The sequence below is a fragment of the Rhinoderma darwinii genome, chromosome 9, assembly GCF_050947455.1.
Source record: "Rhinoderma darwinii isolate aRhiDar2 chromosome 9, aRhiDar2.hap1, whole genome shotgun sequence".
Taxonomy (NCBI): domain Eukaryota; kingdom Metazoa; phylum Chordata; class Amphibia; order Anura; family Rhinodermatidae; genus Rhinoderma; species Rhinoderma darwinii.
In genome coordinates this window covers 22,566,783-22,638,871 of record NC_134695.1, presented here as the reverse complement: position 1 = coordinate 22,638,871, position 72,089 = coordinate 22,566,783, and the positions used below count along the sequence as shown (strand labels likewise).

General features: G+C 44.8%; 1 protein-coding gene across 1 annotated transcript; it reads left to right on the top strand.

The window, feature by feature from the left end:
* Window positions 1–32,065: 32,065 nt before the first annotated feature.
* On the top strand, window positions 32,066–71,808 carry OVOL1 (ovo like transcriptional repressor 1). Its single transcript, XM_075837356.1, has 4 exons — window positions 32,066–32,165; window positions 37,883–38,055; window positions 47,142–47,316; window positions 71,513–71,808. The coding sequence occupies exons 1-4, from the start codon at window positions 32,066–32,068 to the stop codon at window positions 71,806–71,808; spliced, it is 744 nt and encodes a 247-aa protein (XP_075693471.1).
* The last annotated feature ends 281 nt before the right edge of the window (window positions 71,809–72,089 follow it).

Genomic DNA, 72,089 nt, shown 5'->3' with positions numbered 1-72,089 from the left:
TTCGGTGTGTTCTTAATAAGGAACATCTGAAGGGGCTTCAGGGACTTCCTCTGCTCGGGTTAATGTTAACGGTTAATTGTTATTTATGATTCTGACCCATGTTGGGTCATGTGAATTATTAGGAGGAATTCTCTGGTGGATTCCTAACTAGTTATCCGAATGTTTCGGATTTAAATTGTTTTTATAAAACTGTGAAATTAATAAACGGCTGCTGTGGCCATTTCACATCCAACCTCGGTGTCATGTGTCTTTACTAAGTGGGGGTGGGGGGGGATAGTATGGTCTAAGGTTAACATACGACTCTACCTAGGCAGGTCAAGGACATGCAGTGAGTTTCATGTAACGGACACTCGCTGTGTGAAAACTCACGCTTGTGTGAATAGCCACATTGAAATCAATGTTTCAACGCACAGCACACGGATGAGAATCACGCTCGTCTGAATGAGCCCTAAGTCTGTCATGTGTGATATTGTCTGCTGGGGCCCTGTATCTAAGCCTATCATGTATGATACTTTTTCCTTTGCCTGGGATCTTCCTCCTGGATTCTGTGAATATTATTGAGAATTGGTTGATGGAATATTATGTGTGTTAGCCTTATAAATATTTCTATAGGTGTCTGTATTGTGACATTTTCCCTTTTCTCTTTTTAGATTGATATCATACCATTGTGACTGGATTCACACGATCTTGAATTGGAAGGTCTGGACTCATATGTTGCTGTTGATTATCTTCTTTAGATAATCGTGTCTCTAATGTGTTTTTATGCAAAAATCAGATTTGCTCTATTAATAAAAGTAATTCTTAATATAATTGATGTTATTGTGGACATTTTGACTTACGATATAACAATGCCAAATATAAATAAAGGGTCTGATTTTGAAATTAAATATTTACAACTATGAGATTGATCGAGTTACATTGAAATATTATTTAATTCTGTCTACATTCACAATAGGGATCGGTGATGTCTACACTCACTTGAGTTATGGTACAGACTCATTTTCTATATAAAAAAAAATATATATACTGTATATGACTGTGATGTCTCTTAAAGCCAAATTTGATCCCTGAATATAGTATCTATTATAGGTCTTCCGGTGGAAGAAATATCCACTTGATGACATAGTGGATGCTTGGCGCATAGTGTTCTCTTATGGACAATGAGAGACGCAACCCGTACCTAGGGACGAATGGCCTTTTAAATCTGTACCGAATACTAACAAAGTGTGTGACTGTTTCGCCGTATGGGTGGATGGACCGTCTATGCCCTTAGCTGTGAGAGTATACAGAATATTGAGAGTTGGGCTATTTAGCCCTTATATATAATGATCTTCCTCATCAGATTGATATAGTTCATTTTTGAACTTATCGATATACTGTCATTCCCCTCCTTAAAATGGCGCTTCCACACTCGTGAATGGGTGACGTATACACGAGTTGAATCCATTGATATGGATGACTCGTGTTACACTCTTTGGCATTGTTGTCTTGTGTTATCTTGGTGACCCCTGATCACATGCTGGAGCTGACCCAATGGTTGAGTTAGCTAGGGGAATGCGCTGTTTGACGTTTAGAACGCCGACGGCTGTAAATGTGTAACTCATATGAGTCCAACAATAACGATTCTTCTTCCTAGATTGGTGAGTGCCAGCTGTTCTTGTTTTTAATGACTCCACTGTGTATGTTCAATTAACTTTTAACACTAACTTTTGTACGATATGGATGTTGTATTTACTATATATATTAATACCTCATACCATGTCTCGTATTAACATCACTGTAATCTATGTCACTGGTCACTTTATACGATTTGATGTTAGTTAAATTGAAAACGATTGTATTGTATTCATTTGTTACACTGATTGCTTGGGCTTTGCCCTCTATAAATACCCATGTATTCTTAACACAGATTGCTTGAAAATCCCTTCATAGAGAAGGTGAAACGTTGTTGTGGATGTTAGATAAATAAATCCATTTTTTTTGTGAGTGCTGCTTCACTTTCTCTTCATTTTGATGTTCGATATGCAAGGAGAGGTCACTCCTTTGTTTGAAGTATAGCACCGGCCTAGTTAGGCACATAACCACAGTGCTGCTCCAATCCTCTGTTTTTTGTCATTTGTCATTTGTCATTTGCCATTTGACCTGGAGGTCGAGCACGTGAGTAATATGGTGTCTGTAGAGACATTGAATATTGCATCCAACATCTTTTCCTATACCACTCTCTCTAGGAGATGGGGCATTCTTTTGGTGTCCCAGCAAACATCAGGGGCGTAGCTAGGGGGGGCAGGCGGGGCATGTGCCCCGGGCGCAACCCAGAGGATAGGGAAGGGGGCGCTGAAGAGCAACTGATCGCTGCTAACAGGCGCCCTGTATGTCGGACACCTGCAGCAGCTTTAGGAAGAGCCCGGCGTTCTGACTGGGGTCTGTGACGGCAAGGGAGTGGACCAGTCCAGTCACCTGACCTCGCATCAGTGACATGAGGTCAGTTGAGACTCAGGTCAGGGGACAGGTCCACTCCCGTGCTACAGCCTTCCAGCTCTGCTATTACACATGCCGAGAGGAAGCTCCGCCCACAGCCCGTCCTGACCTGTCAGCAAGCAGACATGGTGAGTGTCTGTGTATGTGTATGTGTGTGTAGTGTGAATACAGTGTGTGTCTCTGTGTTTGTATGTGTATATGTTACAGTGTGTGTTTGTGTGTGTGTGTGTGTGTCTCTCTCTGTCTGTCTGTGTCTCTGCATGTGTTTGTCTCTTACATTATCTGTACTCAGAGTTATCACTGTGTTATTTGTGGTGTTACATAGAACTAAAGGTAACATCCACTACATTATCTGTAATCAGAGAGTTATCACTGTGTGTTATCTGTGGTGTTACATAGGACTGCAGATAACGCTACTACATTATCTGTTCACAGAGAGTTATCACTGTGTTATCTGTGGTGTTACATAGGACTGCAGGTAACATCGACTACATTATCTGTAATCAGAGAGTTATCACTGTGTGTTATCTGTGGTGTTACATAGGACTGCAGATAACGCTACTACATTATCTGTACTCAGAGAGTTATCACTGTGTTATCTGTGGTGTTACATAGGACTGCAGGTAACATCTACAACATTATCTGTGCTCAGAGAGCTATCACTGTGTTATCTGTGGTGTTACATAGGACTGCAGGTAACATCTACTACATTATCTGTACTCAGAGAGTTATCACTGTGTGTTATCTGTGGTGTTACATAGGACTGCAGGTAACATCTACAACATTATCTGTACTCAGAGAGCTATCTGTTAAGGATCTGCCAGGCACAGCTTCTGTATCCAAGCCCATAGGTAATCAGTCTGCACCTGCTTCTATGTCTGTGAGACTGACTCCATCTTCCACCACTCAGGATGGCAGGCTTAGGAGTGGGAGAGCCTATCACAGCCTGGCCAGAAGAAGCTAGCTCCCGCCCTCTGTCTATTTATACCTGCTTGTGATTCTTCTCTGTTGGTTTCCTGGCCCTGCTGCAGCTTCTTGAACTACTCGTCCCTGCTTCGTATTGACCCTGGCTTACTGACTACTCTTCTACTCTGCGTTTGGTACCTCGTACACTCCTGGTTTGACTCGGCTTGTTCACTACTCTCCTGCTCTACGTTTGGCACCTCGTACTCTCCTGGTTTGACTCGGCTCGTTTTCTACTCTTGTTGCTCACGGTGTTGCCGTGGGCAACTGCCCCGTTTCCCTTTGTTCTGTGTTTCCTTGTCTGTTGTCTGTCGTGCACTTATTGAGTGTAGGGACCGTCGCCCAGTTGTACCCCATCGCCTAGGGCGGGTCGTTGCAAGTAGGCAGGGACTGAGTGGCGGGTAGATTAGGGCTCACTTGTCTGTTTCCCTATCCCTGTCATTACATAATCACAAGCCCATATACCTACTCTACCCTGGTCCCTCACACCACTATGGACCCCCTTGAGACCCTGGTTCAGCAAATGCAGGGTCTCTCCCTACAGGTCCAGGCCCTGGCTCAGAGGGTCAACCAGCCTGATGCTACCATGGTAGTACCCCTCACCTCACCTCTTGAACCCCACCTCAAGTTGCCTGACCGGTTCTCAGGGGACCGGAAGACTTTTCTCTCCTTTCAGGTTGGGTCTGTCGAACGCCCTGAAAGACCTGCTAGTTAGCTATCCCTCTTCTGACTCCCTAGACCAGGTTATGGCTTTAGCGGTACGACTTGACCGACGTCTCAGGGAACGATAACGTGAACGTTTATGTGTTTTCTCCTCTGACTCCCCCATGATGCCTCCCGAGGTTCCATTGCTTCGTTCTTCCACGGAAGACTCGGAGGTACCTATGCAACTCGGGGCCTCCGTGTCCCCCCAACAACGTAGAGAGTTCCGCAGGAAAAATGGTCTCTGCTTCTATTGTGGGGATGACAAGCATCAAGAGAACACCTGTCCTAGGCGTAAGAATAAGCAGCCGGAAAACTTCCGCGCCTAAGTGATCATCGGGGAGGTCACTTGGGCGCACAGGTATTTCCCGTAAATATGAAACGTAATAAAATCTTGCTTCCCTTTCAGGTCTCTTTTGGTGGTAGGTCTGCTACCGGCAGTGCCTTCGTGGATTCAGGGTCGTCTGCTAATATCATGTCTGTGGAATTTGCTATGTCTCTAGCTATGCCTTTGATTGATTTGCCTAAACCTGTCCCGGTAGTGGATATCGACTCCACTCCTCTTGGTAATGGTTATTTTACACAGCATACCCCTGTTTTTGAACTCCTTGTTGGCTCCATGCATTTGGAGCAGTGCTCTGTACTGTTGATGCAGGGATTATCGTCCGATTTGGTTTTAGGCCTTCCCTGGTTGCAGTTGCATAATCTCACGTTTGACTGGAATACTGGGGATCTTACCAAATGGGGTAATGAATGCTTGACGTCATGTTTTTCTGTTAATTCTATTTCTCCCCCTGAGGAGGTGAACACGCTACCTGAGTTTGTTCAGGACTTCGATGATGTTTTCTCTAAGGAGGCCTCCGAAGTGTTACCTCCTCATAGAGAATACGATTGCGCTATCGATTTGGTACCAGGAGCTAAGCTCCCTAAGGGTAGGATATTTAATCTCTCTTGTCCCGAACGTGAAGCCATGAGAGAGTATATCCAGGAATGCCTGGCCAAGGGTTACATTCGCCCCTCTACTTCTCCGGTAGGTGCTGGCTTCTTCTTCGTAGGGAAGAAGGATGGTGGTCTTAGGCCATGCATTGACTACCGTAACTTGAATAAGGTCACTGTAAGGAACCAGTATCCCCTTCCTTTGATTCCTGATCTCTTTAATCAGGTTCAGGGGGCCCAATGGTTCTCTAAGTTTGATCTACGGGGGGCGTATAACCTTATCCGCATCAAAGAGGGGGATGAGTGGAAGATTGCGTTTAACACGCCCGAAGGTCATTTTGAATACCTCGTCATGCCCTTTGGGTTGTGTAATGCTCCCGCGGTCTTCCAGAATTTCATAAATGAGATTTTAAGAGATTACCTGGGGGTATTTCTTGTAGTGTACCTTGATGACATACTGGTGTTTACCAAGGACTGGTCCTCCCACAATGAGCATGTCAGGAAGGTGCTCCAGGTCCTTCGGGAAAACAAACTGTTTGCGAAGACCGAAAAATGTGTGTTTGGGGTGCAGGAGATACCATTTTTGGGTCAAATCCTCACTTCTCATGAATTCCGCATGGACCCCGCCAAGGTCCAGGCTGTGGCGGAATGGGTCCAACCTGCCTCCCTGAAGGCGTTACAGTGTTTCTTGGGGTTCGCTAATTATTACAGGAGATTTATTGCTAACTTCTCGGTCATCGCTAAGCCTCTTACGGACCTCACTCGCAAGGGTGCTGATCTCCGCTGGCCTCCTGAGGCTGTCCAGGCTTTTGAGGTCCTTAAGAAGTGCTTTATCTCGGCCCCGATGTTGGTTCAGCCCAACCAAATGGAGCCATTTATCGTGGAGGTTGACGCGTCCGAGGTGGGAGTGGGGGCTGTCTTGTCCCAGGGTACCTCGTCCCTCACCCATCTCCGTCTCTGTGCCTACTTCTCCAGGAAGTTTTCGCCCACTGAGAGTAACTATGATATTGGCAACCGCGAACTCTTAGCCATTAAATGGGCATTTGAAGAGTGGCGCCACTTCCTGGAGGGGGCTAGGCACCAGGTAACGGTCCTTACCGACCACAAGAATCTGGTTTTCCTAGAATCGGCCCGGAGGCTAAACCCGAGACAAGCTCGATGGGCGTTATTTTTTACCAGATTCAATTTTTTGGTTACCTATAGGGCTGGGTCTAAAAATATTAAGGCTGATGCACTGTCGCGTAGCTTCATGGCCAGCCCTCCTTCGGAGGAAGATTCTGCTTGTATTTTGCCTCCAGGTATAATCATTTCCTCTATTGAGTCTGATTTAGTCTCTGAAATTGCTGCTGATCAAGGTTCAGCTCCCGGGAACCTTCCTGAGAACAAGCTGTTTGTTCCCCTGCAATTCCGGCTAAGGGTACTTAGGGAAAATCCTGACTCCGCACTATCTGGTCATCCAGGCATCCTGGGTACCAAGCACCTCATTGCCAGAAACTATTGGTGGCCTGGGTTGCCTAAAGACGTTAAGGCCTACGTCGCCGCTTGTGAGGTTTGTGCTAGGTCCAAGACTCCCAGGTCCCGACCAGCGGGCTTATTACGTTCTTTGCCCATTCCCCAGAGACCTTGGACACATATCTCCATGGATTTTATCACCGATTTGCCTCCATCTCAAGGCAAGTCGGTGGTGTGGGTTGTAGTTGACCGCTTCAGTAAGATGTGCCACTTTGTGCCCCTCAAAAAAACTACCCAATGCTAAGACGTTAGCTACCTTGTTTGTCAAACACATCCTGCGTCTCCATGGGCTCCCTGTCAATATTGTTTCTGACAGAGGGGTACAATTTGTTTCTTTGTTTTGGAGAGCCTTCTGTAAAAAGTTGGAGATTGATCTGTCCTTCTCCTCTGCCTTCCATCCTGAAACTAATGGCCAAACCGAGAGGACTAATCAGTCTCTAGAACAATATTTAAGGTGTTTTATCTCTGACTGTCAATATGATTGGGTCTCATTCATTCCCCTCGCCGAATTTTCCCTTAATAACCGGGTCAGTAACTCGTCAGGGGTCTCCCCCTTTTTCTGTAATTTTGGGTTTAATCCACGGTCCTCCTCCGTTTCACCTGGTAGTTCCAACAATCCCGAGGTAGAGGTCGTTCATCGGGAACTGTGCACAGTCTGGGCCCAGGTTCAGAAGAACCTAGAGGCGTCCCAGAGCATACAAAAAACTCAGGCAGATAGAAGACGTTCTACTAACCCCTTGTTTATGGTCAGGGATCTGGTGTGGCTATCGTCATAGAACTTGCGCCTTAAAGTCCCGTCCAAGAAGTTTGCTCCCCGGTTTATAGGGCCGTACAAGGTCATTGAAGTCCTCAATCCTGTCTCCTTCCAACTGGAGTTGCCCCCATCTTTTCGAGTACACGACGTGCTTCATGCCTCCCTCCTTAAACGCTGCTCCCTGTCCTTGGCTCCCTCGAGGAAACCTCCTGTTCCCGTTCTCACCCCTGAGGGGGTAGAATTCGAGGTGGCCAAGATTGTGGACAGCAAGATGGTCCAAGGCTCCCTCCAGTACCTGGTCCATTGGAGAGGATACGGGCCAGAGGAGAGGACTTGGGTACCCGCCCGGGATGTTCACGCTGGGGTATTGGTCAGGAGGTTCCACCTTCATTTCCCCAATAAACCAGGTCCATCTAGAAAGGGTCCGGTGGCCCTCATAAAAGGGGGGGTACTGTTAAGGATCTGCCAGGCACAGCTTCTGTATCCAAGCCCATAGGTAATCAGTCTGCACCTGCTTCTATGTCTGTGAGACTGACTCCATCTTCCACCACTCAGGATGGCAGGCTTAGGAGTCGGAGAGCCTATCACAGCCTGGCCAGACGGAGCTAGCTCCCGCCCTCTGTCTATTTATACCTGCCTTTCCTGTTCCTCCTTGCTTGTGCTTCTTGAACTACTTGTCCCTGCTTCGTATTGACCCTGGCTTACTGACTACTCTTCTGCTCTGCGTTTGGTACCTCGTACACTCCTGGTTTGACTCGGCTTGTTCACTACTCTCCTGCTCTACGTTTGGCACCTCGTACTCTCCTGGTTTGACTCGGATCGTTTTCTACTCTTGTTGCTCACGGTGTTGCCGTGGGCAACTGCCCCGTTTCCCTTTGTTCTGTGTTTCCTTGTCTGTTGTCTGTCGTGCACTTATTGAGTGTAGGGACCGTCGCCCAGTTGTACCCCGTCGCCTAGGGCGGGTCGTTGCAAGTAGGCAGGGACTGAGTGGCAGGTAGATTAGGGCTCACTTGTCTGTTTCCCTATCCCTGTCATTACACTATCACTGTGTTATCTGTGGTGTTACATAGGACTGCAGGTAATAATACTACATTATCTGTACTCAGAGTTATCACTGTGTGTTATCTGTGGTGTTACATAGGACTGCAGATAAAAGTACTACATTATCTGTAATCAGAGAGTTATCACTGTTATCTGTGGTGTTACATAGGACTGCAGGCAACACTACTACATTATCTGTACTCAGAGTTATCACTGTGTGTTATCTGTGTTGTTACATAGGACTGCAGGCAACATCTACTACATTATCTGTGCTGGGTATATATGTGCCTGTGTGGGTATATATGGGTCTGTTTGTGAATGTGTCTTTGTGCTTGTATATTTGTGCCTTTTATGTATTTGTATATGACCCTGTCTGTGTATTTATCTGCCGATGTGTGTGTGTGTGTATATATGTGTGTCTGTACGTCTATATATTTATCTGTATGTATATATTCCAGATGTGTGTATGTATATTTGCCTGTATGTCTAAATATCTATCTTTATGTATGTACAGTATATATGTTCCAGCGTGTCCATATATGTGGTTAATTTTTGGTTTGTGTAGGGGGCAGCAATAGAGCGTCCCGCACAGGGCGCCATCCAAGCTAAGGCCGGCCCTGGCTGTCACCAACCCTAGTCAGAAGGAACTCCGCGCTGCTTGCGCCGAATGACCACCTCGGCTTCTCCGGTAAGTCACACCAAGCAGAGCGGAGAGAGGTAGCGGTAGGCTACCGCTCACCGGTCTGTTCACAGTGTGGCGCTAATTACAAGGGGGGAGTGTGGCGCTATTTAAAAGGGGGGGAATGTGGCACTATTTACAAGGGGGGGGGAGTGTGGCGCTATTTACAAAGGGGCAGCGGGCTGTGTGTGGCACTATCTACAAGGGGGGCTGTGTGGCGCTATCTACAAGGGGGGCTGTGTGGCGCTATCTACAGGGGGCTGCGTGTGGCCTCTTTAATTTATTTTCTTTTAATTTATTTGTATTGTTAATTACATTATAGAACTACATCGCTTGTAAAATGTAGAAATGCTTTTATACTCGAGTTACATTAAAAAAATTGTGAAAAAAAATTACACCTCATTGATTGGTAGGGAAAGAAAACATGGCGAGGGGGAAGGAGATGTCGGGAAATAAATTGTGGGGGGGGGGGGCGCCGATCTGAATCTTTGCCCCGGGTGCAGGAGAACCTAGCTACGCCTCTGCAAACATTGATGTAAAACGCAATTTTGAATATTAATCCAGGAGGAATATTACCTTGAATTTACATTTGTCACTGAGGGGCGAATATTACAGACATCAAATCATACCTCGTGGTCTGAGATCACATCTGAGACCGAATTTATTTCCTAACAATCTTTTTGTACCAGAATGGAAGGATTATCAAATAAATATGCTTTAGATGTGATTTTATTGAATATAGAGTTTTTGCAAATTGAAATTGATAACTGCTGCAAAAGAAAAGTAGAATCAGAGGAAAAATTGCAAACATTGATGGCGGGTGATGAATTTACAAATTATATTGAAAGATGGTTTCATGATAGGGATATAATTGGAAACAGGAACAACACCAAATACAACAAAAGAAACCTACACGGAGGGACTTACAAAAATAAGGACACCTAGAAATAAAGCTGGACATTCGATGAATGATGATTTTTTTAGGTGTGCCTCTAAAGAACCCATGAGAAAACGCAGTACAAGGAGGGGAGGGAGACATTACAACAGATGGTTCAAGAACAAGAAGCATGAAAGAGCTGAAATCAACATCACAAATGGGGAGGAGGATGCCTCCCAATGCAAATCTGTGGAAAATATTTCTACACACTGTTTGTCATTCATGGAATTGTCTGTGTTAAGTAAAGGCCTATCGTTCTGTCCGGTTGCTAGCATAAATTGGCTACAATTAGATGTGGATTTAAATAATTTCTTTAGATCGGTACGCCTTAAAGCGTGGTTTTCCCAACAAGAGTTAACTACAGGACAGAAGGATACTATTAAATGTCAGGAATTGTGTCTTAAAAAATGGGACCTGTTTAATAAAAGCAATTTTCAGCCGCCTTCATGTCTACATGTGGTTGACACATTTATTCTGTCTGTGTTAAAGGATGTTGAGCAGTATAAAAATTTATGTTTGACCGGTGTAGGAATACGGACAAAACACAATTTAACGATTGGTGAGAAAAGGGCCCTTGATGAATTGGTCCATAACGACGACCTAGTCATCAAACCTGCAGATAACTGAGGTGCGGTCGTCGTTATGGACCGAATGACATATTTGCAGGAGGTTTACAGACAACTTTAGGATGTAAATGTCTATAGAAAGATAATTTTGGATACCAGAAGGGACATAGAAAAACGCATGTGAATGCTAATAGACAGTGCTTTTGCCAATGAGGTGATAGACACAGATCTTCATTAATTTCTTATTCCTAGGTTTCCCATTATGCCTATGTTGTATTGTCTACCTAAAGTACATAAAAGCTCACCTCCGGGTAGACCTATAGTCTCGGGGAGAGATGGGTATTTTTCTAGATAAAGTCCTTAGGATATTTGCCACATCAGCTAAATCCTACTGTAAACGATCTGCCAGACACAGCTTCTGTATCGTCGCCCGTGGGTAATCAGTCTGCACCTTCTCCTATGTCTGTGAGACTGACTCCATCTTCCACCACTCAGGATGGCAGGCTTAGGAGTGGGAGAGCCTATCACAGCCTGGCCAGACGGAGCTAGCTCCCGCCCACTGTCTATTTATACCTGCCTTTCCTGTTCCTCCTTTGCCTGTGATTCTGCTCTGCTTGTTTCCTGGCTCTGCTGCTGCTGCTGCTTGAACTACTGATCCTCTGCTTGTTATTGACCTTGGCTTACTGACCACTCTCCTGCTCAGCGTTTTGTACCTCGTGCACTCCTGGTTTGACTCAGTTCGTTCACTACTCTCGTTGCTCACGGTGTCTCCGTGGGCAGTTGCCCTGTTTCCCTAGCTTCTGTGTACCCTTGTCTGTTTGTCTGTCGTGCACTTACTGAGCGTAGGGACCGTCATCCAGTTGTACCCTGTCGCCCAGGACGGGTCGTTGCAAGTAGGCAGGGACTGAGTGGCGGGTAGATTAGGGCTCACCTGTCTGTCTCCCTACCCCATCATTACACCTACATTAGAGAAACGACAGACTTTTTATCTAAAATTAGTGAGGTCTCCATTCCTGTAGGAGCTAAACTGGTCTCGTTTGACGTGACCAGTCTTTATACGTTGATTAACGATGAACGGGGCTTGAATAGTGTGAACAATGCACTAGATATGACTGATTTTACACTTGAATGTAAGAGCTTCCTTTTGGGACTTTTGGAAATTGTGTTGACATGCAATTATTTCTTATTCAATGATGAATTCTATCTACAATTGAGAGGTACCGCCATAGGATCTAATGTGGCACCCACATATGCCAACATAGTCATGGCAGACCTTGTGGAGACGTCCGTCTATGTATCCCACCACTTCAGCATGTGCTGAAGTGGCGGAGATACATCGACGACGTCTTCTTAATTTGGACTGGTGACATATCTGGCTTAGAACAATGTTTTGAGGTCCATAATTATATAGACCCTGACATTACATTTACAAAAATGGTTTCAGATACCAACTTGACTTTTTTGGATACCATGGACTTTATACGTAATGGTAGACTTAAGACTGATTTGCATGTAAAACCAAAAGACTGTAATACATTGCTGAGCTTTGATAGCCATCATCAAAGTAGGATGATTAGGTCCCTTCCCTATACTCAATTACTTAGGGTGAAGAGGATAGTGGATGACCCAAGGAATCTTGATATCAGATTAAAGCAAATGACCAAAAAGTTTTTGAATAGGGTTTACCCGACCAGGATTGTAAAAAAAAACATCTAGAGAAGGTTCAACGACTGAAGAGAGAGGACATTTGTCAGAGTAAAGAAAGAGTGGCCAAAACCTAGAGACTTCCAATGGTTTCTACTTTTAATACACAGAGTTCTAACGTGGCAGGGATTATTATAAAACATTGGCATGTCTTGGGTAATTATTATGATAACATTTTGGAATTTAATTCTCCTCCCCTGTTTTCATATAGGAGATCTTGCAATTTAAGAGACAGACTGGTAAAAAACAGATTTAGCAATGAGAATAGAGGACAGACCTGTAGGACACGCAAGGGATGTTTTCCTTGCCTTTCCTGTGATAACTGTCCACTTATAATAAAGGGTGATACCTATATACATCCGAAGACACACAAATCTTTTAATATTAATTCCTTCTACACGTGCAAAAGTAATTTTGTGATATATATATTACAATGTCCATGTAATTTAATTTATCTTGGGGAAACGACTATAGAATGTTGCATAAGATTAAATAATCACAAGTCTAGTATACACACGAAGAAAGTGGAATTACCTGTAGCACGACATTTCATTGAGGCAGGACATCAGCTCCAACACCTTAAATTTACCATCATTGACGGGGTACCCGGGGTGGTAATTGGGAGTTGATTTTAAAACAACGTGACATACAGTGGATCTCCAAATTGAATTCCCTACATCCACATGGCTTGAATGTGGATTATCCACTCAATGTCTATAGATAGTACCTATGGATTCTTCTCTCTAGTATGTATCTATGTTTTTTATTTTTATTTTATTTCCCTTTGCTTTGGATCTTCCTCCTGGATCCTGTGAATATTGTTGAGAATTTGTTGATGGAATATTATGTGTGTTAGCCATATATGGACAGTGTGTCAGGGTCTTCCCCAGAGCGGAGTCCCGGGCAGAGCACTAGTATCGGCTCTGCTCCGGGACTCTGTGGAATTCCCTGACATCGCTGTCCATATATGGACAGCGATGTCTGGGGCTTCCCCAGAGCCGGAGTCCCCGGCAGAGCGCTAGTATAGGCTCTGTTCTGGGAATTTGAGGAAGCCTCTGACATCGCTGTCCATACATCGACAATGATGTCAGGGGCTTTCCCAGAGCAGGAGTCCCAGTGATGTCAGGAGCACAGCTGGTGTCCCAGGAAGAGACTACTAGTGCTCTGCCCGGGACTCCAGCTCTGGGGTTACCCCTGACCTCCATGTCCATATATGGACAGTGATGTTAGGAGCAGAGCTGGAATCCCAGGCAGATTGCTAGAAACGGCTCTGCTCCGGGACTCCAGCTCTGGGCAAGCCCCTGACATCACTGTGGCAGCATCTGCAGAGGGCACTGTGACAGCATCTGCAGAGGCACTGTGGCAGCATATTCGAGGGCACTGTGGCAGCATCTACAGAGGGCACTGTGGCAGCATCTACAGAGGGCACTGTGGCAGCATCTACAGAGGGAGCTGTGGCAGCGTCTACAGAGGGCACTGTGGCAGCATCTACAGAGGGCACTGTGGCAGCATCTACAGAGGACACTGTGGCAGCATCTACAGAGGGCACTGTGGCAGCATCTACAGAGGGCACTGTGGCAGTATGTACAGAGGACACTGTGGCATTATCTAGGGGTGTGTTGCATTATCTACAGAGGGCACTGTGGCAGCATCTACGGAGGACTCTGTGGCAGCATCTACGGAGGGCACTGCGGCAGCATCCACGGAGGGCACTGCGGCAGCATCCACGGAGGGCACTGCGGCAGCATCCACAGAGGGCACTGCGGCAGCATCCACAGAGGGCACTGCGGCAGCATCCACAGAGGGCACTACGGCAGGATCCACAGAGAGTACAGCGGCAGCATCCACAGAGGGTACAGCGGCAGCATCCACGGAGGGCAGAGCGGCAGCATCCACGGAGGGCACTGCGGCAGCATCCACCGAGGGTACTGTGGCACTATCTAAAAAGGGGCTGCCCAATCTTGACATGTGTGTCTGCCAAACGCTGCTAACTGAGCTGCCGGACTGGATTTAGCGACGCTTAAACTGGAAAACTGGATTGTTGAAATAAGCACGTGGAGAATTCTCTCAAATTTTAAACCTAGTGGTATTATTATAGTAATGTAGTGTTATAGTAGTTCGAATAACTAATTGAATAATTTTGTATTGTATCACATTTTAAAGTAATGCGGCCCGTCAACTTCCCACTTACCCGGCCGAGTTTGAGACCCCTGGACTAGATCCAGGTATAGTTCCTGATCTGATATTCTTTTCTAAAATTTTCCTTTCACAACAAAAAATAACTTGTTTTCAATTGGGAATCTATATCCAATGAGAAGTTATAATTTAAACAGTTATAACACGCTGCTACAACTTTTATCTGACACGAGCCTCCAATAGTCCAATTCTAAGGCACGCTGATCCAGGACTTTACATAAAACGTAACCTCAGTATATAAATTTCCAAGAAACACTTCTTGAATACCGTTATCAAACAAACTAACTTTGGGATAGCATGTAGAGAGCTGCTAATATCTTTGTCATTATACAAACCTCAGTTCAATACTTGGGCTAAACTATTCCCCTGTCACTTAGGCCTTATTCACATGGACATCTCCATTTTGCGCGCGCAAAAAACGCTGCGTTTTGCGCGCGCAAAAGGTCCGTGTGGCATCAGCATATGGTGCGTGGCTGCGTGATTTTCGCGCAGCCGGCATCATTATGACACTCTGGTTTTATGTTTACAAACAGAAAAGCACGAGGTGCTTTTCTGTTTTCATTCATTGATTTTACTACTGTTGCGCGAATCACGCGCGGCACCCGGAAGTGCTTCCGTGTGCAGAGCACGATTTGACTTCAATAGGTGCGTGCTGCGCAAAACACGGCCAAATATAGGACATGTCATGTGTTTTACGCAGCGCACATACGCTGCGTGAAATTCACTGACAGTCTCAACGGCCCCATTCATTAACATAAGTCCGTGCGGCGCGCGTAGCACGGACGTAAAACACGTTCGTGTGAATAAGGCCTTACACACAAATTTTCATGGCCGTGTTCTTTGCAGTGGGGTAGTGGGGAAGATACTGGCCAGGCATCAGGCCTCACTGAGAGCAGGTCTACACATACGAGCACATACTCATCCACATCTACCTCACCTACCTTTGGTAGTTGTATGTTCTGCAGTCGCTGGAAGGGGTAATCTGGCCGGGGTGCACTGTTCATAGGTACCTTTGCTGTTTTACCTATGTCATGCCGTGCGCATATCATGTAGGCTACGACAAACCTAGTGGCGGCATTATTGAATCCAGGGGCAAGCCATTTGCTGATACCTATCTATAGGCGCTATCTACAGAGGGGGCTGTATGGAGTTATCTACAGAGGGGGCTGTATGGCGTTATCTACAGAGGGGGCTGTATGGCGTTATCTACAGAGGGGGCTGTATGGAGTTATCTACAGAAGGGGCTGTATGGAGTTATCTAAAGAGGGGGCTGTATGGCGTTATCTACAGGGGGGCTGTATGGCGTTATCTACAGGGGGGGCTGTATGGCGTTATCTACACGGGGGGCTGTATGGCATTATCTGCAGAGGGGGCTTTATGGCGTTCTCTACAGTGGGGGCTGTATGGCGTTATCTACAGAGGGGGCTGTATGGCGCTAACGCCATACAGCCCCCACTGTAGAGAACGCCATACAGCCCCCACTGTTACAGAATGCCATACAGCCCCCCCTGTGGAGAAAGCCATACAGCCCCCCCTGTAGGTAACGCTATACAGCCCCCCCTGTAGGTAACGCTATACAGCCCCCCCTGTAGGTAATGCTATACAGCCCCCCTGTAGGTAACACCATGCAGCCCCAACCCCCCAAAAAAATCCGACCTACAGTGTGTCCTACAAAAGACATGTATCCCCTATCAAACAGGATAGAGGATACATGTGTGATCGCTGGCAGCGATAGGGAGAACGGGGGACCGAAAGTCCCCCGAAGTTCTCCATGACAAACCTCTGACTTCCGGCGTCTGCGCAGCTCGATAAAAATGAAAGGAGCGCTGGTCACACATGCGCACAAGCGCGACCGGCGCTCCATTCATTTCTATGGAACTGCCGACACAGACCCCGGAAGTCCGAGGTTTGTGATGGGGAACTTCAGGGGACTTTTAGTCCCCCATTCTCCCTATAAATGCCAGCGAACACACATGTATCCCCTATCCTGTGGATAGGGGATACATGTCTTTTGTTTAATGGCAGAGCGGGGAGATACCTCCCTGCTCTGCCGTAGTGTTCAGTGGCGTCGCGCTGTAGCAGCCATAGCGGCTGCTAGCGGAGCCTCCGGCCATGGCGGGGGCCCGTGCCGGCGGGCGACACGGGCCCCCTCATGAAGCGGGCCCCGTAGCAGCCACTACGGCTGCTACGGCAGTAGTTACGCAACTGGCAGAAACAAACAAAAAATTATTTTACTAAAATGTATACATATAATAAAACTGTAAGCTTTGCGTGTCTGTACATTGAAAATATTTGTGAAAAAAAAATAATTGGGGGGATGAAGGATAAGTGATAGAATGCATAAAGATCATTTTTGGTATTTTTGTCTGTTTCTTTGTGCACACATCACGTAAAAACTACTGACCCAATTCGGATGGGGTTCACTCAATCAGAAGATATGCGAATTTAATGTTTTCAAAAATTCATTTACATTGCATTAGTACAACAACAACAACAACAGCAACAACAAACACATGGAAACCATGGCAACCAATCACATTTTTACTTTCATTTTGTATTGTCCTTCAAAAATAGACACCAGTAGGTTGCTATGGGCAACTGCTCCAAATTCCATCTATACTGATTGTTATATAAGGGAGAGGTTGCAATCAATCAGATTGCTGCACATTTTTAAAGCTGCCTCAGACAAATTACAGCTGTGATCTGATTGGTTGCTAAGGACAACAACTCCAACTTTCATCTACATTGGGTTTTTTTACGCATCGGAGGCACATATAACTACCAATCAGCTTTCTGCTTTCATTGTCCAAGCTGCCTCAGAAAAAAAAGAACTTTAATTTGATTGGTTGTTATGGACAACAGCTCCAACATTTCTCTACATTGATTTTTACACATAGTAAGGAGATATAGCAACCAATCAGATCGTTGCTATCATTCACCTGCTGCCTCACAAGAATGTAAACTATAATCTGATTGGTCGCTATGGGCAAATGTTCCAACATTTGTTTATTTTGGTTCTTACACATAAAAGGGAGATAAAATAACCAATCAGGTCGTTGCTTTCATTCTCTTAGCTGCCTCACAAGAATCTAAACTGTAATCTGATTGGTTGCTATGGACAACAGTTCCAACATTTGTCTGTATTGGATATTACACACTGAAGAGAGATAAAGCAACCCATCCGCTCGCTGCTTTCATGCACCTAGTTGCCTCAAAAAACTTCAATCTGATTGGTTGTCTCAAAGGGCTCGGACAGCAGCCTATCGGTCTCAAGAGAGTAAATGCCTTCCAGAAAAAGATCAAATATTTCTCAATATAGCAAAAATGCAAAAAGACTAATTAGGTCTCAAGAATCTGAAGGTTACTGCAGCTCAAGAACGTCAGGCCAGAACTCGCGCATCAGAAACTTCTACCCAGTCTCAGCTAAGTACACAGCATGCTCGCATTGCGGCCTCTCGGTCTCTGGAGAGTAACGAGGAACGCGAAGCACGACTATCTGCTGTCCGACAGCGCCATGCATTGTCACGCGAGTCTGAAACTTTCACCGACAGAGAATCTCACACAGCGGCCTCTCGAGAGCTTGAAAGTAGTGAAGAACGTGAAGCGCGATTAACCACTGATTGCAAATATCACAAATATGCCAGAGCTCTCGAAAGCGAAGACCAATATCAACGATGATTGGAATCAGTTAGAGAGAATTATGAACGCACGCGCCAAGTTATTTATTGACTGAAAGGGAAGGAGTAGATGAAATACGGCAGGCATAAACAGCAGAATAACGTCAATCACGCTTAGAAGCTGATCGAATTTTTACACTCTTCATAGAATGTCTATTTCATCAGAAGATTCAGATGAGTCTCAGGAGTATGGTGCGGCAAACAATGTTGTTCCAGCAGGTTTTATGTATTCCCCTAGGATTGACTATGCTGAATTTGCTTCCGTAGGTGGTATGGTCGTAATTTGCAATTTTTGCAGTGCTCTCAAATGGAGAAAAGAACCAAATGGAATCTGTTGTTCAAGTGGTAAAGTTCACATTGAAAAATTTCAAGAAACTCTAATGGGTTTACCCTCAGTGTTTCATAAAAGGTATGATCGGACAGTATTCTGAAAGCCTCCGCGGATCAGACAGAATTCAGAAAGCCTTCGCGATATAATAATCTCTGTCTTGAATAACGATACCACCACCTTTATCAGATGATCTGATAACTATATTTGAATTGTCGGCTAGAGCCTTAATCGCTTTTTTCTCTGCAGGGCTAAAATGATTCTTGGTAGGGCGTATTGGTTCAAGAGATCTAAATTCATTACCCACTATATTTAAAAAAGTGTAAATTGCGGGTCCACAGTGATGTATGGGATTGAAGAATGATCTTGGACGTACATCTACTGGAATAGCTGTAGTTATGAGGAGTGGCACCTCATTGGACTGAGGCTCATAATTTACCATAATTTTAAAATGTCTAGTTAATGTCAGATTACGAATGTAAGTATTAAGGTCCAGGAACAGTTGGAAACCATCAGGTGATGAAGATGGACAGAAAGACAAGCCTTTGGAGAGCAGTGAAATTTCATTATCTTTAAGTAAATACTTGGAAAGATTAAAAAGCTTTATTGTTTTGTTCGGTGTTTTTTTGCTGTTCCCGGCGTATTTGAGGGAGTTTTTGTTTACTATTATATGAATACTAGTAACCCTATCACATTTAAGAAAAGTACTGTAGTCAACACACCAGCTGGCAAACCAGTACATACGTTGCCTCCTAGGGAACCTTTGATAGATGCAACGTCTTTTAAACCTTTAGGTGATATTCCTATACTTGAGTTTAAAGCTGCAGATTTAACCTTGGCTCTAGAACATTTAGAACATGCATGTAAAATGCAATGCGTATTTCCGAATACTTCATTAGTACAGCTTGATCCTCCATTACAACATTCTCCCAAACAACTTTCAACTTATCCATCACGGCACTGTGGTGCTTTGGGCAATTTGTGTTCCCCCATTTCATTATCACAACTCACTGTACATGATGAGTCTACACTAATGGAACTTAGCCAAAAGTCCACTAATAGGTCTGACTCAATTAACCCTTTTGTAACATCTTCAGACCTACCCATCACATTGGAATTCTTACCTAATCAACCTGATAGCACTTTCACTGATAGTGTGTCATCAATGGTCTCTTTTTCAGGTCTACCATCACAGTTGACCATGCCACCTGTCTCCTCCCTAGCTCTCACCCGTCTATCGACATAAACAGTGTCTGTGAAAGTACTACAGCTTACAAGCCCAAAGAGCCAGTCTATAACACGTTTCTTTCAACCGCTTCAAAAACTACAAGTAAAAAGAAAAATAGATATAGAGGATGCAGGGGAGATAAAAACAAAAACTCCCTCAAATACGTCGGGAGTAGCAAAAAAACACCGAACAAAACAATAAAGCAATTTTGTGTTTTATGTCCACTCCCCTGGACACATTTATACATACCGTATATATCGGCGTACAAGACGACTTTTTACACCCTTAAAAAAATGTCAAAAGTGTGGGGTCGTCTTATATGCCGGATATTGTCTTGTACACAGGTTGTGTGTTACCTTGTGAGCCTGCAGTCCGGTACACAGGCTCCCGGGATGCACGGAATCCGCCACGGATCTGAGGGAAGCCGGTATTAGCCGCCAGGGAACATCTCTGTAAGATCCTGTAAGCCTCCGTAGGTCTCCCTTTCCTCTCATTCCCTGCCTCTCAGATCTCGCGCGATGAAGCATCCTATCTGCGCATGCGCGAGTTCAAAGAGACAGAGAGTCCTGGGTCCTGCCGCCGATGTCCATAGTGAAGCGCTCCTGCACGAAATGGCGAGTATATCTTAAATTCTATATTTTAAGGGTAAAAGTTGGGGGTCGTCTTATACGCCCAGTCGTCTTATACGCCGACATATACGGTACATTCTTTATTAGTTTTTTTTAATCAAATAAATACAGCTAATCAACAATAACCATTCTATTATACCCTTTGTTATATGTTATAAGTATTTGTCATTGAATTTTTTTATGATAATTTTTTGCATACTTTTTGTTCTCCTCTGATTGGCAATTTTAACTGTCACTCAGGGGGCATTCTGGGGTTTTCTTTTTTTTTTTAAATTCTTTATTTTGATGACCAAAGAGGTCCATTTTATAACATATGGGGTACAAATGACAAAGTACAGAAAAAAGTACAGAATCCAACAGAAAGTGTAACCCCAGCATACATATACATATATACTGATATTTATGTAAGCTAGCATTCCCATATAGGGAAATATTCTGAATGAAAGCAGGCCTCCGCCGCGGAGGTCTGGGTCAGATGTCCAAACTGAAGGACAAAGAGAGGAAGAACAGATAAGAAGAGAAGAGCAGAGGGGGAGTGAGGGACAGGAGAGGATATGCAGGGTGGAGGGGGGCCCTCCAAGACATCCCTCAGGACAAGAGCGCTAGTCAGGCTGCCTAGAGGAATGCAGCTCTTGCATAATGTCTTTGTAGGAGTCTGAGTCCTGAAAAACAATCCATGTAGACCAAGTTTGGCAGAACTTGGTGTTTGAGTCGTAAATAACGGAGGTCAAGTCCTCCATATGCATAAGGTCGTTGACCTGTGAAACCCAGAGGGACAATGTAGGAGGAGAGGAATCTTTCCATCGTAGTGGGATACAATGACGTGCTGCCATCACTAAAAAGTGAAGCAGGGAGCGCTTATATATGTTCACCGGAACATCGCAGTGATGAAAAAGGAAGGGGGCCACGTCCAAGGTTATATCTGTGCCTGTGACCTCAATTATCACACGTTTGACGCCTTCCCAAAATGGGGTAAGAAGGGTACATGACCAGAAGGTGTGAAGGAGGGTACCATTGTCCTGCCCACATCTCCAGCACAAAGGGGATGCTGTGGGGAAGATGTGGCGTAAACAGGCCGGGGTCCTGTACCAACGAGACAGCAATTTGAAGCCCGCTTCTTGATATTGTGAGCTAATCGAGGTCTTGTGGGCCATGGTGAGTATGTGTTTGCTTTGTGTGGGAGAGAAGGAGATACCCAGGTCTACCTCCTATTTAGAAAGAAAGGCAGGGAGGGGTAGATCAGGGGGGTCTATAAGAAGTTTGTAGATTGTGGACAATGTGTGCCTTGCCAATTCAGAACCAGCACAAAGGTCCTCTAGAGGAGTCCTGTCTGTTTGATAGGAAGCAGGAGGTGAAATAGAAGAGCAAAAGTGTTGTAGTTGAAGGGATCGCCAATGTCATAATGGGGGGAGGTCAGGGACCTGGGCCATATCCGCAACGGGGAGCAACTCAGTGCCGCTCAGAAACTGAGCTGCTCGAGACCATCCCGAGGTCTGCCACGAACGGAAAACTGGGTCCGTCATACCGGTGGGAAAAGAGGGGTTGCCCAGTAAGGGGTACATTGAGGAGTGTAATGGGAGGAAGGATGTTCTTACTGAAGTAAGGGAGCAGCACAGTAGTGTTGGGCATATAGTGGGGTGATGACGGAGGTGTTTGAGTTGGCTACAGTGAAGCCAAGGGATAGCCGGCAGGAGCGTAGATGAGAAACTCTGCTCCAGGCCTACCCAAGGTTTAAAAACCGCATGTCTGCACCAGTCAACTACCTGAGCAAGATGAGATGCAATATAATAAGAGCGGACGTCAGGAAGTGCCAGCCCTCCTGATTCCCTAGACCGACATAGAAGTATGCGTGAGAGTCGAGGAGTATTACCGCTCCAAACAAAGGTAATCTGGAGAGAGTTGACCGCTTTAAAGAATTGCATAGGAATAGCTATGGGAAGGGTCTGGAAAAGATAGAGGAGTCTTGGAAGCGCATTCATTTTGAAGATGGTGCACCGGCCGATCCATGTAAAAGTGCCTTTAGACCATCTGGCGCAGTCTGCCTTAAGGTCAGCAAGGAGGGGAGGAAAGTTCAGTTGGAAAAGATCCTTCAGGTCTGGTGGAATGCGGACACCAAGGTATTTCAAGGCTACTGGAGTCCACTTAAAACTGAAAGATTGTTTCAGGGTCGTGAGGAAGTGGGGAGGAAGGGAAATGTTCAGTGCTTCTGATTTAGAAAAATTAATCTTAAAATTGGATAGGTTGGAAAAGCGCTGAATTCCCGCATGGGATTGGGAAGGGAGACGGTTCGTGTAGTCAAGAAGAAGAGTAGATCGTCTCCAAACCCGTCACGTCAGGATTAGCGCGAACGTGGTGGAGAAAAGGCTCCAACGTCAGCACAAAGATCAAGGGAGACAGGGGGCACCCCTGCCTGGTGCCATTATAAATAGAGAACCCCTCCGAAAGGATTCCGTTCATGCGGACTCTAGCAGATGGGCATGAATACAGAGACATTATCCAGCCCATCATGTGGGATCTGAGGCCAAGACGGAGAAGGGTTTCTTCCATAAAAGTCCAATTGACTCTGTCGAACGCTTTTTCAGCGTCCGTAGACAGGAGCATAAGAGGCATATTGGATATCTTGGCTTTGTTAATAAGATTGATGGCTTTAGTCGTGTTGTCCCGAGCTTCTCTACCATAAAACCCGCCTGATCCGCATGAACAACATCCCCAAGCAGCAGTGCAAGACGAACAGCCAGAATCTTAGCAAACAATTTTATGTCAGTGTTAAGGAGGGAGAATGGTCTGTAGCTGGCACACTGTGAGGGGTCTTTATCGGGCTTGGGAATCACCGCAACATGTGCCCCAAGAGCGTCAGGGGGAGTGGGAGATGAGGTGGAATAGGAATTGAAGGAAGCTAGAAAATGCAGTCCTAGAACTGCCAGGAATTTTTTATAATATGGGAGCGTAAATCCATCTGGGCCAGGGGCTTTGCCCGACCGGGAGTGTTTTAAAGCATAGGAAAGTTCTTGTGGGGTAATCGGTTCTTCCAGATCAGTGAGAATATCATCCGATAGAGGGGGTGTAATGATGGGGTAGGGAAACAGACAGGTGAGCCCTAATCTACCCGCCACTCAGTCCCTGCCTACTTGCACGGCATGTCCTAGACGACGGCATACAACTGGGCGACGGTCCCTACGCTCAATATGTGCACGACAGACAAACAGACAAGGGTACACAGAAGCTAAGGGAAATGGGGCAGTTGCCCACGGCAACACCGTGAGCAAAAAGAGTAGTGAACAAGCCGAGTCAAACCAGGAGTGTACGAGATATCAAACGCAAAGCAGGAGAGTAGTCAGTAAAGCCAGGGTCAATATGAAGCAGAGGTCAATAGTACAAGCAGCAGAGCAGAGCCAGGAAACAGGCAGAATCACAGGCAAAGGAGGAGCAGGAAATGAAGGTATAAATAGACAGAGGGCGGGAGCTAGCTCCGTCTGGCCAGGCTGTGATAGGCTCTCCCACTTCTCAGCCTCCCAGCCCGAGTGGTAGATGATCGAGTCACTCTATCAGACTTAGGAGCAGGTGCAGACTGATTAACCACGGGCGTCGACACAGAAGCTGTGTCTGGCAGATCCTTTACAGGGGGGAGGCCGGAGTCTGCGATGTAAGCTGTGATATTTGACCTGAAGTCTCTGGATGACGCGGAAGGATTGGTTGAATCCGCATCATATAGAGAAGTGTAGAATTCCCGAAATGTGGAGGCTATATCCATAGGTAAACGGACACGTGTTTGAGAGGAGGACGTAATAGAGGGTATGTAGGTCTGGGCTTGTTGAATGCGTAACGCTCTGGCAAGCGATTTGCTGCTTTTGTTGCCGTATTCATAGTAGGGGCGTTTACATTTGGAAAGCATGGCTTTGGCCTTGGACATCAGAAGGGTTCGTAGTTCCTCCCTTTTGTGGAGGAGGGCAATCCGACAAACCGGATCACGGGAGCTATTGTGGGAGATCTCAAGGAGTTCAATCTCCGATAGCAGGCGGACAGTAGCTGCAACACGTTCCCTCTTCAGACGGGCTCCGTGTTTGATAAACGTACCCCATATCACGCATTTGTGGGCCTCCCAAACGATACGAGGATGTAATGCCGGAGTAGGGAGACAGACAGGTGAGCCCTAATCTACCCGCCACTCAGTCCCTGCCTACTTGCAATGGCCCGTCCTAGGCGATGGCGTACAACTGGGCGACAGTCCCTACTCTCACTATGTGCACGACAGACAGACAGACAAGGGTACAAAGAAGCTAAGGGAAAAGGGGCAGATGCCCACGGCAACACCGTGAGCTACAAGAGTAGTGAACGAGCCGAGTCAAACCTGGAGTGTACGAAGTACCAAACGCAGAGCAAGAGAGTAGTCAGTAAAGCCAGGGTCAATATGAAGCAGAGTACAAATAGTACAAGTAGCAGCAACAGAGCCAGGAAACCAGCAGAAGCACAGGCAAAGGAGAAGCAGGAAACAAAGGTATAAATAGACAGAGGGCGGGAGCTAGCTCCGTCTGGCCAGGCTGTGATAGGCTCTCCCACTTCTCAGCCTCCCAGCCTGAGTGGTAGAAGAAGGAGTGACTCCATCAGACTTAGGAGCAGGTGCAGACTGAGTAACCACGGGCGTCGACACAGAAGCTCTGTCTGGCAGATCCTTTACAGTATCCCCCCTTTTATGAGGGGCCACTGGACCCTTTCTAGGGGGACCTGGCTTATTGGGGAACAGAAGATGGAACCTCTTGAGCAATACCCCAGCGTGAACATCCCGGGCGGGTACCCAAGTCCTCTCCTCAGGCCCGTATCCTCTCCAATGGACCAGGTACTGGAGGGAGCCTTGGACCATCCTGCTGTACACAAACTTGGCCACCTCGAATTCTACCCCTTCAGGGGTGAGAACAGGGACTGGAGGTTTCCTCGAGGGAGCCAAGGACGGGGAGCAGCGTTTCAGGAGGGAGGCATGAAACACGTCGTGTATTCGAAAAGACGGGGGTAACTCCAGTCGGAAGGAGACAGGGTTAAGGACTTCAATGACCTTGTACGGCCCTATATACCGGGTAGCAAATTTTTTGGACGGGACTTTAAGGCGCAAATTTTTAGAAGACAGCCACACCAGATCCCCGACCACAAGCAAGGGGTTAGCAGAACGTCTTCTATCTGCCTGAGTCTTTTGTATGCTCTGGGATGCCTCTAGGTTCTTCCGAACCTGGGCCCAGACTGTGCACAGTTCCCGATGAACGACATCTACCTCGGGATTGTTGGAACCACCAGGTGAAACGGAAGAGAACCGTGGATTAAACCCAAAATTACAGAAAAAGGGGGAGACCCCTGACGAGTTACTGACCCGGTTATTAAGGGAAAATTCAGCGAGGGAAATGAAGGAGACCCAATCATATTGACAGTCAGAGATAAAACACCTTAAATATTGTTCTAGAGACTGATTAGTCCTCTCAGTCTGGCCATTAGTTTCAGGATGGAAGGCCGAGGAGAAGGACAGATCAATCTCCAACTTCTTACAGAAGGCTCTCCAAAACAATGAAACAAATTGTACCCCTCTGTCAGAAACAATATTGACAGGAACCCCATGGAGACGCAGGATGTGTTTGACAAACAAGGTAGCTAACGTCTTAGCATTGGGTAGTTTCTTGAGGGGCACAAAGTGGCACATTTTACTGAAGCGGTCTACTGCAACCCACACCACCGACTTGCCTTGAGATGGAGGCAGATCGGTGATAAAATCCATGGAGATATGGGTCCAAGGTCTCTGGGGAATGGGCAAAGAACATAGTAAGCCCGCTGGTCGGGACCTGGGAGTCTTGGACCTAGCACAAACCTCACAAGCGGCGACGTAGGCCTTAACGTCTTTAAGCAACCCAGGCCACCAATAGTTTCTGGCAATGAGGTGCTTGGTACCCAGGATGCCTGGATGGCCAGATAGTGCAGAGTCATGATTCTCCCTGAGTACCCTTAGCCGGAATTGCAGGGGAACAAACAGCTTTTTCTAAGGAAGGCTCCCGGGAGCTGAACCTTGATCAGCCGCAATTTCGGAGACTAGGTCAGAATCAACAGAGGAAATGATTATACCTGGGGGCAAAACACAAGCAGGATCTTCCTCCGAAGGAGGGCTGGCCATGAAGCTACGCGACAGTGCATCAGCTTTAATATTTTTAGACCCAGCCCTATAGGTGACCAAAAAGTTGAATCTAGTAAAAAATAACGCCCATCGAGCTTGTCTCGGGTTTAGCCTCCAGGCAGATTCTAGGAAAACCGGATTCTTGTGGTCGGTAAGGACCATTACCTGGTGCCTAGCCCCTTCCAGGAAATGGCGCCACTCTTCAAATGCCCATTTAAAGGCTAAGAGTTCGCGGTTGCTAATGTCATAGTTACTCTCAGTGGGTGAGAACTTCCTGGAGAAGTAGGCACGGGGACGGAGATGGGTGAGGGACCTGGTACCCTGGGACAAGACAGCACCCACTCCCACCTCGGAGGCGTCAACCTCCACGATGAACGGCTCCATTTGGTTAGGCTGAATCAGCACTGGGGCCAAGATAAAGCACTTCTTAAGGACCTCAAAAGCCTGGACCGCCTCAGGAGGCCAGTGGAGGAGATCAGCACCTTTGCGAGTGAGATCCGTAAGAGGCTTAGCGATGACCGACAAGTTAGCAATAAATCTCCTGTAATAATTAGCAAACCCCAGGAAGCACTGTAACGCCTTCAGGGAGGCAGGTTGGACCCATTCAGCCACAGCCTGAACCTTGGCATGAGGAGTGAGGATTTGACCCAAAAATGGTATCTCTTGCATCCCAAACACACATTTTTCAGTTTTAGCAAACAGTTTGTTTTCCCGAAGGGCCTGGAGCACCTTCCTGACATGCTCAATGTGGGAGGACCAGTCCTTGGAAAAATACAAGTATGTCATCAAGGTACACTACAAGAAATACCCCCAGGTAGTCTCTTAAAATCTCATTAATGAAATTCTGGAAGACCACGGGAGCATTACACAACCCAAAGGGCATGACGAGGTATTCGAAATGACCTTCGGGCGTGTTAAACGCAGTCTTCCACTCATCCCCCTCTTTGATGCGGATAAGGTTATAAGCCCCCCGTAGATCAAACTTAGAGAACCATTGGGCCCCCTGAACCTGATTGAAGAGATCAGGAATCAAGACCACCATCCTTCTTCCCTACGAAGAAGAAGCCAGCACCTACCGGAGAAGTAAAGGGGCGAATGTAACCCTTGGCCAGGCATTCCTGGATATACTCTCTCATGGCTTCACGTTCGGGACAAGAGAGATTAAATATCCTACCTTTAGGGAGCTTAGCCCCTGGTACCAAATCGATTTCGCAATCATACTCTCTATGAGGAGGTAACACTTCGGAGGCCTTTTTAGAAAAAACATCAGCGAAGTCCTGAATAAACTCAGGTAGAGTGTTCACCTCCTCAGGGAGAGAAATAAAATTAACAGAAAAACATGACGTCATGCATTCATTACCCCATTTGGTAAGATCCCCAGTGTTCCAGTTAAACGTGGGATTATGCATCTGCAACCAGGGTAGGCCTAAAACCAAATCGGACAATAATCCCTGCATCACCAGTACAGAGCACTGCTCCAAATGCATGGAGCCAACAAGGAGTTCAAAAACAGGGGTATGCTGCGTAAAATAACCATTAGCAAGAGGAGTGGAGTCGATACCCACTACCGGGACAGGTTTAGGCAATTCAATCAATGGCATAGCTAGAGACATAGCAAATTCCACAGACATAATATTAGCAGAAGACCCTGAATACACGAAGGCATTGCCGGTAGCAGACCTACCACCAAAAGAGACCTGAAAGGGAAGCATGATCTTATTAGGTTAATGTATACGGGAAATACCTGTGCGCCCAAGCGACCTCCCCAATGGTCACTTAGGCGCGGAAGTTTTCCGGCTGCTTATTCTTATGCCTGGGACAGTTGTTCATTGATGTTTGTCATCCCCAAAGTAGAAGCAGAGACCATTCTTCCTGCAGAACTCTCTACGTTGTTTGGGAGACAAGGAGGCCCCGAGTTGCATAGGTTCATCCGAGTTTTGCGTGGAAGAACGAAGCAACGGCACCTCGGGAGCCATCATGGGGGAGCCAGAGGAGAAGGCACAAAAACGTTCAAGTCGTCGTTCCCTGAGACGTCGGTCAAGACGTACCGCTAAAGCCATTACCTGATCAAGAGAGTCAGAAGAGGGATAGCTAACTAACAGGTCCTTCAGGGCGTTCGACAGACCCAATCTAAACTGGCACCTCAAGGCAGGGTCATTCCACCGAGAAGCTACACACCACTTCCTAAAGTCCGAACAGTACTCCTCAACGGGTCTCTTACCCTGACGTAAGGTCACCAGCTGACTCTCAGCAAAGGCAGTCTTGTCAGTCTCGTCATATATGAGCCCAAGAGCAGAAAAAAAAAGGTCAACAGAGGAAAGCTCAGGGGCGTCGGGAGCCAAGGAGAAGGCCCATTCTTGGGGCCCGTCCTGGAGCCGGGACATAATTATACCCACTCGCTGGCTCTCAGAACCTGAGGAGTGGGGCTTTAGACGGAAATAGAGCCTACAACTCTCCCGAAAGGAGAAAAAAGTCTTCCGGTCCCCTGAGAACCAGTCAGGCAACTTGAGGTGGGGTTCAAGAGATGAGGTGGGGGGCACTATCAGGGTAGCATTATGCAGGTTGCCCCTCTGAGTCAGGGCTTGGACCTGTAGGGAGAGGCCCTGCATTTGCTGAGCCAGGGTCTCAAGGGGGTCCATAGTGTGTCAGGGACCAGGGTAGAAAACGTATATGGGCCTGTGATTATGTAATGCCGGGGTAGGGAGACAGACAGGTGAGCCCTAATCTACCCACCACTAAGTCCCTGCCTACTTGCAACGGCCCGTCCTAGGCGACGGCGTACAACTTGGCGACGGTCCCTACTCTCACTATGTGCACGACTGACAGACAGACAAGGGTACAAAGAAGCTAAGGGAAAAGGGGCAGATGCCCAGGGCAACACCGTGAGCTACAAGAGTAGTGAACGAGCCGAGTCAAACCAGGAGTGTACGAGGTACCAAACGCAGAGCAAGAGAGTAGTCAGTAAAGCCAGGGTCAAGATGAAGCAGAGGACAAATAGTACAAGCAGCAGCAGCAGAGCCAGGAAACAAGCAGAATCACAGGCAAAGGAGAAGCAGGAAATGAAGGTATAAATAGACAGAGGGCGGGAGCTAGCTCCGTCTGGCCAGGCTGTGATAGGCTCTCCCACTCCTCAGCCTCCCAGCCTGAGTGGTGGAAGAAGGAGTTACTCTATCAGACTTAGGAGCAGGTGCAGACTGAGTAACCACGGGCGTCGACACAGAAGCTGTGTCTGGCAGATCCTTTACAACCACGTAAAGTTCCAGAGTCGGCTCACCGAGTGCTGAGATTCATAGTGCATAAAAACCGCTAATGCTCTGTTGTCTCAATAACTGCAGAGTTGTAAATCTGGCATTAACATCCGCACAAAAACTATGCGCTGAGAGCTTCATGCTATGTCCGAGCAGTTATCTTACAGCACCAAGCACAATGCCAAGCGTCAGATGGAGTGGTGTAAAATTATTTGGACAGATCTCTCAATCATTGAATCAGGTGTTTTATTTAGTCCCATTGCCACTGGTGTATAAAATCAAGCACCTAGCGATGAAGTCTGCCTTTACAGACATTTGTGAAATAATGGGTCGTTCTAAAGAGCTCACTTAATTTGAGCATAGCACTGTAATTGGATGGCACCATTGCAGCAAGTCAGTTTGTGAAATGTCTTTCCTCCTAGATATTCCACGATCAACTGTGAGGGGTATTATTGCAAACTGGTAGCGTTTAGCAACTACAACAATTCAGACACGTAGTGGCAGACAATGTAAATTTACAGAGTGGGGTCACCGAGGGCTAAGGCGCTATGGGCTCGGATGGAGTGGTGTAAAGCACGCCCCCACTGGACTCTGTTGCAGTGGAAACGTTTTCTGTGGAGTGACAAATAACGCTTCTCTATCTGGCAGTCAGATGGACAAGTCTGGGTTTGGCGAATGCTAGGACAACGTTACCTGCAGGACTGCATTGTGTCAACTGTAAAGTTTGGTGGAGGAGGGATAATGCTATGGGATTGTGCGTCAGGGCTTGGCCCCTTAGTTCCAGTGCAGGGAAATCTTAATGCTTCCGCATACCAAGACATTTTGGATAATTGTATGCTTCCAACTTTGTGGGAATAGTTTGGGGAAGGCCTTTTTTGTTCTAGTATGACTGTGCCCCAGTGCACAAAGCAAGGCCCATAAAGGCATCATTGGGTGACTTTGGTGTGGAGGAATTTGACTGGCCAGCACAGGGAAATGACCTCAACCCCATCAAACACCTTTGGGATGAACTAGAATGAAGATTGCGTGCCAGGCCCTCTCATCCAACATCAGTGTCTGGCCTCACAAATGCTCTTCTGATGAATGGGCAAAAATTCCCACAGACACGCTCCAAAATCTTGTAAAAAGTCTTCCCAGGAGAGTGGAAGCTGACCAACTCCATATTAATATCTATGGATTTAGAATTGGATAGCAAAAAAGCTCCAGTAGGTGTAACGTGTACATGTCCCAATACTCTTATCCATAGTGTATCTCTATTCAGAGGAGGAATACAGTACACAGTACACAGGATTACACTGCACTTTTCTAAGAGATAGGGCTGGCAGGCTTATATCCTTCTACTCTTAAGGATGACAGTTACGTGTCCTACATACAAACACTGTGCAACTGTGTGTCACTGTTTTCACACCACAAAAATACACACACCCTTCTAACAGGCTCATGCACATACTCCTAACTAGAGCTACTTGATTTTCATGTGGCAATGTGTATGCAAGTCAGGGTGTGGGTCGTTTCTTTCTCCCACCCAGAAGCCATGTCCCCACCTTACCAATATCCATCTCCTCCCTGAAGCATTTCCACCTCACTCCAAGCGGTTTTGAAACCGGTTCAACAGGCTGAAAGAAGATAATGAAAAAAATTATAAAACAAAGGATCCTCCCCCCACCGTTATTTCACAACTGGTTCCTTTACAGAAGACACTCACACTTCATCCATGTATATTCAAGCTTTGGAAGATCAGTAATCCTGAGTGACATGGAATCTGTCATCCATGGAATTGTCATATAGTTCCAGGATTCTTGAATTGATTTTCCAACATTGGACACAGTAAAGCATCATCATTATCATCCAAGAATCTTGGGATACTCAACATAACAGGACAAAGTGGACCTTTCATTTTCAATAGGACTCTCTCCTGAATGATCAGCATGGACAACTGTAATAATACTGACATTGTATCTAATTTTTTATTTTGGAGTTTTTTTTTGTAATACATGAATACTATTTATTGATTGGAAAACATTCCACTTGTTTTAAAGTATCAATAATTTTAGTACCAACACAATGCTACTTCATGAATGATCGGATCCACTATCTCCGTACACTGCATTCTGGAGATAAAAAATAGACCTGGCTTACATATATGAAGAAAGTGCTAAATTCTTCTGACTGAATTAAGAGTATCTATCACTCATAGATTCATCTATCCAGAGCCTAATGGACTGTTCTATCATCATCAGACAGATATATACTGCACTACAAGGAAATATTTGGCTCATTTGACCTAATTGGATGTTTGTGGAGTTCCCAGCTTTGGTGGTCCCCGTTACAAATAGGACAAGATGCCCAGAGCATTTTTGGTGAAGAAGTCCAGTTTGGGAAATTGGAAGAGAAAATGGGGAGAAGTACCTGATGAGGACAGAGGGGAGATGTATATTCCAGGTGAATCATTTATTATTGTCTAAATATTTTTAATATAGTCTTTAGGCTCTGTTCACACTAGCATCATAGGTACAGTTATTAAATACATTTATGACAGACCATTTTCCTGATTGAGCCCACTGACTTATTATGGGGTCCAACAGGTTTCCATCATGATTCTGGTAATTATGACAGCAATAATAAGGCTGCAGGCTATCCTGTTTTTGACAATTTAATGCCGCCAAAGAACATGAAAACAGCCAATGTGAACAGAGCATTACCTACACAATCATAGAATATTAGGTTGAGTATATTATACATGATAAAAGCCACATAATCATGTTTCATACACAGCCTTCTTCTCTAGCGTCATTTATTCATAGGTCGATTGATTCTGTTTAAGGATGTGTATTAGTGAGTTGTTGATATTGTAGTACCCTTATGTAACAATTCAAGCAACTCTAAATGATGGAGCCTTGCTTTTACTGTTGGTGCCTTGTGTAGGAACTAGAAGTAATGTTTGGAGGTTGACATAGATGTAAAGATTTCCTGCAGATCACCTGAAAGATCTGACGTTTATTCAATATCAGTATCAGGGCTGCACAAGCTCTCTTAAAAGGGTTATCCTTCCACAACATTTATCACCTATCCACCTGCCGCTCCGTTCATACAGGGGACAGGACCCCCATTCTCTTGATAGGTGGGAGTCCCAGCGATCAAAGACTTATCACTTATCCTGTGGATGTGTGATAAGTTGTTGTGGTGAAATAACCTTTTAACGCCCAAGGCAAAGACTTCAAAATGTACCCTCACCACACCCCCCTCGTCTCTGAAATGTAATGTATGCACGTATATGCCCAAGGCAACAGTCTTCTAAATGTGCTATATTTTTTCTACTAATTATTCTGCTCATGCCCACATTCCTTGTTTCTTAACATTTTGCCTAAATATACATTGGCGATTTTAGCCTCCTTCCTGCCCCTCCACACATGTAGTGTTAAATGGTGTTTGCCATCCTTCTATGCTTATGAGGTTACTGGCACCCAAAATCAGGCCACTGTGGCTCTCTGCCCCAGCGTGACAAGTGGCACTCTATAACCAATGAATGATTCCTTGTAGGGTAGCCAGTGCCACTTATTAGACACCACCCTCTGTACTGCAAGCTTCACCAGCCGCTGGGTAAGCCCTGTATTATATTATTTTTAAATTAAGTGAGAGGTTCAGAGCTCAGTTTTTCTTATACAGAGTTCCAAAATCACGCGCACCAGACGGAAGCACTTCCGTGGGACGCGCGTGATTCGCGCAACAGCAGTAAAAATTATGTATGAAAACAGAAAAGCACCACGAGCTTTTCTGTTTACAAACATACAAACAGAGTGTCATAATGATGGTGGCTGCGCGAAAATCACGCAGCCGCGCATCACATGGTGATGACACACGGAGCTGTTAAGTGCCTTTTGTGCGCGCAAAACTCCGCATTTTTTGCGTGAGCAAAATGCCCACGCTCGTGTAAATCCGCCCTAAGTCTGTGTAGGGACATATCCCCAACTGGTAACACCCAGTTGTCAATTTATTCATACATTTTTAGGTGGAATAACTGAGGAACAGCAGAACTCAAAGTTCTAAGGAAAGATTCTCCGGAGTTGTTATTTCATCGGGAATACAAGTATTTACTAAAACAGTAAGATGTCAGGAGAGGTGTCAGGTCCTCTTTAATAACCACACATGTAGACCCCATTAACAATGTTGTTACCTAACCAAAACAACAGGACTATAAGATGTCACATAATTCACTTTTGCATATATCCACTTCATCAGTATAATAACCAAATGCAAACACACTCCCGGATGTTCACTCTCCCCATCACATGGTAATCAAAATCAACCAGACAGCAACATTTACATGCACGTTTACATATATCAGTACAACATAGCACATATAATACACACAAGTACTTGATAGGTTGACGAAAGTTATACGTTTAATATCAATTATGAATCCAATGCATATGCTGTAATGCACTACATGGGCAATAGTAAGTGCTTACCTCTCCTAGCCGTTTCAACCACACCCTTGCTAATAAGTGCATAAAATAAAGTATACAGCCATGCATTATCCATAGATAAACATTTCACTTGAATGGGTCATATCGAAGATCTATATGACTTTCAATGTAGCACTGTCATGAAACACCATCTTTGTAGTAGTCATTTTGTCAGATTTGCATCATGCTATAGTGCTGTAAGTGAAAGTGCTATCGTTATTGCTGTGAAGAGAAAAGATCCAAGATAAAATAAAAGCTCATGAAACAGTAAGCAAAACAAGCTATGGCTGGGTTCACATGAGCATGTTCGGTCCGTAAAGGACGGAACGTATTTCGGCCGCAAGTCCCGGACCGAACACACTGCAGGGAGCCGGGCTTCTAGCATCATAGTTATGTACGACGCTAGGAGTCCCTGCCTCGCTGCGGAACAAATGTCCCGTACTGTAATCATGTTTTCAGTACGGGACAGTAGTTCCACGGAGAGGCAGGGACTCCTAGCGTCGTACATAACTATGATGCTAGGAGCCCGGCTCCCTGCAGTGTGTTCTGTCCGGGACTTGCGGCCGAAATACGTTCCATCCTTTACGGACATAACATGCTTGTGTGAACCCAGCCTAACAGAACAGGGCCATCAAATGCCGGCTGCGTGTAAAAATTATTTGTCCTCAGTTGTAACTTTTTGAATATCAGAATGTCCGAGTGCTGAAAGCAGAGTCCTTAAAAATTTTTTTGTTGTAGAAGAATCTGATTATCGAGCAAAGAATCATAACCTCCACTCCTTCAGCACCTTTGGGATATGCTGGAATGACAACTGCAAGCCAGGTTTTAAGGCCCTTTTACATGGGCCGATGATTGGGCGAATAAGTGCTCGTACTAACACTAGTTCCCAATTATTGGGCGTGCAAACATGGCAGCGAACAGCCGCCATAAAAATGGTCATTTGTTGGCAGCACATTTCTCCAAGAAGACAGGGCATGTGCTGTCAACAATATGCAAACTGTATGGGGACCAATAATCACATGAACGACATTAACGACGAACATCCCCTTACTTCTGATCATCACTCCATGTAAATGGAGCAAATGAGTACCAGGAAATCTGCCCGCGTAAAACCACCATTAGGCTGGGTTCACACGACCATGTTACGTCCGTAATGGACGGAACGTATTTCGGCCGAAAGTCTCGGACCGAACACAGTGCAGGGAGCCGGGCTCCTAGCATCATAGTAATGTACGATGCTAGGAGTCCCTGCCTCGCTGCAGGACAACTGTCCCGTACTGAAAACATGATTACAGTACGGGACAAATACGGCCGAAATACGTTCCGTCCATTACGGACATAATGTGCTCGTGTGAATCCAGCCTTAGTGTCCATCATCAGCACCTGAACAAACTAATACTGTTGTGGCTGAATGAATGAATGAGAGTCCCTCAACCATGTTCCAATCTAGTGAAAAACCTTCCCAGAAGTAGCAGCAAAGATAAGACCAGTGCCATTTCAATGCTCATGATTCTGTAATGAGATATTCAATGAACACAAATGAATGTACTGTCTAGGTGTCACATACTTTTGGCTAAGGCTTAGTTCAGATCTGCGTCAGGGCTCCATTCTGGCGTTCTGTCTGAGCTTTCTGTCAGAACGGAGCCCTGACTGAAACAAATGGAAACCATAGGTTTCCGTTTACATCACCATTGATTTCAATGGTGATGGATCCGGTGCAATTGGTTTCCGTTTTTGTCTCAGTTGTGCAAGGGTTCCGTCATTTTGACGGAAGCAATACCGTAGTCGCTTATTAATTCCATCAAAACGATGGGACTCTTGCACAAGTGAGACAAGCGGAAACCATTTGCACTGGATCCGTCACCATTGAAATCTGACGTAAAGCTCCGATGAAACGTCAGAACGGAGCCCTGATGCAGATGTGAACAAAGCCTAAGTAGTGTACTGTAGACATTTTTTTATCTTATAATAAAAGTGCGCAGGCACATACAAGAAGTATATAAGACAAAGACATGCTGAAAATGTCCATCTACCAAAGAATGTTTTGCTTTAAAGGCACTGTACACCCTTGCGTTATATTAGTCGAATGCATCTAAAAAACAAAAATGAATGAACCTTGCAAAAACATTTGATAGAAAATTTTCTGTTGTTGCAAGTTCCTTGAAACATATTATACCATAAGCACCTTTTTTTTTTTTTTTTTATTAATTTAGCTCAATATGCACCATTTCCACCATCTCATAAATCCATGCACCCTATGATGCTAAGGATAAATCTCCCCCAACGGACTGGAATTTTACCTACAGCGATCACTGTTTGGGGTAAAAGAACTGTAATCTCCGTATAGTGAAACAATACAGGAAATATAGCTTCTGTTAGGAAACGTCTGTCACTTTAAGGTTGTTATGACTACTAGCCAAGCTTCTGGGTGGCTCTGGTTTTTGATGCAGAGCCAATCTCATTTCTCTGTCTGCGTCCTATCAGGCAACTCTTGGTATTTTTCTGTTTTGCGATTTGGACTTTTAGTATCTCCTGGTTGTGAACTCTGCTTGCTGATTACCCCTCTGGCTTGTCTGGTTTTCCATTCTAGTATTGACTGCATTGCATCTCCTGTCCAACACCGTATTATGTAAAAGCAACCTGGGTTCTATGCAGCCAAATCCAACCTGCCTTGCGGTGGGCTCTGGTGAAGACCATAGAGTAGCCTTAGACTCAGTTACCTCAAGTTAGTCACCAATCTGGTCAGCAGATTTACCTGCACGCTTGAACCAGACAGTCTCCAGCTGCCTTTGGGGAATTGCTCGTATAGCAATTCCATAAACTTACACTCTGGGGAATTGTTCAAGTAGTGATTCCTTGACAGCTTCATGAACAAGACACAATCCTAATTCAGTGACTGATTGTTACATATAGATAATGGAGAAACAGAAAGAAATAACAGTGGATATAACTTGTACAATGCAAAAATAATACTTTGCACCTTGAAAGTTACACTACATTACAATACATTACGGCTTATTTCTCCTTTATCACGCTCACTGGAGTTTATGTATAAAAAGTGTATTGTCCACAATAAGCTTGGAAACATAAAAATGGCACCGATTTGTCTCAGCCATGGGATATATGCATTAAAAGTCTAAAGAATGTATCACAAATGTGTTATTTGCTGTTGTACATTTCTAACAGCTCTCTATACAGAAATACTGTATTTCACAATGTATATGTCTTCCCTGTCTGTATTCCTGTTTATGTAAATGACATCTGTGTTTAAAAGAAGACAACCCCTTTTTAAACAGAGGCTAGTACAGCAATCAGCTGACCACCACGGGTCTGGCTTCTCTAACTCCTAGCATTCTGCTGTTATCGCTGGTGGAAGCTTCATCTAGCCAGACATTGCCTTAGGGAAATGTAATATTACATGACCATATAACACATGGATTAGACAGGTCCGCCACAACAAGAGCCGCTCTTTATAAACAGCTCTTCATTCTGGCTCATAGAGGGGAGGGAATGAATCGGTCACCCCCTCTATGACATCCACATGCCCTAATAGGCGATTTGGAAAGGGATTGTCTCAATAAGCACTCAACCACTAGTTTTATACACAACTTCCATCATATTCTTTATTATAGTATTCTAATAAGATCCTCAACAGACTCTATACCTGACGCTCTTTTATTTATCACAATATAGTGACTTTGGAATACATTGCCCAGAAAGATGTGGGATCTGAGTACAAGAATGAAGTGGCTTTGGATCTATCTCTTCCAAATTTGCGTTGTGTAGCAAACCCCTCAACCTATCAAGGAATACAGAGAAACCCTGGTCAAGCTTCTGAGAATCCAGACCTGAGACTATCACCTCAGGTATATAGCAGTCAATATACACAGTGGTGTAACTATAGGGGTTGCAGCTTTCACAATTGCGACCGGTCCCTGAAACCAGGGGGGCCCACGGCCCCTCGCACAACATCAATGAAAAGTTACTATAGTAACTGGGGCCTATGTAATAAACTACACGGGCCCCCGTTACTATAGTAACTGACAGCACTTACATTCCATGTTCCAGGGCGCAGCGGAGGTCCAGACGTCACAGCGCTGTGCACAACGCATGACGTCACAACGCTATGCGCTGCGCACAACATCCCGACCATGGATGGAGTCAGGAGCTCCTCTGCGGCCAGAGGGGAGGGTAAGTTCAATGCCACTCTGCTGAAGCTGATGGGTCGGGGTCTGACCCTCAGGACCCCCGCCAATCAGCTGTTTTGAAGGGGGTGCAGTCGCTCATGAGAGCGCTACTTCCCCTTCATTCCGGTCAATTTCTAACGCTGAATCGCCAACACGTATCAGCGATTCACAGTGTGAGGAAAATGAAGGGGAAGCAGCGCTTGTACAAGCACTGCACCCCCTTCAAAACAGCTGATTGGCGGGCTCCCAGCTATTGGCGGGGGTCCCATCAGCTATTGATGGCCTATCCTGAGGAAAGGCCATCAATGTTTAGGGACTGGACAACCCTTTTTAAGCCTACCGTATGGCAGGCTTAGATACAGGGCCCCAGCAGACAGTAATCTTATACTGTATAAGATTACTGTCTGTTGGACCCTGTATCTAAGCCTACTTAGGCTTAGATACAGAGTCCAACAAACAGTATCACACATGCACTTGGGCCCTGTATCTAAGCCTACCATATATGTTAGGCTGTGTTCACATCACCGTTGCCCTTCCATTGAGGGGTTCCGTTGGAGGTTTCCGACGGGTAACTCCTTAACGGAACGGCAAACTGAAACCTCAGCTTCCGTTTCCCTCGCCATTGATCTCCATGGTGATGGAAACGTTGCTAAAGGTTCCCGTTTGTCACCATTGTGACAGGGTTCCGTTGTACTTACGCAACCAATAGTGCATTCGACTGTCAAAATAACTGAACCAATCAATGGTGAGGGAAACGGAAGCTGAGGTTTCAGTTTGCCTTTCCGTTATGGGGTTATCTGACGGAAGCCTCGGACGGAAGGGCAGAAGTGATGTGAACAGGCCCTTACTAATGTTTTTTTTGTGTTGGTGTTTTTTTACAGGTTCGGTCGTTGGACTACGTCGGATTTGAGGACTACTTCAATGACGGAATTTTTTTTATAATCAATAAAATGGTTAATGAGGGTTGTGTGTTTTTTTTTTATTTCAATAAACCTGTTTGTTCTGTCTTTGTTTTTTTTTACACATTATTACTACTGGTTTATTACTAGGTGCTGGCTGATTGACAGCGTCCATTACTAAAGCGGGGCTTAGTCTTAGCCGGTGCAGAGGCTAACATTAACCCCCATTATTAGTCCGGTACCCACCGCCACCAGGGGTGCCGTGAAGAGCCAGGTACGATCCAGTACCCGACCCTCTGTAGTAATGGTCGGCACTCGAGCCAAACACAGTGGCCCTTCCCACCCTGGTAGTGCCAGGCTGCTGCTGCTGTGTTGTATCTGGCTGGTTATGAAAAATGGGGGAATCTCACGTAATTTATAAAAATAAAAAAAAATAATTGGAAAGAACGATGTGGAATTCCCCCAGTTTTTATCACCTGCCAGATACAACACCACAGCAGGCAGCATTACCAGGGTGGGAAGGGCCATTGTTTTTGGGCTTTCCCAGCCTAATAATACCAGCCTGCAGCCATGGCAGTGCCCAACCATCACTACAGATGGTCGGGTACTGGATCGTACCTGGCTCTTCCTGGTGGCGGTTGGTACCGGGGTAATAATGGGGGTTAGCGCTAGCCTCTTCATGTCTAACATTAACTCTCGCCTTAGTAATGGGCATTGTCAATCAGCCAGCAGCTATTAATAAGTTGGTAGTAATAAAGTTAGAAAACTACAAAGACATATAAAAAATATTTAATTGAAATAAAAATCCCACATAATCCTCGTTATCCATTTTATTGAGAATAAAAGCACGCCGTTATCGCAGTAGTCCTCGAATCCGAAGTAGTCCAACAACCAAATCTGTTCAAAAAAACACAAACACAAGACAAAAAATTAGTAACACGTAAAAAAGCAAAACAATTCTTATACTTACCTTTCCTGGTTCCAGCGCTGGAGCCGCAATGTCAGCGAGCTGGGCCCTATATCTATTACTATCATGTGTGATACTGTCTGCTGAGCCACTGTATCTATTCCTATAATGTGTGATACTGTCTGCTGAGCCACTGTATCTAATCCCATCATGAGTGATACTGTCTGCTGGGCCTTATATCTAATCCTATCATGTGTAATACTGACTGCTGAGCCACTGTATCTAATCCTATCATGTGTGATACTGTCTGCTGAGCCTTATATCTAATCATATTTTGTAATACTGACTGCTGAGCCACTGTATCTAATCCTGTCCTGTGTGATACTGTCTGCTGTCAACTGTATCTAATCCTATCCATAGCTATAGGGTCGTAGTGCTATAGAAATGCTGTCTCCTATATACATATATACATACACACACATTTTTGGGGGGGTATATGTATTGGGGCTATTTCCCCTGGCGTTTCAAGAACTTAGTGACGCCCCCGGCTGCTGGTGCTGCATCGTTGGGTCATTTAAGAGACCCGGCGATGCAGGTGAAAGCTGCTGACCCTCGGCCATGAGAAGTTTGGGGGAGGGGCAAAAAGAACCTTTGCATCAGGGCCCATAAGCCTTTAGCTACGCCCCTGCATGAACACATACAGTATTCATGTATTTAACTTAATCTACGTTTCCTATTCTTGACAGGAATCATTCATACAGACCCGTAAAAGCCTGAGGCAATCTAAGGACTTGCACACAGTCCTAAGAAAATGTCGCTGTTTATTAGTTTATTAGTATTACTGAACTAGGTTACATTTTTTGCCTACATAAGTGACTAAAGTTAAAGGATTCGTTAATTTTTGAGCACCAATTTAAATTTCACACATGAGGCATGTTCACACAGGGCGGATACGCTGCGTAAAAGTACACAGCGTATTCACCCTGGACCCCGCAGGGAATTCCGGCCAAAAAAGTGCAGCAAATTGTGGTGCAGTTTTTTGGCCGGAATGTCCGCTGCGGAAAACAGCAAGTTAAAAAAATAAATAAGCTTATACTTACCCACAGACATGGCATCAGGGGCGTAGCTAAACGCTCATGGGCCCCGATGCAAAAGTTCTTATTGGGCCCCCCCCGCAAACTCCTCATGGCCGACGGTCCGCAGCTTTCAGCTGCATCGCTGGGTCTCCTAAGTGACCCGACAATGCAGCACTAGCAGCCAGGGCGTCACTAAGGCTGGGTTCACACACCCTATTTACAGACGTAATTCGGGCGTTTTAGCATTGAATTACGTCCGAAAATGCGTCTCAAAAGCGTTGGCAAACATCTGCCCATTCATTTGAATGGGTTTTACGATGTTCTGTGCCGACGGTCATTTTTTTACGCGCCGCTGTCAAAAGGCGGCACATAAAAAAGACGCCCGCATTAAAGAAGTGCCTGTCACTTCTTCAGACGTAAATGGAGCCGTTTTCCATGGACTCCATGGAAAAACAGCTCCATTTAACGTCCGTAATGGACGCAGCGAAAAACGCCTGCACATGCCATTACGTCTGAAATTCCGGAGCTGTTTTCTCCTGAAAACAGCACCGTAATTTCAGCCGTAATGGAGGCTGCCGTGTGAACATACCCTCAGGGCTTAAAATGTCAGGGGAAATAGCCCCAATACATATGTGTCCGCCCCAAAAAAATGTGTGTATAGGAGACAGCATAGCATATCTATAGCACTACGACCCTATAAACTATGGATAGGATTAAATACATTGGCTCAGCAGACAATATCACACATGATAGGATTAGATACAGTGGCTCAGCAGACAGTATCACACATGATTGGATTAGATATAGGGCCCAGCAGACAGCATCACACATGATAGGATAAGATACAGGGCTCAGCTCGCTGACATTGCGGCTCCAGCGCTGGACCCAGGAAAGGTAAGAATAATAATTGTTTTGCTTCTTTATGTGTTACTGATTATTTTTGTGTGTTTGTGTTTTTTTACAGGTTCGGTTGTTGGACTTCGGATTCAAGGACTTCAATGACGGCGTTTTTCTATGTGCTTGTATCTTTTTAAACTTTATTATCACCGCCTTAGTAATGGCCGCCGGCTGATTGACAACCTCCATTACTAAGGCGGGGCTTAATGTTAGCAGGTGCAGAGGCTAACACTAACCCTCATTATTACCCCGGTACCCATCGCCACCAGGGGTGCTGGGAAGAGCCGGGTACGAACCAGTACCCGACCATCTGTAGTGACGGGCAGGCACCAGGGCGGCCGCAGGCTGGTAGTATTAGGCTGGGGAAGGGCAAAAACAGTGGCCCTTCCCACCCTGGTAATGCTGCCTGCTGCTGCTGTGTTGTATCTGGCTGGTTATGAAAATTGGGTGGGGACCCAACATCGTTCTTTCCAATTATTTATTTTTTATTTATTTTTTTAAATGAGGTAGGGTCCCCCCATTTTTCATAACCAGCCCGATACAATAAAGCAGCAGCAGCCTAGCATTACCAGGGTGGGAAGGGCCACTGTATCTGGCCTTTCCCCTCCTAATAATACCAGCCTGCGGCCACCCCAGTGGCCGACCATCACTACAGATGGTCAAGTACTGGATTGTACCCGGCTCTTCCCAGCACCCCTGGTGGCGGTGGGTACCGGGGTAATAAAGGGGGTTATTGTTGGCCTCTGCACCGGCTAACACTAAGCCCCGCCTTAGCAATGGATACTGTCAATCAGCCGGCGGCCATTACTAAGGCGGTAGTAATATAGTTTAAAAAAAACCACAAAGACATAGAAAAAATATTTTATTGAAATAAAAAAAAAACACACAACACTCATTAACCATTTTATTGATAATAAAAAAAAAGCCGTCATCGAAGTAGTCCTGGAATCCGCCGTAGTCCAACGACCGAACCTGTAAGAAAACACACAAGAAAAACGATTAATAACACATGTGTTAGGCTTAGATACAGGACCCATCAGACAGGATTACACATGGGCCATGTATCTAAGCCTACCATGTGATTGGCTTAGATACAGGGCCCAGCAGACTGGATCACGCATGGGCCATGTATCTAAGCCTACCATGTGATTGGCTTAGATACAGGGCCCAGCAGACCGCATCACACAATCTGTGATCCTGTCTCATGGGCCCCCTAAGCCTGCTACATCGTAGGCTTAGAGGTTGTGCAGTCCCTAAACATTGATGGCCTATCCACAGGATAGGCCATCAATAGCTGATGTGTCTCCCGGGACCCGCAAATCAGCTGTTTTGAAGGGGCCGCAGCACTCGTACGAGAGCTGCTTCCCTTCATTTCACTACTCGCTCACACTGTGAATCGCCGACACCGATTCACAGTGTGACCGGAATGAAGTGACCGGAATGAAGGGGAGCAGCTCTCGTACGAGTGCTGCGGCCCCTTCAAAACAGCTGATTGGCAGGTCCCGGGAGTCGGACCCCGCCAGTCAGGGCTAATCTTACCTTTCTCTTCAGCCGCGGCGGTAGTTCTGTCGTCTCGATGCTGTGCGCGGCGTATAGTGCTGTGACGTCATGCGCTGCACACAGCGCTTGACGTCAGGACCTCCGCTGCGATCCAGAACCAGGAAGGTAAGTAAAGTCTGTTACTATAGTAACAGGGGCCCGCGGTCCGAGTTACTATAGTAACTTTTTATTGATGTGGTGCGGCACCGCTGCGACCCCTATAGCTACGCCAGTGCATGGCATTGCATCCCTCTGATGTCCTGCAGTCTGGCCTCCTGAATTGACGTTTAATTCCATGTGACCGCTGCAGCCTGCAGCAGTCACATGAGAGGAAACCTCATGCAAGGAGGCCAGACTCAATGGAAAAGCATAGAGATCTGAATAAGTATAACCTTTTTTGAATGTATTATTTGCAATTTGTTGCAGGTTTTACACGCAGCAGAAGACAGCAGCATAAATTCACATCCTGCAAATTAAAAAAACGCATTGCAGGTCAATTTCTGAATGGTTTTCCAGCATTTTTTTTATGCAGCGTATGAATGAGATTTGTTCGAATATCATCCACTCTACTGCTACTGCATTACCCTGCAGATTTTCCATAATGAAATCCACTGCGGAAAATATGCAGTATTTACGCTACGTGTGAACATACAGTACCCATACAGTATACAATTCACAATTCTGCAGGCTTCAGAGGTGTTATCTCCCAGCATTGCTTGCTGGGTCAGTATCTATACAGAACTTGCTCTGATGATTTGCATTCTGGAAAGTGATCTTTACTAAAGATATTTAAAAATATGGGGAAATTCCAACTTGCCCAATCTCTTGTCCCCCTGGGACTTAAGTACTACCAGAGGTGCCTGATATGAGCATATCCTCCTCTCCTGTAGGTAATAAATATGCATGTTTAGCCAATTCAAGCGATGACAGCTATCATAGAGGTGTATCTGTGTAGCAAGATTGTTGACTGTTGCCAATAGCAACCACATACAGGATGTGTCTCAGTATCAGTAGAAGATAAGTAATGCAATGCTTTTACAATACTAAATATTATATATATACACACTCCTCAACATTGAAATTGCAACACCAAGCAGGGCAAGCCGTAAGGTTAAACAAATCGAGGAAGTAGCGGGTGTTGCTAAGATCTGAAAATGATAACATTTTCAAGCACCTAGCTCCAATCTGTGGCTTGTGGGAGGGGCATAAAAGCCAGATTGAAAGAAAAGTTTTTTAGCCACATAAAACCTCAAAAATCAAATCAAGTGGTGTGGGATGATTGTGTGATGCCTCCTGTTTATCAACGTGACAGTTTTCGCCACTTGTCGCAAACTGAGAGGGACAGAATCCTTAAACTGAGAGACCTTGGTTTCTCACTCTGGCAAATCTCTATGCATCTAGGCTGAGATGTCAGCACTGTTCAACATTGCGTGTCCCAGAGGTTGGGAGAACAACAACGAACAGAAATGAAAGCAAGAGGTGCACGGAGGCGAACCTCTGTACAGACAGATCGTCTGATTGGAAGAATGGCATGTAGTGATTTATTATGTACTGCAAGTGAAATTGGACGTCACATCTCAAGCCTAGGGCGGCAACCAGTGTTGACAAAAACCATCAGAAGACGTTTGGACGACATTGGGCTACGAGCCAGACGCCCAGCTACAGGTGTTACGTTGACCACATGCCACTGCTCTCAAAGACTATCATGGTGCGCAGCAAGATGGCAACAGAGGCTGGAATTGAGGTCTATTCTCTTTAGCAATGAGTACCGCTTTTGTCTATCTTTCATGTCTATCAATCCCGTGATTTCCACAATTCTGAAACTTTTCCTTCTTAGTGTTGCAATTTCATTGAGGAGTGTATATACAGTACTGTGTAGAAGTTTTAGGCAGTTGTGTAAAAATGCTGCAAAGTAAGAATGTTTTCAATAATAAAAGTGTTAATAGATTTTTTTTATCAATTAAAAAAATGCTAAGTAGATGAATAGAAGAGTAATCTAAATCAAATCAATATTTGTTGTGACCACCCTTTGCTTTCAAAACAGCATAAATTCTTCTAGGTACACTTGAACACAGTTTTTGAAGGAACTCGGCAGGAAGGTTGTTCCAAACATTTTGGAGAACTAACCACATATCTGTGAATTTAGGCTTCCTCAAATCCTTCTATCTCTTCATGTAATCCCAGACAGACTCGAGGATGTTGAGATCAGGTCTCTGTGGGGGCCATATAATCACTTCCAGGGCTCCTTGTTCTTCTTTACACTGAAGAGAGTTCTTAATGACATTGGCTGTATGTTTGGGGTCGTTGTACTGCTGCAGAATAAATTTGGATCCAATTAGACGACTCCCTGATGGATAAGTATCTGCCTGTATTTCTCAGTATTGAGGACACCATTAATCCTGATGAATCCCCAACTCCATTTGCTGAAATGCAGCCCCAAACTTGTAAGGAACCTCCACCATGCTTTACTGTTGCCTGCAGACACTCATTATTGTACCGCTCTCCAGCTCTTCTTGGAACAAACTGCTTTCTGTTACAGCCAATCATTCAATTTTGACTCATCAGTCCAGAGCACCTGCTGCCATTTTCCTGCACCTTAGTTATTATATTTTCGTGCATAGTTGAGTCGCTTGGCCGTATTTTCAAGGGTTTCCAAGGGTCCCACTGGTTTCTGCCAGTTTTGAGCTGGTGGCACTGCTGGACATCTTCCGATTTCGAAGGGAAGTAAGCAAAATGTCTTTTATCTGCTGCACTAAGTTTCCTCGGCTGATCACTGCGTATACGGTCCTCAATGTTGCTAGTTTCTTTGTGCTTCTTCAAAAGAGCTTGAACAGCACATCTTGAAACCCCAGTCTGCTTTGAAATCTTTTCCTGGTAGAGACATTGCTGATACAGTATAACTATCTCTTGTCTTGCTGCTCTGCTGAGTCTTGCCATAGTGGACCTGTGACATGTCTTCCACAACCTCACCATTGTAGCAGACTTTGGCTGTTCCTCATCCAGCTTTAAGCCTCCTACACTGCTGTTTCTGTTACAGTTAATGTCTGTGTTTCAACCTACATATGAAAATGATGATCATCACCTGTTTGGTATTATTGGTTAAACATGCAACTGACTATAATCCTACAAAATCCATGACTTTGTGCAAGTGTACCTAGCAGAATTGATACTGTTTTGAAGGCAAATATTGAATTTACTTTGATTTTTCTTCTGTTCATTCACTTTGTATTTTGTTAATTGCTAAAAAAAAATTACAAATTAACACTTTTAATTTTGACAGCATTCTTACCTTGCAGCATTTTTCCACAACTGCCTAAAATTTTTGCACAATACTTTATATTTTCAGAGATTCTATGTATTAGCCTCCTTACAGTCATATAGACGCCTTGGTCTGGTTTATTTAGACTTTTCTGTTCCATGCTGAGTACATTTTCAATATCACAACAGGGTGAACAGAAGATGCTGTACCGCTGCACATTATGCGACAAGAGCTTTACATTCCTAAGGATGCTGAACCGTCATATGAAGTGTCATAGTGAAATAAAGAGACACCGGTGTGAGCATTGTGGTAAAGGATTCAATGACACCTTTGACCTGAAGAGACATGTACGCACCCATACAGGTGAGGGAGAAAGCCGCTGAGAACCATATTAGTGGCACACACTATTTTTTTAACTATACCGCTAGACCAGCGTGTTGGAAGCTCAAATGCTACACCTATTAAACAAAGTACAGTATACACTATAATGGTATAGAAGATTGGCAATAAACTGAACATTAGAGAGAGAGCTGTGACCCCTTTGTTCAGATGATTTTGGGAGTCCCGAGGGTTGGACTCCCAATAATCAGGCATTACATTTCCCTGAAAACGTATTTGAATTAACTTCCCTTATAAACTGATGGTAAACTTTCATTATTTCAGCATATTCAATCAATAAAAAAATGACCGTTTTACCATCAATTTGTGAGAAGCTAATACAAAGGTGATATCCAAGATGGCTGCACTTTCTGTTCTCACTTGCAGAAATGGCTCCAGAAACAAAAACAGAAAAATGCCAGTATCTCTGTAAGTAAATAAAACATAACTACCAACGTTCGGCTATTGCTCTAACATCTAATTTTTGGGATGGCTTAGATGGAAATCCTGTAAACTGGCCATATACATTAGATAAATGTTGGGGAAAATAATAGGCATATAAGTATACGAAGTTACTGTCATCAGTTTACACAGGGAAGTACAGAATTTCCAAAGGATAAATTTCACATTGTCTTTATAACTCCAGGCATGTTGGTATCTAAAATAAATATTGAGCAGAAAATGGGAACTTGCTGGCACTATATTACCATACTAAATGTCGGGTTGCAGACAGTAGATAGCGTATTATTTTTGTTTTTTCTGAATTGTCATATTGTGGAGCCCTAGAGCCATCTAGTGGTTGATGTTTCTTAATAAAAAAAAAGTTTTTTTTAATAATGACCATAACAAAAAAGCAAGAATAGGAAATTATTGAAACTCTGGTGCCACCTATTAATTGTGGTTAGTTTTCTTTATAACTTTAGTAAGCACCTCAAAAAAAGCCAGAATAATTCACATACAGTAAATCCTATAATATAAAAACTATATAAAAACCTATCAAATATGTTTCCAAAAATATACCATTTTCTTTTCATTTTTCAAACAAAGGGGCAGATTTACTAATATTGCAAGTTTTAGACAGTGCAAACTTAGATAAGGCAGTCAGAATTATGCGCTAAATTTATCACAGTGGTGCATGCGGTATGATCAATTTGAAACATCTAGCTAGACATGTTAGACACTTTTCTCTTCCTTATACCACCTCTTGGTTAGCTTAGTTTACGCCATGTTTTTGTACCAAAATTTTGGCTCACGACCTTGTCATTTTAGCCATGACCCCTTTGATGAAACGCGCCCTTTCTCGCTAAGCCATGCCTCCTGGCAAGCGTGCAGAGTGTCTAAAACAGTTTATAAATGTGGTGCCCGTGTATGCCAGAATTCAGGTGCATTTTGAATAGTAAATCTGCCCCAATATACTTCTCTAAAACTGACTAAATCCAGCGTGGTAATGTAATAAGAGGATATCTAAGATGACTCCAGCTATGTGTACTGCACAAACAAGCTACAATAAAAACTGAGTAGTGTCTGAGTCTTCAAGGTGAGGGGGGTACAGGATACATGCGTACAACATCCTGCACACACTGCACAATAACCTATTGAATGGTAAAATTATTGAACTTTTAGGAAACATGCAAAAGTTTCCTGTTTATCTATCTGAAGAACCATGCTACCACTGACAGTTGCAAAACACAAATCCATATCCTAATAAAATAAAATAAAATGTTGCCTTTTTTTAACGCTTTGATGGGAAAAGTACAAATATATAATATATAACAAAAAAAAAAATATTACAGGTTACAGAAGTTAAAAAAAAGAGCAACAAATAGAACAAAGATAAAAAAAAAAACAAGGATAATGGCAAAAACATTGCTAATAGCTGCCCTGGGTCGTTCCCTCTTTTAATTACGCTTCTAGGGGCGGGTGTATGTGGTTGTATTGGAGTTGGGGGTCTCTTCCATCATATTATATGTATGTATTTATGTATTTATGCCAGAGTAGATCTCTAACTATCCAGTTAAATGTTATTAAATGCTATTTTAAATTATTTTATTTGAGTGCCAAGAAGTGCATTGTGCTATATAGCCTAGGCATTTATCCATAGTTAAAACCAAATGAGAACAAAACACAACCTTTGGCAGGCAATAAAAATAAATATTTTTAATGAAAGAAAATTTTTTAATATACAAACAGGTATAAAAATAATAAATCACAAGTGTAACCTACACACTAGAACAGAGAAAGAAAAAATAAATAAATTGCGGTATAAGTGGCAAAAGTATATATTGTGTCAAGCTCCGACATGGGGATGCCAATGGGCACTGAAATCAGAGAGTAAATATCATAGAAATAGTCAAGCATAGTACAACAGGCTATTGAAGATCTCATAGTGGCGACACACATTGATTAGCTTCATGAAAAATGAGAGTCAATAACAAGAAAACAGCAACATTCCCTGACAAAGCTACGTCGAAACCGGCATCGGAAGCGTGGCTGTGGTGTGGGTGTGGTCCTACCTGGGTATGTTCTACAGTTCTAACTTAGTTGCATCTCCAGGTATTATTTTTATTCTTCCATTGTACCAACGCATTGTTGCTATGTTCCAGTTATTGACTCTCATTTTTCATGAAGCTAATCAATGTGTGTCTCCACTGTGAGATCTTTAATAGCCTGTTGTACTATGCGTAACTATTTTTATGATATTTACTCTCTGATTTCAGTGCCCATTGGCATCCCCCTGTAGGACCTTGACACAATATATACTTTTGCCACTTGTACCACAATTTTCTCTTTCTTTGGTCTAGTGTGTAGGTTGTACTTGTGTTTTTATTCTATTTATGCCTTGTATATTTTAATTTGTTCATTTATTAAAAATATTTATTTTTATTGCATGCCAAAGGTCGTGTTTTGTTCTCATTTGTTTTTTTCTAAGTAGGTTACACGTACCATTACACTTAGGGTTCTTCTATTTTTTTGTTTACTTATCCATAGTTATAGCTTTATAATTCTTCTTAAGCTTTTCACGACCAAGGACGAAAATGAACGTCATGGTCGGCTGCTAGTTCCCGCACCAGGACGTTCATTTTCGTCAGTATTTAAAACTGTCACTCTGTGTAAACACAGAGTGACAGGCGCGCGCTGACAGCTGTCCTAGACAGCTGACATATCAGTCTCGCCGGACAGCGGACCATCGCCGCTGCTTTCGGCAATTAACCCCTTAAGTGCGGCGATGGAATGCCGTCGCCGCATTTAAGTGGTTTGAAGCACATCGGCAGTCCCCACGAAGTGATCGTGGGGGCTACCGATGCTTGTCGTGGCAATCGGAGGTCAGACAATGACCTCCGGGTTGCCATGTACGGAAGACTCGGAGGAGCAGCCTCCGGCCGGTCCTCCTCGCATTCCTGTCAGAGTGACAGTCACGTCACAATGACAGTTAGAGTACATTACACTACGTGTGTAGTGTAATGTACTCTAGCAGCGATCAAAGCTGCAAGTCTAAGGGAATGACCACACGTGGCGGATTTCCTCCGCAACTGTCCGCATCAATGCCGCACAGAATCTGCGTTGCAGATTCTGCTGCGGATCTGCACAAAATGTGCAGTAAATTGATGCGGACTAGCTGCTGCGGACTGCGGTAAAAGTACTTCCCTTCTCCTTATCAGTGCAGGATAGAGAGAAGGGACAGCACTTTCCCTTGTGAAAGTCAAAGAAATTCATACTTACCGCCCGTTGTCTTGGTGACGCGTCCCTCCTTCGGCATCCAGCCCGATCTCCCTGGATGACGCAGCAGTCCATGTGACCGCTGCAGCCTGTTATTAGCCTGTGATTGGCTGCAGCCGTCACTTAGACTGAAACGTCATCCTGGGAGGCCGGACTGGAGACAGAAGCAGGGAGTTCTCGGTAAGTATGAACTTCATTTTTTTTTACAGATACATGTATATTGGGATCGGTAGTCACTGTCCCGGGTGCAGAAACAGTTACTGCCGATCGCTTAACTCTTTCAGCACCCTGGACAGTGACTATTTACTGACGTCTCCTAGCAACGCTCCCGTCATTACGGGAGCCCCATTGACTTCCTCAGTCTGGCTGTAGACCTAGAAATACATAGGTCCAGCCAGAATGAAGAAATGTCAAGTTAAAAAAGCAAGACGGATCCGTAGCACACATAACATTTGCATGACAGCTGCGGACTTAATTGCGGAAATTAGAATCTCCATTGAAGTCAATGGAGAAATTCCGCCATGAGTCCGCCACTGCTCCGCAACAGACAGAGCATGCTGCGGACACCAAATTCCGCTAAGCAGCCTATGCTCCGCAGCGGAATTTTACGCCTCGTCTAAACGAACACTGCTAAATTAAAGTGTAAGTCAATGGACAAACGGCTCCGCTGCGGATTAACGCTGCGGAGTGTCCGCAGCGGAATTTAAGTGAAATTCCGCCACGTGTGAACCCAGCCTAAGTGTCCCCTAGTGGGACAAGTAAAAAAGTAAAAAAAAGATAATAAAAATGTTTTCAAAAAAGTGTAAAAATAAAAGTTATAAGTGATATAAACATGAACTGCTTTTTTTTCCTATAATAAGACTTTTATTATAGAAAAAAAATTAACACGTTAAAAAAGTACACATATTTTGTATCACCGCGTTCGTAACGACCCCAACTATAAAACTGTAATGTTATTTTTCCCGCCCGATGAACACCCCAAAAAAAATCAATAAAAAACTACGACAGAATCACAATTTTTTTGGTCACCACCGCTCCCTAAATAAAGAATAAAAAGTGATCAAAAAGTCGCATGTACCCAAAAATAGTACCAATAAAAACTTCTATCAAAAAACAAGCCCTTACACAGCTTTTTTGACTAAAAAATAAAAAAATTATGGCTGACACAGAATTTTTTTTTTTATAAATAAGTCATTTTATTGTGCAAACGCTAAAAAAAAGGACCAAACCTATATACATATGGTATCGCCGTAATCGTACAAACACGCAGAATAAAGTAAAAATGTCACTTATAGCGTACGGTGAGCGCCGCAAAAAGAAAACCTAAAAAACGGTGTCAGAATTCCTGTTTTTTGCTCAGGATTGCAAAAAAAATGTAATAAAAAGTGATAAAAAAAAAAAATCGCACGTACCCCAAAATGGTACCAATGAAAACAACAGATTGTCCCGCAACAAACAAGCCCTCACAGGGCTCCGGTGGTGAAAAAATAAAAAAGTTCTGGCTTTCAGAATATAACGATGCAAAATGTGCAAAGTGTCCAAAAGTGGATAAGATCGGGCGCCATTTATCAGTGCGACACCGGGCACATATCTATGAAATATTATTTATTTACCCCATTATTATACCCTCCTATTATGCCCTGATGTTCTCCGCACAGATTACACATACCCCCAAATTATAAACTGAAATACCAGCAAAACCCCAAACAAAACTACTGCCAAGCAAAATCTGCGCTCCAAAAGCAAAATGGCGTCCCTCCCTTCTGATCCCTACAGTGTGCCCAAGCAGCAGTTTGCGCCCACGCATATATGGCGTCGCGATACCCGAGAGAACCCGCTTAACGTTTTATTATTGAGGTATTTGTCTTCTGTGGCCCAAACTGGGCACAACATATTATGCACTAAAATGGCATATCAGTGGAAAATTGCAACTTTCACTTTGAACCAACCGCTGTGCATTAATCCCTTTGCGCACTATGACTTAATTGCCCGTCATGGTGCGGCGATTGATGTATGGAGCCGGCTCACATGCTGAGCCCGCTCCATACGCTGCGGGTGTCAGCTGTGTATTACAGCAGGCCCCCTCGGTACTAACGGACAGGTACAGTGATCGCTCTGTTACAGAAGCCTGTAAGAATAACAATATACTGCAATACATTAGTATTGCAGTGTAATGTACCAGCGATCCAACGATCGCTGGATCAAGTCCCCTAAGGGGATTGATTAATAAAATGTGTAGAAGAATTATAGTTATTAGTAGTGAGAATTTATTTTTTTTAAAGTAAAAAAAAAAAAAAACCTTTTCGCATTTTTCTTCTAAAGTAATGTAAAAAAATTAACAAAATTGGTATCGCTACGTCCATAAAAGTCCGAACTATTACAATATACCATTATTTAATTTGCACAGTGCACACCGTAAAAAAATTTTATAATTGAAACCACCAAAATCGCTGGTTTTTTTTTGGCACCTTCGCTCTAAAAAAAAAATGTAATACAACTTTTGAATCACTTTTTATGTACCAAAAAATGGTACCAATAAAAACTGCAGCTCCTCCCGCAAGAAATAAGCCCTCACACCGCTCTATTGATGGAAAAATAAAAAAGTTATGGCTCTTGGAAAGCGGGGAGTGAAAATCTAAAATATGAAAGCAAAAAATGGATCAGTCCTGAAAGGGTTAATTCATTTCTAATGAAAAAACGTATGACCACATGTGGGGTATTTCCGTATTCGGGAGAAATTGCTTTATAAAAAATGTTTGTTTTTTTTTTTCCTCCTTTATCCCTTGTGAAAATGAGAAAATGCAACATTTTAGTGGAAAAAATTTTGACATAAATTTTCGCGCCCTAATTCGAATAAACTCTGCAAAAGACCCATGGGGTGTAAATGTTCACTATACCACTAGAAAAATTCATTGAAGGTTTTTCCAAAATGTGGTCACTTTTGGTGGGTTTTCACTGTTTTGGTCCCTCCAGTGCATTGCAAATGCGACATGGCACCGAAAACCTTTCCAGCAAAATCATAAATCCAAATGGCACTCCTTCCCTTCTGAGCCCTGCTGTGGGTCCAAACAGCAGTTTATTACCACATATGGGGTATTGTCGTAATCGGGAGACATTGCTTTACAAATGTTGGGGTGCATTTTCTTCGTTATTCCTTGTAAATAATAAAAATTTCTATGTTGTTTCAGAAAAAAAGTACATTTTAATTTTTACAGACTAATTCCAATATATTTAGCGAAAAACCTGTGTGGTCAAAATGCTAACTATACCCCTAGATGAGTACCTTAAGGGGTCTAGTTTTCGAAATGGGGTAGTTTATGGGGAGTTTCTATCGTTCTGGCAGCTCAAAGCTTCTCCAAATGTACAGTGGGGCCTAAAACATTTTCAAGCAAAATATGAGTCCTGAAAGCCTCCGGGTGCTCCCTTCTTTGGGGCCCTGCCGTGTGTCCAAACAACGCATTAGGGCCACAATGTGGGTATTTTTGAAAACAGGAGAAAGAGGGTGATATTAGATGCCAAGTAAAGTGCGTGCTAGGAATGCTAGTCAAGCTTGGCTGATTAAAACAATAAGTATAGCCCCCCCCCACATGTTTCGCTGTCAACACAGCGTCCTCAGGGGATCAAAAGGGGGCTAGTACTAGCCCCGTTTTGATCCCCTGAGGACGCTGTGTTGACAGCGAAACATGTCGGGGGGGGCTATACTTATTGTTTTAATCAGCCAGGCTTGACTAGCATTCCTAGCACGCACTTTACTCGGCATCTAATATAGCCCAGCAGTCTGCAGCTGCCGGACTGACACCCTGCAATTTGAACACTTCATACTCTGTCTGGCAATACATGCAGATAGAGAAAAAATAGAGCGTGTGCTAAAGCAACATTGGCTACAATTTTTAATTGTTCGTGTCTATTTTTTTGTCCCTATGGACATCTTTAAATGAAATAATAAAAGTTACTTTTTAATTATATCAGTTAGCAGTTGGGAAATTGGTCTTCAGTGTGCCTCAGGCACATTTGTTTTGGTTTTTTTTTTGGTTTTTTTCTTCATTCTCATGGTCGCTTTACAAAGAAATTGGTCTTCAAACTGATACTTTTATGAAAAAAAGTGAATTTTTTTTTTTTCACCTGCTATCTATTAAATTTAACAAAAAACTCTGTGGTCAAAATACTTACTATACCCCTAGGTAAATACCTTACGGGGTCTAGTTTTCTAAATGGGGTCATTTGTGGGGGTTTCCATCACTCTTAGACCTATGAGCCTCTGAAAACCTGGCTTGGTGCAGGAAAACAAAATGTACTTCAAAATTTATAAAATTATTATTCAATTTGTAAGTCCTCTAAATTGCTGAAAATGTATTTTATGGGGGGCGCTCGCGAGCTGCTAACCAAGATGGCCGCATGCTGAGGTAGCTCCGCGACTCCTGGGCACAACAGCTATATAAAGCAAACATTTGAGGTGAATTCACTCGCCCTTTTACCCTTCTTCTTCCTCCGGAAGATCTTCTGCCCGGATTGTTCATGGTTCGGAAGAGCGCAGTGGGCCGAAAGGACTCGAAACCGGAGTCCTCCGTCCCTGCCCCCCAGCCTGAGACTGCAACTTCGCCCGCCATGTCGGCTGTTTCGGACGACGATATACAGGCCTCGCCTGAACTTATTGCAGGCTCCCAAGAAGACGGCTCGCAGATACCTGAACCCCAGTTCACCACCAGGGACGCTTCTTTGCTGCAGAAATTTAAACAGCTCCTGCAGCAAGAATTGCAGCTCACCGCTTCTAAGCTGTCGAGAGATCTTACCAAAGAGATACGTGAACTGGGAGCCAGGACAAACGTCTTGGAAACTAAGATGGACGACACCATCGAAGTCTTGAATGCGCACGATGCCGAATTTGATTCACTGAGAGCAGACCTGGATTCAACGATGCTACGCCTGGAGGACTTCGAGAACCGTGCACGACGGGGGAATCTCCGGATAAGAGGTCTGCCCGAGACATACGAGGACCTTAACTCCTCCATTACGGCCCTATTCCAAGAGCTGGCACCGGATCTCCCGGTGGATAGGCTGGAGATGGACCGGGTTCATAGGTCGCTAGGCCCTAAACGACAAGATGGCAAGCCACGAGACATAGTGGTGAAGCTCACTTATTATGCCACCAAAGAAACCCTGTCTCAAAAGGCTAGAGCCACATCGTCCCTAAAGTTTCAGGGCCACGAGTACCAAATATTTGCGGACCTTTCTCCGATAACTATACAGAAAAGGCGAAATATGAGAAACCTACTGGCTGTTCTACAAAGCCGCCATATCAAATATCGATGGGGATATCCTTTCAAGCTCCAATTCTCTCTAGCCAACAAATATTATTCGGCCAGCACGGCAGATGAGCTTCGGCAAATTTTGGTCACCCTACAGCTTCTACCGACAGACGCCGCCCGATCAAGTCAACTTTCTCAGGAACGTCGTGATGGGCCGCCGCTACGTCCTATTTGGAACAAGGTCCCCCCCCGCAGACCACCCGGGAGATCTGGATCCGTTTATGATATCCGAGATGACCCCGACTGATGGATGAGTACTTTTAACATGTTTCCACCCTGTATATTGGTTCTCTTGCGGCGGGGACTGATCTATTTGCTGGGTGGCGGGCGGTAGTGGAGGCCATGTTTTGCTGTATCTGGAACAAGTTTGCTGTTTAACTAGATGCAAGGTTTATTAGCTTGGCACTAACCATTTATTTTTATTTTTTCTATTAATGTGGTTGTCGTTTTGCTGTCCTGCCGGCTAGACATACTTTGCCTTGCCTTTTGGCGGCACTGTGTGTATGGCCTGCAGGGGGTCAACCGGCAAGATAATTCCAAGTAATTGTTGCCTTGATTGATGGCTATGTTTAATTTTGGTTATATGACTGAACGCGACTCGGCGTGCCTGGTCCGCCATCTTACTTGGGGCAGAATGTTCTGGAGATTCTGTATCTGGAATAAGTTTGCTGTTTAACTAGATGCAATGCTTATTGACTTGGCACTAACCATTTATTTTTATTTTTATTTTTTCTATTAACGTGGTTGTCGCTTTGCTGTCCTGCCGGCTAGACATACTTTGCCTTGCCTTTAGGCGGCACTGTGTGTATGGCCTGCAGGAGGTCAACCGGCAAGATAATTCCAAGTAATTGTTGCCTTGATTGATGACAATGTTTAATTTTGGTTATATGATTGAACGCGACTCGGCGTGCCTGGTCCGCCATCTTACTTGGGGCAGAATGTTCTGGAAATTAATGTTCTCTCCCCCTGGCCCATACTCTCTTGCTAGTTTTCCCCTCTCTGTCATTGCTTTCCCCTATATGTCATGACATGGTGTTTAGGTTCACCTCAACAGATTGCCGTTACCACACCTTTGTGCCCAGGTGTTGGCGAACCCGAACTCTATCAGTAGTATCCCCTGTGCTACTGTCCACCCTTTTCGGTCGATTTTCGGACGAATTTCCCTCTTCAGTTTTCCAAATGCATATTTGTCTCTACACCCCTTTTTACCTATTCTGTTTCTCCCTCCCCTCTCTTTCCAGCCCTTCTTTCCCTTTCCCCCTGCCGGTCAGAACTCACTATAAAATCATCAGATCATACATATGGCTACTTCTGCCTTGAAAATAATCTCTCATAATGTCCAAGGCTTTAATTCGCCACATAAACGATCGAAGGCATTTCATTTCTACAAAGCCTGTCATGCGGACATTGTCTGCCTCCAGGAAACCAGGTTCTCTGTTGCCTCCAAACCACAACATCTTAGTGCACACTTTCCTGTTTTCCATTGTTCTTATGCCCATGAAAAGCGACGCGGGGTAGTTATTGCCTTCAGAAAGAATCTCCCTTTTCTTTGTAACAAGGAAATTCTTGACCCTACTGGTCGATATGTGATTCTGGTCGGTACTCTATTTGATGTAGAGGTGACCCTAGTGGGATATTACGGACCAAATGAGTTTCAAACAGAGTTTTTTTCTCACTTATTTAAACAGATAGATGCCAATCGAAAGGGCTTGCTAGTGGTCATGGGCGACTCAAACCTGGTAATTAATCCAGCTTTAGATAAATCCCCGACCCTGACATCATCCACACCTCAAACTTCCTCGTCTATGTTTAGTGACATGCTACAGGCTCACGATCTACATGACCTGTGGAGGGAATTACATCCCAATACAAAAGATTTTACGTTTTACTCCAACCCCCACTCCTCTTTTAGTCGCATTGATCACATATTCACGTCTCAGCGTTCATTACCACTATGCTCCGCCGCAAAGATACTTAGCACACCCTGGTCTGACCACAACCCGGTTGAGGTCTCCTTCTCTTCTCTAATCCCACGGGGGCTATCCTTTAATTGGCGACTAAACGACTCCCTTTTGACATCCAAAGACTCATTCGCACAGATTGAAGAAGCGGTTAAGGAATACTTTAACTTAAATGAAGGTTCCACGTCTTCGCCGATCATACTATGGGAAGCCCATAAAGCCACCCTGCGGGGGACTCTCATTAGGTTGGGGTCTATTAAAAAAAAAAACAGAGAAAAGAAGATAACAGATTTATACCAAACACTAGCACAAAAAGAAAATGCTTGGAAACAGACGCCTTCGCATGCTAATAAAGCGTCAGTTGAGGCTACCAGATTAGAGCTTGACCTTTTATTGACGGAACAGGCTGAACGTAAGCTACGATGGTCCAAGCAGCGCTATTACTCGCAAAGCAATAAACCGGGTAAACTTTTAGCACGTCAGCTGCGAGTTCCCGCTGCGCCAAAAGAACCAGTTAGATTGCGGACAGCCTCCGGCACAATAACAGCAGACCCTAATAAGATTGTTTCCCAATTTCAAACTTTCCTTTCCAAATTATACTCATCCCCCCCACCTTTTGATCCCTTGAAGGCTGAAGGCTTGTTAGCTAATTTGGTTTTTCCAGATATTACCTCCTCTAATCTCGAAGCATTGGAAGCTGAGATATCTGAGACTGAAGTTCAGGCAGCTATCAAGGAATTAAAACCTTCCAAATCTCCTGGCCCAGACGGTTTCTCCCCATTATATTACAAAAAACTTTCTCCGCTCCTAAGCCCATATTTGACCCAACTCTTTAACACTATCAGAACTGGCACAACCCTTCAGACACCAACCCTGACAGCCCATATTGCAATGATCCCCAAACCTCAAAAGGATGCTCTTCAAATTACCAATTATAGGCCAATATCCCTCCTGAACACTGACATAAAAATTTTAGCTAAAATCCTGGCGGGTAGAGTAAACCGCTTCCTTGACGGGATTATACATGGAGACCAAGCAGGCTTTGTCCCTGGAAGACAAACAAGCGACTGTACCAAGAGAGTTATATCCTTGGTTCACCTAGCACGCAAGAGAAATGTGGCGTCAATGCTTCTCTCGCTCGACATTCAAAAAGCCTTCGATACAGTATCTTGGTCTTACATGGATTTTGCCTTGGGGAAGTGGGGTTTTGGTAGCCACTTTATGTCATGGGTGCACGCCCTCTACTCCAACCCTACTGCTAAAGTCTGTTACGCGGGCTACCAGTCTGCTTCTTTTCCTATTGAACGGGGCACCAGACAAGGATGCCCTCTATCCCCTATTCTATTTATCCTAGCACTTGAACCCCTAGCCATGATGATTCGCCAGAATCAGAACATTAGGGGACTGGAGTTAGGGGGAGTGCAACATAAATTGTCCCTCTTTGCAGATGATATGCTACTCATGCTCTCCCAACCCCTTATTTCCCTTCCTAACTTAATGCAAACTCTATCAGATTTCGCTGCTATTTCTGGACTTACTATAAACCCCGCAAAATCTATCGCTTTAAATGTTAATCTATCACAACAAACCCTGCACTCACTACAAAGCCATTTCCCCTTCCAGTGGGCCGGACACTCATTGAACTACCTGGGTATCCAGTTGACTCCCTCCTATGAGCAGCTGTATTCCGCTAATTACCCCTCCCTTATTCGCTCAATAACATCTTTGATGACATCCTGGCAATCCACCTATTTATCTTGGATAGGCCGTATTTCTGCAGTCAAAATGACCATCCTTCCAAAGCTTCTTTATTTGTTTCAAACCCTGCCAATCAAAGTCCCAGCACACATTCTGCGCCTCATCCAGAATCGGATCTCATCTTTTATTTGGAAGGGAGCACGCCCTAGAGTATCCAGGTCCACCCTCTGTTCACCAAAGGCAGATGGGGGACTGGGGGTTCCGAATGTCTCCAAATATTACCATGCAGCTATGATAGCACCCTTAACTAAATTGCATGCTTCTGCAAATATGCCTCTATGGGTGTACCTGGATATTCCGGAGATGTCGCCAACCCCGATCCAATCAGTGCCCTGGTTACCTCCCTCTTTCCGCTCCTCCCACCTATCACCCCCACTCATGCACATTTTATCGGTATGGGACTCAGTTAAATATTCTAGCAGATTGATCTCGCCGCATCTTCCCCTCCTTTCCCTGTGGCATAACCCTTTATTCTCCCCAGGTACAGACAATTACCAAGCCTTTAAATGGTGGTGGACTAGTGGTATACTCAGAGTCCATCATCTTCTAACGCCCACCCATTCCCGGATTCTCTCGTTCTGTGAGCTTCAGACCTCTCAGCAGATTCCCAACGGCGAAGTGTTCCGATATCTACAACTTAAGAATTGGATTACTTCTCTTCTCCACAACAAGACTGCTTCAGACTCTTACTCACAGTTCGAGCGAATCTGCGAAAACAACCCTAACACTAAAGGGATCATATCAGTCTTGTATAAATGGCTCCTTAACAACCCCACACCTGTTCCCCACACATACGTGGATAGATGGCACCGGGATCTGGGGGTGACGCTCGAACCAGCAGATTGGCATAATATCTGGAGTATAGTATCACACTGCTCCATTAACACAAATATTTTAGAATCGGCTTATAAAGTCATGATGAGGTGGTATTTGGTTCCTAGCAGACTTGCACGTGCCTTTCCCACCTACCCTGCCTCTTGCTTTCGTGGTTGCCACTCTCCCGGTGACATGCTCCATATTTGGTGGTCCTGCCCTAAGCTTATCCGATTCTGGAGTAGGGTATTTGGTCTCGCCCAAAGTCTGTTTGGCATTATTATAAGAAGAGATCCGAAGATAGGCCTTCTCCATCACAAACCCCCAGAGCTTACGAACGCACAATTTCGGTTATTCTCTTATATCCTTTTGGCTGCAAAAATAACTATAGCCCACTCTTGGAAAAAACATACAGTAACTTTTGCAGGGGTTAAAACTAGAATGGACCAGATGTTTGTGAACGAAAAACTCACAGGAATCTTACTAGATAGGGTTGCCGGGTTTGAGTCGCTTTGGTCGCCCTGGATTAGCTACGCATACCCTCACTTACCTGCCAATATGATCACTGCTTATTAAGTCCAGTGACTTTTCTTTTCATTCTAGATTTCTGACCGGCTCCTCCCCCCTTACCAATCCCAGTTTTCCGCTATATTCTTCCCAACCCTTCTATTCCCCCCTTCTCTGTCTCTTGTTGTATAGGATGTTTCCTTTTCATATATTGATCCTGCATTTACTGTCATTGCATTCACGAATGCTTGTCACTTTGTTTTTTATAACAACATTATAATTCATTGAGTGAAATGGTTTATATTTAATTTTATTTCAATCTGTTTTTGATATATGTCTTTTACCTAAATGTAAAAATGTTCAATAAAATTTGTTGAAAAGAAAATGTATTTTATTTTTTCAAAAGTGCTGCCAAAATAGAGTAAAGAGATGGAAATATATATTTAATTTTAAAAATTGTACAGTATGTGTGTACATATGTGACATATTGCAGTTAAAAATAGGGAAACATTTTAATTTTTACAAAATTTCTTCCATTTTTCTATTTTTTTATTAATTTCCGCAAATTGTATCAGTCTACTTTTACCACTAAAATAAAGTACAACATGTGACGAAAAAACAATGTCAGAATTACTTGGATATTCAAAACTTTCACAGAGTTATTCTCTGATAAAGTCAGACATACCACATTTGACAAATCTGGCTTGGTCATTAAGGTACAAACATGCCCGGTCATTAAGGGGTTAATGCTCTATTTTCCCCACAAACAATTCCTCCCGTGTTGGAACGTCATGGGATTTCCAAAATTTGGATATGATGCAAAGTTTTTGTCCGAGTAGGCAGAAATGTTTAACGGCTGCGGCCGCGGACTGCCGATGTTCCCCTCCGTTGGACGGTCGCGATCGCAGACTCCTGGCCTCATACCAGCATCTCCTGCCCTGGAATGACTGCTAGGGCGCATACTAAAAGTTCCCTATCCAATCCCCAGATAACCCTGGACTATAAAAAGGGCTCCGCCCTTCCATTCCTTACCTGAGCATTGTTGTTGTCTACCCATGTTCGTATTACAAACGGTCCCTGTAAAAGGGCATGGGGTAATAATAGCGGGGTTCATCGGATAGTGCCACCCACTATTACTACCTCCTTTATATCATGGTCACTAGGGTTATGCCTAGTTCCCCTACCTTTTTCCCTATATTAACGTTAGTCTACTTGCTTTTGCTATTTATTAAGGGAATACGACCGTATAGTAGAAATAAAGGTAATATTTATTAATACAAAATAATTGCACCTAGATAAAATACACCTAACACAGTAAATAATCACAGTATAGTATCAGTGTATCCCAATACACATAATAACTTAATATGTATTGAATACACTAACACTACACGTGGTACAGTATAAACAAGGTATGACAAATACTAATCTATACCACCACCCACTTACCTAAACATACATATAAGTTACGTTACAAAACACACACGCTCACTATTTCTGTCCCGCTTCCTCCTAAATATAACTGTCCCTGTACAATAAGGGTTAACAAGGGATGTGGAAGATAAAGAGTTACCAGGGAATAGTCAGGTAAAGAGTTAACAATGGGAATGTGCAGGCAGGTGGGAAAGGGTTAACAAGGGATGTGTACCAGGGGATGTGCAGGTAGGTAAAGTGTTAACAATGGGAATGTGCAGGCAGGTGGGAAAGGATTATCAAGGGATGTGTACCAGGAGATGGATGTGATGTGCAGGTAGGTAAAGGGTTAACTCAGGGGCACCAGCTCATTGTGTAGGGGAGAAGCAAGGGTTAGAAAAGGGAAATGCTGTAGTGAAGAGGAAAGAGGGTTAAAGTGCGGGGCTAGGACAGGGGTGAAAGGGTTGCTCGTTGTCCAGGGGAGTGAAAGGGTTAAATGCAGCTGTTGCTGCACTTGATACTTATTGATTGTTGTTCAGGGGAGGAGGACGTTGTTGGAGCCGGGAGCAAGGGTGATGAGCCGAGGAGCAAGAGAAGTCCGTTGGTGGAGCTGGGGAGCAGGTACGCAGAGCGTCGTTGGTGGAGTGGTGAGGGCAGGTCCCAGCTACTGAGTGCACCGATGCAGGGCTATTTGAACTGTGCCGCTACGCTCATAGCAGGGCGAGTGGCCCGCGCAAGTGAGAACGCCCGTGCACGCGCAAGAACCCCTGTGCACGCGCAAGAACGCCCGTGCGCGCGGGAAGTTTAAAATGAAAGCAGTATCTCCTGTCTCCATCGCTTCCAAGTGAAGCAGCACAATAACTAATTGTCCTGATTTGTTGTGAAGCCGTTGCTCATGTCCAGAGCTGTGTCTCTACAGCCCTGGCTCATGAGACATTACATACACTATATATATATATATATATATATATATATATATATATTGGACCTAGGTACTTGACATCACTTATCTCCTCAAGGCCACCTTCCCGCCAGTCCTCAGACTTAGGAGTTTAGTGTCCACAGTTGAAACAAAACCTCACAGTCCATAGAACAAAGTTGAATCAAAGCCTCACAGTCCATAGAATAAAGTTGACGCAAAACCTCACAGTCCATAGAACGAAGTTGAAACAAAACCTCAAAGTCCATCAAACGAACGAGATCATGCGAAACCACAAAGTCAATCAAACGAACGAAGTTCATACGAAACCTCAAAGTCCACGAACCTCAAGAGTCCTTGTTCTTTCTTGCTTGGAATTCTTTAGACGCATCAATGGGTTTTTCCAGCGGCCGATTCAATATTAACATGCGACCCGTGTATGGCTCCTTATACCCTCACACGGTCAGCTTTGGAATGGCTTAGCCCTTCCTTTCGCCTCAATATACAATCCGTTACTTTTCCAACTCTTTCCAGCATCTTGATTGAAGATGAAACAATCTTTGTGGGACGATATCCAGGTCACTATCATGGCAGGTTAACATCCCCGGGGAGGAGGTGATGTCTCAGTACCCAGGAATCCAATTGTGGGGTGGAGCATCGCCTTCCATTTCCCCTCTATCATTCAATCCATGATCGAATGGACCATACCAGTTCTAAGGTTGAGGTGGCAATTACCTACAAGGGTGTGTGTGTGTACCTCACCTGTCCCTAAGGGTTCCTATACAATACACTACCCAATCATACAAACAAAGTGTAAAATAACCAAACATACAAAAATATTCCCCCCAAACCATAGGTATATGTGCATATAGAGATTCATGCTCAAACACGTGAGGTCCTAGAGCCTGTAGAGGCTTCATTAACCACTGTACCATCCATTTTAGACTGCGTGCTCATTTCTTCCCCTCTGATGAGGCCAAGGTAGCATTCATCATTTCTCTTCTCGCTGGCAAGGCCCTGACTTGGGCGAACCCCATATTGGAACGGGAGCACCTGGTATTCTTTGATCCAGCTTTATTTTTAGAGACTTTTCGTACAGTGTTCAAGGAGCCGGGTTGAACATCCTCTGCAGCTTCCACTCTGCTAACTCTCAAACAATGGGAGGCAATGGTAGGAGAATATGCCATCTCCTTCCGTACACTGGTGGCGGAGCTGGCATAGAACAATCAGGCGTTGGTGGCAACCTTTTGGCAAGGACTGTCCATGCACATCAAAAACGAGCTGGCAGCTCGCGATCTTCCTTCCACTCTGGATGCTCTTATCCTGTTGGCAACCCGGGTCAACATGAGGATCCAGGAACGTGCCCAGGAGTTTCAGAGGGAAAGATGTTTCTACAGACTGGCACCCTCATTTAAGAGACCCATATTGCCTTCCTCCATCGTTCCGCCAGAAGAACCTATGAAGGTGGACAGAATTAAATTGTCCGAGCAGGAGAAACAGCGCAGACGCTCTTCAGGTTTGTGTCTGTATTGTGGCCTCAAAGGCCATTTTGTGCACCGATGTCCACAAAAGCCTGGAAAATCCAGCTCCTAGGGTTGGTTGGAGAGACAACCCTAGGTGGAACGACCAGAAATGCAAAAGCCTCTCCAAAATTATCTATTCCTGTAATCATCGTCTCTGGAGAGTCATCACACTCCGCCTCTGCCTATCTGGATTCCGGAGCAGCTGCAAATTTTATTCAGCAGGATCTAGTGGATCGCCTTTATCTACCCACAGTTCCTCTGGAGAGACCTCTTGCTGTTGCCTCTGTGAATGGACTATTATTGCCGACCCTATTGTTTCTGTCACCGAACCACTGACAATACAAAGTTCTTCACTCGGAACAGATTGTCTTTCTCGTCTTGCCTGAAGCTATCTATCCTATTCTGCTTGGCCTTGGCTTTGTCTACATGCTCCGGTTCTGGACTGGAGTTCCAGAGAAGTCCTCCAATGGGGGTCCAAGTGCCCTCACTGCTGCCTGCCATAGGTTCATCCCGTTTTGCCTCCACTCTCTAAGTCACTCTCTGATCTACCCTCACATTATGCCAGTTTTGCGGACGTCTTCAGCAAGAAGGAGGCAGAGACTCTTCCTCCCCATCGCATTTACAATTGCCCTGTTAAATTACTTTCTGACGCCTCACCACCTCGTGGACGAGTCTGTCCTCTCTCCCTGTGGGATACCCCAGCAATGTCCGACTATGTTAAGGAGAAGCTTGAGAGAGGGTTCATCCAGAAGTCTTCCTCACCGGCCGGAGCCAGATTCTGCTTCGTGAAGAAGAAAGATGGATCTCTTCGTCCATGTATCGACTACCGAGGTTTGAACCAAATCACAGTAAAGTACCCCTTGCCACTCATCTCCGAACTCTTCCACAGATCTTGTGGGGCCAAGATTTTCACAAAGTTGGATCTACGGGGGGATTATACCTTGATCCGTATCCGCAAAGGTGATGAGTGGAAAACCACATTCAACACCTAAGACGGTCACTACGAATATCTCGTGATGCCCTTTGGACTGTGTAACGCTCTAGCAGTGTTCCAGGAGTTTGTTTGACATCTTACAGGATCTGCTGTTTGTCTGTGTGGTGGTCTAGCTGGACAACATCCTAATCTACTCACCTGATTTGACGACGCATCAGAAGCATGTTTGCCAAGTTCTGTCGCGGTTAAGGGGGATTCACCTATATGCTAAACTCCAAAAGTGTGTGTTCGAGAGGAACACTGTGCCCCTCCCTCCTCTACATCGTATCTGACCGTCGACTCAAGATGGATCCAGAGAAGGTGAAGTCTGTCCTAGAGTGGCCACGTCCACAGGGTCTTCGGTCTATACAACGATTTCTGGGATTTGCAAACTTCTATCGGCAATTTATCCCAAACTTCTCGTCTCTGACTGCTCCAATGTCTGCCACCACCAAGAAATGGGTGAACGCCAAGGTTTGGCCTCTGGAGGCAGAGTCAGCATTTACCAACCTCAAGAGCGCTTTCACCTCAGCCACCATTCTTCGTCACCCTGATGCATCTCGGCAGTCCTTTCTGGAGGTGGATGCATCTTCCGTTGGTGCTGGAGCACTACTATGTAAAAAAAACAACCTCTAAAGGCAAGATGGTGGCCTGTGGCTTCTTTTCAAAATTATTCTCTCCTGCAGAGCGCAACTATTCCATTGGGCATCAGAAGTTGCTGGCCGCCAAGTTGGCATTAGAGGAGTGGAGACACTTGCTGGAGGGCGCTGTTCACCCTATTATCATTTATACGGATTACAAAAACCTCACATACTTAAAGTCAGCACAGCGACTAAATCCTCGCCAAGGCAGATGGTCGCTGTTCTTCGCTCGACTTCAATTCTTGCTTCACTTCTGTCCTGCTGACAAGAATGTGAAGGCTGATGCCCTGTCTCGATCACTTGAAACTAATGACTCGGAGGAATATCCTCAATATATTATAGATACTTCTAGGATTATTGCCGCTAACCCTCTGCAAATGAAAGACATTCCTCAGGGATAGACTTTTGTTCATATTGCAGACAGGAAGTGAATTCTCCGCTGGAGACACAGCTCCAAACTGGCTGGGCACTCTGGTGTTCGAAAGACTCAGGACTTGATAGCTCGTCATTACTGGTGGCCCACGCTGCCTAGAGATTACGGGTTATGTCTCTTCATGTACAAACTGTGCCTCGAACAAGTCTACCCGCTCCAAACCTGCTGGTCTGCTTCTACCTCTGCCTGTCCCTGATGCTCCTTGGCAACATATCGCTATGGACTTTATTACACACCTTCCCCCTTCAGTTGGATGTACTACGGTCTGGGTAGTAGTGGATCGTTTCTCTAAAATGGTACATTTTATTCCATTGACTGGTCTTCTGTCTGCTCCTTGCCTGGCAAATCTATTTATTTTACACATCTTCTGTCTGCACTGACTTCCTCTCATATTGATTCGGATCAGGGTGTACAGTTTATGTCCAAGTTCTGGAGATATCTGTGCAACCTGCTAGATGTAAAGCTGAACTTCTCTTCCATCTATCACCCGAGGCAATGGTCAAGTGGAGAGGACCAATAAAATTTTGGAGAATTATCTTCGTCATTTCATTTCCGCCCAACATGACAATTGGATACAACTTCTGCCTTGAGCGGAAGTCTCCTAAAACAATCATACATGTGGGTCTACTGCCTCTTCTCCTTTCTACATTGTGTACAGCCAACATCCACGAGTTCCCCTTCCTGTGCCAGCCATGACTCAAGTACCGGCAGCTAACTCTACATTTGGTACTTTTATTCACATCTGGCAGCAAACTAAGTCTGTGTTTTTCCTGCCTGTGGATCGCATAAAAAAGCATGCCGATAAAAAAAGAAAAGTTCCTCATTAATTCTCTCCTGGAGTCAAAGTCTGGCTATCCTCGAGAAACATTTGTCTCAAGATGCCCTCTCACAAATTGGCTCCCTGGTTACTCTGTCCTTTTGAAGTTCTGCAACGGATAAACCATGTATCCTATAAACTTCGGTTGCCAACTACTCTCTGGATTCCCAACTCACTCCACGTGTCCCACCTTAAACCTGTGGTTCTGAACCGCTATGGTAAAACTCTTAGTTCTGCAGTTGCTCCCAGCGGTTTTTCTGATGTGTTCGAGGTGAAGGAGATCCTGGACTACAAGAGAGTAGGAAGAAGGACTTTCTATTTAGTGTACTAAAAAGGGTTTGGTCCTGAGGAGAGATCCTGGGAGCCAGAAGAGAATCTTAATGCTCCTACCCTCATAAAAGATTCCTCTTGCGTTCTGGACCCATGAAGAGGGGGCGTAAGTGGAGTACTGTAATGACTGCGGGCCGTTTGATGGCCGCGACTGCAGACTCCTGGCCTCCTGCCAGTGTCTCCCTCCTAGGAGACTCTAGCTCCAGCTACTGTCCTGCCCTGGACTAACTCGTAAGGTACGCGCACTCGTCCCCGACCTTAAAGGGTCAGCGCGATGCATACTAAAAGTTCCCTATCCAATCCCCAGATCACCCTGGACTATAAAAAGGACTTTGCCCTTCCATTCCTTGCCTGAGCGTTGTTGTTGTCTACCCATGTTCGTATTGAAAATGGTCCCTTAGTTGTATCCTGCTCCCAGTGTTCCCATATCCTGCTACCTGTATCCTGTATCCGGTTGCTGTGTTGTTTCCTGGACCTAGCCTTTAGTCGGAGTCGTGTATATCATCTGCCACATCTGCTGTCATCTGCCCCGTCTGCTGTCATCTGCCATGCCTGGTGTTATCCGCCACATCTGGCATCATCTACCACGTCAAGTTCCATCTGTGCCAAAGCCCCTGCTACTATCTGGACTCTTACAGGTACTCTTGTGCTAAGGACTTTGCATAGACTTTATATAGACTGTTATTCGGCCAGCTGCCCCTCCGCTACGGTGGTGGGTCCACATACCCCTAGATCATGACAAAATGTTGGAAAAATTAACAGTTATACCATCTTGGGACCATTTTCTAAGTTTATATTAAGATGCATTTTTATAGTCTAATATAGAAATTCCACTTTTTATGTTATTAAAGAATTGCATTGCAAGCAATTCCATAATTTAATTAGTGGAATCAGTCCATTGAGCCATTAGACCATTTGTTAATAAACATGCAGGAAAGATTTCACATTTCCAATCATTACCCTACAAATCTGCTGACAGTACACAACAGCCTGTGTAAGCATTGCATTGTCAGAATGCAGATGTATGCAGGGGAGCTCTTCTACAGAATTCTCTGCCCACCTGCTATCCCATTGCCCTAATAGGAGTTGGTGTTTGTTCATACATAGGCATCAGTGGCGGATTAAGTAGACCATGAGCCCTGGGCTGTTACCCAAACTTGGGCCCCCCTTCCTCACCGCCGCCCTGCCGCGCCGTAACTATTTTTAACACTACTTTTTGGGGCAAGCATTAACAGTGTTACGATTCCCGTTGTCACAGCGCGGTGTCCCTACATACTGACAATATCACACTGTGCAGGGACACATCCTCCTGACAAGGGGAATTGTCTATCAGTCCTTGACTGCAGAAAGACTTTTTGTGAAATACAAGGATTTCCTATAATAAACATGTCAGGAGAGGTGACAGATTCTCTATAAATCTAGTGACTCACAGGTGACGACGTAGTTTTTTTTCTCTTCTCCATCCAGTCCAGACTTCATGACGACTTTTCCCGGCCATGACCCATTTCTGCAGAATTTGCCACTCAGATGTCTTTGGCTCCTCACTTTTCCAACATTTCCACACCTATAAACAAAGATAATATTATCATGGTGCCACACACTGTGCCCCTAAATATAATAGCACCAAAGACTGCGCCCCTGAATAAAATAGTACAAACACTGTGCCCCTAAATATTATAGCACCATAGACTGCGCCCCTGAATATAATTGTGTCAAACACTGTAGATAGCACCACACACAGCCCCCTGTAAATAGCGCTACACAGTCGTCGTCCCCTCTGTAAATAGCGTCACATAGCCCTCCCCCTCTTGTATATAGTGCTACACAGCAATCCCCCTTAGATATAGTGATACACAGCGCTCCCTTCTATATAGTGCTATACAACAATCCCCCCTTGTATATTGTGCTACACAGCGTCTCCCCCCTTGGACCTGCAGCTCTTGTAATTGCTCAGTATAATGTCCCCCATAGCTGCCCCCACAGTATATTGCCACCCATAGCTGCCCCCACAGTATAATGCCCCATAGATGTGACACAGTATAATGCCCCATAGATGTGACACAGTATAATGCCCCCATAACTGCAACACAGTATAATGCCCCATAGCTGCGACACAGTATAATGCCCCATAGCTGACACAGTATAATGCCCCATAGCTGACACAGTATAATGCCCCATAGCTGACACAGTATAATGCCCCATAGCTGACACAGTATAATGCCCCATAGCTGACACAGTATAATGCCCCATAGCTGACACAGTATAATGCCCCATAGCTGACACTCCATAATGCCCCATAGCTGACACAGCATAATGCCCCATAGAGGTGACACAGCATAATGCCCCATAGCTGACACAGCATAATGCCCCATAGCTGACACAGTATAATGCCCCATAGCTGACACACCATAATGCCCCATAGCTGACACAGCATAATGCCCCATAGCTGACACAGTATAATGCCCCATATGTACGTACCTAATAAAAGAAGAAAACATAATTGCTTACCTATCCCGGTTCCCACGACGGTGGGGGATGTGATGCTTCTCCTCCTCTGCACTGTGCTGTGCTGTGAGTGACTCCGTGCAGACAGGCGCGATGACGTCACTACATCGCGCCTGCCTGCACCGAGCCGCTCACGGCAGAGTGAATGCTGGAGCGAGGCTCCAGCATTCAACCAAACTGAATCTGCGTCCTGCGGATGCAGATTCAGTCGGAAGCAGGCAGCGCGGTAGCGCTGCATATTTTTTTAAGTTTGTGTGCGGTTCGGGCCGCGATGGGCCCCCTGGCAGCCTCGGGCCCCGGTGGGCCCCCTGGCAGCCTCGGGCCCCGATGGGCCCCCTGGCAGCCTCGGGCCCCGGGCGACCGCCCGAAAAGCCCACATTATAATCCGCCATTGATAGGCGTCCTCTATGTAATATCATAATATATTAAGCAGGAATTATATCCAATGTGAAGCGTAATCAAAAACTTGTAGTTCTAGATATTCTGGAAAATGAAATTTGTATCATTGTTACTTGACCCATAGACTATTTAAACTGGTAACAACTTTCCATTTTCTCCTTTATAGGTGTCCGTCCTTACAAGTGCCACCTATGTGACAAAGCCTTCACTCAGCGCTGCTCACTGGAATCACATTTAAAGAAAATCCATGGAGTACAACAGAAATATGCTTACAAGGAACGAAGGACCAAGCTCTATGTGTGTGAAGACTGTGGATTCACAGCTGACAGCCAGGAGAGCCATCTCCACCACCTACAGCACCAGCATCCTGACAGTGCTTTAATCCAGCGTGCCTCCAAGAAACTGGAAGTAACATTACAGAGTGGGGTCAGCTCCTTACTGCACAGCAGCCACCTTCTTTGAATTACTTGATCTTAGCCGCTGTTATTCTTTCCAGAAGTTCAGAAATAAATTGACAACTCGGTGTTAACAGTTGGGTTTTATGGGGTTCCTGTTTTTTTTTTTCTAATGGCTGCAAGTGACATGAATTAACAAAACAAGCAGTATTTACCTATCATTCCCCCCAGCGATCCAATGCTGAAGCTCTGGCAGCACTCCTGGTGATTGTTTACATGCATTCAGGATGTGACTGGTCCAGCCAATCAGCTCCTACAACACATGACCCCTGAGCCGTCTGATTGGCT

Coding starts and splice junctions, on each gene's coding strand:
- OVOL1 (XM_075837356.1), top strand. CDS start 32,066: ATGCCCAGAGCATTTTTGGTGAAGAAGTCCAGTTTGGGAAATTGGAAG. Junction 38,056..47,141: donor ACCTGAGACTATCACCTCAG/GTATATAGCAGT, acceptor ATATCACAACAG/GGTGAACAGAAGATGCTGTA. Junction 47,317..71,512: donor ACATGTACGCACCCATACAG/GTGAGGGAGAAA, acceptor TCTCCTTTATAG/GTGTCCGTCCTTACAAGTGC.